Source organism: Magnolia sinica, chromosome 17, assembly GCF_029962835.1.
Source record: "Magnolia sinica isolate HGM2019 chromosome 17, MsV1, whole genome shotgun sequence".
Lineage (NCBI taxonomy): Eukaryota > Viridiplantae > Streptophyta > Magnoliopsida > Magnoliales > Magnoliaceae > Magnolia > Magnolia sinica.
This window is the reverse complement of record NC_080589.1, coordinates 62,548,313-62,620,401: the sequence shown is the minus strand read 5'-3', so window position 1 is coordinate 62,620,401 and position 72,089 is coordinate 62,548,313. Positions and strand designations below refer to the sequence as shown.

The 72,089-nt window shown below is 38.4% G+C and overlaps 2 protein-coding genes, 1 long non-coding RNA gene and 1 pseudogene across 3 annotated transcripts; 2 read left to right on the top strand and 2 right to left on the bottom strand.

Annotated features, from left to right (window-relative positions):
- Positions 1-5,432: 5,432 nt before the first annotated feature.
- LOC131230663 (probable leucine-rich repeat receptor-like protein kinase At1g35710) lies at positions 5,433-11,833 on the top strand. The gene is made up of 2 exons (XM_058226562.1): positions 5,433-8,505; positions 11,240-11,833. The coding sequence occupies exons 1-2, from the start codon at positions 5,478-5,480 to the stop codon at positions 11,596-11,598; spliced, it is 3,387 nt and encodes a 1,128-aa protein (XP_058082545.1). The 5' UTR covers positions 5,433-5,477; the 3' UTR covers positions 11,599-11,833.
- Positions 11,834-12,760: 927 nt separating this feature from the next.
- On the bottom strand, positions 12,761-54,134 carry LOC131230664 (BAG family molecular chaperone regulator 1-like; annotated as a pseudogene).
- Positions 22,372-23,213, top strand: LOC131230665 (uncharacterized). Its single transcript, XM_058226563.1, has 2 exons — positions 22,372-22,511; positions 22,602-23,213. The coding sequence occupies exons 1-2, from the start codon at positions 22,470-22,472 to the stop codon at positions 22,974-22,976; spliced, it is 417 nt and encodes a 138-aa protein (XP_058082546.1). The 5' UTR covers positions 22,372-22,469; the 3' UTR covers positions 22,977-23,213.
- Positions 54,135-54,201: 67 nt separating the features above from the next.
- Positions 54,202-56,458, bottom strand: LOC131230666 (uncharacterized). The gene is made up of 3 exons (XR_009164058.1): positions 56,315-56,458; positions 54,700-54,825; positions 54,202-54,613 (listed from the first exon to the last, which is right to left on the bottom strand). It is a non-coding gene; the product is annotated as an uncharacterized LOC131230666 (long non-coding RNA).
- Between the last annotated feature and the right edge of the window lie 15,631 nt (positions 56,459-72,089).

Below are 72,089 nucleotides of genomic sequence, written 5' to 3'. Positions count from 1 at the left end.
GCATTATGAGAGGGGCAAACTAGAAAAATAGCGGGGCAAACTAGAAAAATAGCGGGGCAAACTGCATTATGAGCGGGGTAAACTAGAAAAACAGCGGAGCAAACTAGAAAAACAGCGAGGAAAACTGCATTATGAGCGGGGCAAACTGCATCAACAGAAGGAGCATCGGTTTCTTCCAAAGCACGATAGGTCTCCGTCAGGGAGACCCTCTCTCTCCATCCATTTTCATTCTTGTGGCTGAGGCTTTCAGTAGAGGCGTCGCATCTCTGTTTGCGTTAGGGAGCTGTCAACCTTTCCACCTCTCCAATCATTGCCCCATCATTACGCATCTTTTTTCATTGATGATGCAATTATTTTCCTTAATGGCAGATAGCTAACGTGAAAATCCTTCATAGCTTCATTCGTGACTATGAAAGCTCTTTAGGCCAGAGGGTCAACGCAGCCAAAACTACCTTCATTGCTCTAAAGAAAATATCTAGAAGAAAAGCTCAGCGTCTTGCCTACATATCAGGCTTCTCCCAAGGCTTCTTCCCCACGTCGTATCTAAGCATTCCCCTCGCCAAGGGTAAAATCAAGAGACCGATGCTACAGCAACTGGTTCAGAAGATTACTACCAAGATTGATGGATGGAAAGATAAACTCCTCAATCTAGCTGCCAGATTGGTATTGATTAGACACATTCTTTCAAGTATTCTTATTCACATCCTGTCAGAAATGAACATTCCGAAAGCAGTTGTCAAATCTATCGACCATGCGTTTGCAATTTTTTTTGGGTGCTTTTAAGCAAGGAAACAAGAGACACTGGATCAGTTGGGAAAAAATTTGTGTACCATTTCATGAAGGCGGTCTGGGTATTCAAAAATTTGGGGACATTATGCGTGCTCTCCGAGTCAAAACAGTGGGTCTGGGTACTCGAAAATTTTAGTTTGCCCCGCTGTTTTTTTAGTTTGCCCCGCTGTTTTTCTAGTTTGCCTCGCTCATACTTAAGTTTGCCCCGCTCATATTTCAGTTTGCCCCGCTATTTTTTTAGTTTGCCCCGCTCATATTTCAGTTTGCCCCGCTGTTTTTCTAGTTTGTCCCACTCATACTTAAGTTTGCCCCGCTATTTTTCTAGTTTGCCCCGCTCATATTTCAATTTGCCCCGCTGTTTTTTTAGTTTGCCCCGCTCATATTTCAGTTTGCCCCGCTGTTTTTCTAGTTTGCCCCGCTCATAATTCAGTTTGCCCCGCTGTTTTTCTAGTTTGCTCCGCTGATATTTCAGTTTGCCGCGCTGTTTTTCTAGTTTGCCCCGCTCGGGTGGTAGACTCTTAGGAGTTTCAATACCCGGTCAAGCGTTCGAGTATCCGTAGGTGGTGAAATTCCACTAGTGTGAGCATGCAGGGGTGTGTGTTCATGTTTCCCCTGCTAAATTTCATGTTTCCCTCGATCAATTTTCTAATTTGCCCCACTTAATGTTTTCTCAAAGCGATCATTTTTTATATATCGCAATTGAGAATTCCATCGTTTATAATTGAAAAGAAGAGTCAAAAGAGGTTTTCCAATCCGATGGAATATTGGAAAATAACTAGGTTGGTTGGCTAAATTAGCTTCTCCTACCCCAAAATCATATGTGGTAAGTTAAGTAAATCATTCTAGTTTAGGAGATATGCTTGTTAAATAAATAGACAAAGAAATGAATTAAAAGATAGAAAAATATTTTTATATACTTATATATACATATTAAAGGGCCCGCAATTCGGATGCTCTACATAGTAAAAAAGGCCCTTAATGACACGTGAAGGGCTACATACATGTGAGAGGGGTGTGGCATCTAAAAGTTTCTTGACAATGAGAATACCCTACAATGTTGGATAGGGCCCGTATCTCCGGACATTTTGCATTTCCATTTATGAAAAATAAACCTTATTTATTTTGATTTAACGTTTGTCATGAAGAAAAGGTCACCGAACTCGTTAGCTTTTTTTTTCTTCATGAGCTTTGTTAATTGTTCAACAAGGGTATCTACATGAATTGGTGAGGCTTGAACACAACTTGCTAAAAACCTCTTTTAGAAGTTGTTCGACTCTAACTAAGTTACTCAAATAGGGAGTTTTGAAACTCAATTGAGCCATATGCAAACTAAATTGTCTAAAAGTTATGCAACTTGCCTGTAACCTAGGGTTATATGAATTCCCTATAATCCAAAGGGATGTAAATTGCCCACAACATGAAAAAGAGCGGGGCAAGCATGAAAAAGAGCGGGGCAAACATGAAAATGAATGGGACAAACATGAAAAAGAGCGGGGCAAGCATGAAAATGAGTGTGGTCCATTTGAACATTGGATACGTTTACATTTATCGGCTCAAGCCATGAAATTATCTGTTAAGTTTGCCCCACTGATTGTCTAGTTTGCCACGCTGAATGTCATGTTTGCCCCGCTCAATTTAATGTTTGTCCCGCCGATTTCCTAGTTTGCCCCGCTGATTTACTAGTTTGCCCCGCTGATTTCTTCGTTTGCCCCGCTAATTTTCTAGTTGCCCCGCTGATTTCCTAGTTTGCCCCGCTGATTTTCTAGTTTCCCCCACTGATTTCCTAGTTTGCCTCACTGATTTTCTAGTTTGCCCCGCTGATTTTCTAGTTTACCCCACTGATTTTTTAGTTTACCCCGCTGATTTTCTAATTTCCCCCACTCAATTTCATGTACGGCTGAAAGTTTGGCGGGTTCAACCTGACCGACCCGTGACCGACCCGACATTGGGTTGGGCTCGGGCAGGATATATCAGGTCCGATCTCAAGCTTAAGCTATACAAACACCAACCCGATAAAACTTAAGTTGGGCTTGGATTGAGGTCTCAGGTTGCTCGACCCAACCCGAACCCGATCAATATATTAGTTACTTATAAATTATAATTGAGTGTGGATTGTTTGTGTAGAAGGTACACTAGTGATGTCGGGTCTCATTTGTCCGCGTCATTTCCAAGGACTCACGCTAACAAGATATGCCGGATTTCTCTCTCCCAAATAGATTGCATGCTATGCTACATGACTTTTTAAAGGAGTAGTCCTATATTTTAGCTTGGTTTTTAAAAGAAAAAATGAAGTTCTTTATAATGAATAATCACGTATATAATTAATAAAATCATAGATACAAAAAATAAGTCATATATTGAAATATAATAAACTAATATGATAACAAAAATATTAGCATGTATACACCCGACCAACCCAATCAACCCGTCAAGCCCTCTTGGGTTGGGCTTGGGTTGAGAATTCCCAACCCAAGATTGGGTTGGGTTGGGTTGGGTCAAGGTTTAGGTATAGGAACCTTGGGTTGGGTTAGGGTTGAGCACCAACCCGACCCAACTCACCCGGCTTTCAACCCGAACCAACCCGACCGCGAAGTGATTGAAATTGACTACAAACTGAATGAAATAGATTTTCGACCATCGACCCGATGGAATCTTGGAAAATAATTAGGTTGGTTGGCTAAATTAGCTTCTCCTACCCTAAAATCATATGTGGTAAGTTAAGTAAATCATTCTAGTTTAGGAGATATGCTTGTTAAATAAATAGACAAAGAAATGAATTAAAAGATAGAAAAATATTTTTATATACTTATATATACATATTTACATAATTATGTATTATAGAAAAATGTAAGGGGGAAAATATTCTCCATGTAATAATAATAATAATAATAATAATAATAATAATAAATAAAAAAGAGAAAAAAGTGCATAACAATACAGTTATGGCTACAGTTATAATCCGTAGCGATAGGCCAAGCCCTGACCCGGTCGACCGGGTCCCAGCTCAGTCAACCCCAACTCGCTGGCTACGCTTTTTTTTTTTCTTTTGTTCGACCCCAACTCGCTGGCTTCATTTTCAATTTTTTTTTTTTTCTGTTGTAATCCCCATCAATTTTTGTGGGTCCCATTATGAGGTATGTGTTATATCCAAACCATCCATCTATTTGGCGAACTCGTATTAAGGCATAAGGTGAAAAATAAGACAAATCTAGCAATCAAGTGGACCACACTGTAAAAGGCAGTGGGGAATTGAACGTCTACCATTGAAACCCTTTTAGGGGTTACAAAAGTTTTGGATCATTATGAAATTTGTTTTTCCTCTTCATCCAGGTCTTTGTGACCCTATGAATGAACTTATACAGGGAGAATTTCTCACAAACATCACAGTGGGCCCCAACTTAGACGGGGGAGGATTTCTAATGGTTGATGCTCATTGAACACTGTCCTGTAATGTGGTACACTTAAGATTTAGATATACCTTATTTTCTGTCTCATACCATAAAATGATCCGGAAAAATATATGCACGGCATGGATGAAAAGCATACATCATGGTGGGGCTCACAGACCAACGCAGATCTGCCATTGGCTGGTGGCAGGCGGAGTACCCAGTCCATTTCTGTGAAAAGGATGGGTATTTTCGTCCTGGAATTTGTCGTCCGTACGAAGAGGTCTAAGTGCGTATGTTAAGTTTGTATTGCTTCAGGAATATCCAATGGATAAAAGGTGGGGTCCACAGTCGTAAATTTCTCTAATATTTATCTGGAAAATTTGATATGGCATAGATGTAACACAAAAATTACGGTGGGACTCAGAAAAAGACTGATACTATAAAAATTATGTTTTGTAGTTAGCGATCTGTCTGAGAGAGAAATCAGGCCAATCTTCTTCGACGCGGATTGCGTTAATCCGTCCGGGCGGCTTTGTGGGGCCCACCGTGATATTTTATCCGTTCACATAGCCCTATTACCGTCCGGGCGGGGGTAGGACGCAACCCGCGTCCTTCTTCTTTAGCCGAGTCATCGGAAATGACGTGGACGAAGTAGAAACGGCGGCACTGGAATTTCCCTTTCCTTCGGCACGAAATGCGGATTGCGTACTTTGTTACCCGGTACGCTTTTATCGTACTGAGTGAATACTATTGGGCCCACCACGGATGTATATATGGTTCATCCACGCCGTCCGTCCGTTGTTCCAGCTCATTTTAGTGGTTGATACAAAAATTGAAGTATATCCAACGCTCAAGTGGATCATACCACAGGAAACAGTGGGAATAATAATTTCCACCGTTGAAACCTTTCTAAGGCCCAAGGTGATGTTTATTTGTCATCCAACCTGTTCATAAGATCACACAGACATAGGACGAAGGAAAAAACAATTATCATCTGTATCCAAAACTTCTGTTGGCCCAAGAAATTTTCAACGGCGCCAGCCGTTCATTCTACACTGTTTTGTACGGTGTGTTCTACTTGAGCTCTAGATATAATTCATTCTTCGGATCAAAAACTAAAATAACCTCGTAAAATGGATTGACGTAATCGATAAAATTCATAAATCATAGTGGACCCCACCGAGTAACTCATTAGGCTTAATATCTCGTAAGAATAAGAGAAGCTATGCTTAGCATCAACCTTCTCCTATAAATACCCATCCATCGTAAGTTCGTATCATACCATAAGCAACATCAACCATGGCCATACATAAATCTCTCTCCCTTTCTTTTCTCCTTTTTTTCCTACCCTTTCTTTCTTTCCATGCAACATCATTTGCAACAGCAGCACCATCATCCGCACTCTCTGAAGTAGACGCTCTCATGAAATGGAAAGCCAGCCTCTCTGCAGCACAAGCTCTCCATTCATGGTCGCTTCCTTCTGCTAATTCTACCACCAACACAATCTCTTCATGCAACTGGACTGGGATCTCATGCAACAGCCTTGGAAGCGTGACAGAGATACGCTTACCGAGTGTGGGCTTGCAAGGTAAGCTCGATAACCTGAGTTTCCCGTCATTTCCAAACCTCCTCCATCTTGATCTCAGCAACAACACACTCATCGGAACCATTCCAGTCCATCTTGACCTTCTTTACAAACTCACGTACCTGAATCTGTCTTCAAATGAAATAAGTGGATCAATACCTCTGGAAATAGGGAATCTTGTGAACTTGACTGAGCTGGACTTGTCCACTAACCATCTAGATGGTTCCATCCCTTCCACTTTAGGAAATCTAACAAAGCTTTCCATCTTGTACCTATACCAAAATCGAATCTCTGGCTCCATTCCTTCACAAATAGGGAATCTACAAGATCTGGTTCAGTTGGCATTGTGCACAAACAAACTAACTGGCCCGATCCCTTCCACTTTAGGGAACTTGAAAAAGCTAACTGCCCTCTACCTCTTTGAGAATCAAATTTCTGGTTCAATTCCACCAGAACTTGGGAATTTAATGAGTCTCAATGAGCTAGAATTGTACAGTAACAATCTGACTGGTCCTATCCCTCCTGCTTTAGGTAATTTGAGCAACCTTACACTTTTCTATCTCTACAAAACCCAAGTTTCTGGTTCAATTCCACCAGAAATAGGGAATCTGGCTAATCTCAAGGAGCTTGACTTGTCCATTAACCTTCTAACAGGTTCTATCCCTTCCACTTTAGGAAACTTGACCAAGCTGACTCTCCTCCACCTCTTTCAGAATCAAATTTCTGGTTCCATTCCTCCGGAACTCGGGAATTTAATGAGTCTCAATGACCTCGAATTGTACAGTAACAATCTGACTGGTCCTATCCCTCCTACTTTAGGTAATTTGAGCAACCTCGCACTTTTCTATCTCCACAAAACCCAAGTTTCTGGTTCAATTCCACCGGAAATAGGGAATCTCGTGAATCTCAAGGAGCTTGACTTGTCCACTAACCTTCTAACAGGTTCTATCCCTTCCACTTTAGGAAAGTTGACCAAACTTACTTTTTTGTCCCTTATTTACTGTCAATTATCTGGTTCCTTGCCACATGAAATGACAAACATGACAAATCTTTCTGAACTCTACTTGGATAGCAACAACTTTTCCGGCTACTTACCTCAGTTATGCCAGGGTGGATCTCTTGAAAAAATCACTGTGGCAAACAACCATTTCACTGGTGAGATCCCGAGAAGCTTCAGAAACTGCACTAGCTTAACAAGAGTGCGACTCAATGGAAACCGACTCATTGCAAATGTATCAGAAGCCTTTGGTATATACCCACATCTCAGATACATGGACGTCAGCAACAACATGTTGTTTGGTGAACTCTCACCAAACTGGGGAGAATGCCAAAACTTGACAAAGCTACAATTCTCCGGGAACATGATCACCGGTAGAATTCCTCCAGAGATTGGGCAATTGATGCAGCTAGAAGTGCTTGGTCTTTCTTCGAACCATCTAGTAGGAGAGATTCCAAAGGAATTTGGAAGGCTCCCTTTTTTGTACAACTTGACTTTAAATGATAACCAGCTTTCTGGTCAGTTACCACAAGAGATTGGAAAACTATCCAATTTGGAGATTCTGGATCTGTCAATAAATCACCTAACTGGTCCAATACCACCTCAGTTAGGGGATTGCTCCAAACTCCATTATCTAAAATTGAGTGAAAATGTTTTGAATGGAAGCATTCCTTTTCAGATTGGTAACCTAGTATTCCTACAGGAATTACTAGATCTAAGTCATAACTCCCTCAATGGAAAGATACCTCCACAACTCGCGAAATTGGTTGGTCTGGAAATTTTAAACCTCTCTCACAACCTGCTGTCAGGTTCCATTCCGCCTTCTTTTGAAGGAATGGTCAGCTTGCAATCTATTGATTTTTCATACAATTCTTTGGAAGGTCCTGTTCCCAACAGCAAAAACTTTCAAAAGTTTCCTACAGAGGCATTTATAAATAATAAGGGCTTGTGTGGTGAAGTACAAGGTTTGCAACCTTGCAATGCCTCTTCAATAAGTCATGGCGATGCAAGGAAAGGCCACAAAGTTGTGATCCTCGTTATTCTTCTCTTCTCAGTATTGTTTCTTTTATTTGCAATCGTTGGCATAATTTCTTCCATTTATTATCAAAGAAGAAGAAGAAGAATAGAGAAAGTGGTTCTTGAAAGGAGCGGAGGAAATACATTTTCAACATGGAATTATGATGGGATTGCCACATTTGAAGACATTGTGGAGGCGACAGAGGGTTTTGAAGAAAAATATTGTATTGGAACTGGAGGTTATGCGAAAGTTTACAAAGCAAATCTACCAGCGGGCCAGGTAGTAGCTGTGAAGAAACTTCACCCACTCGAAGGTGGGAATCAATCCGATCAAAGAAGTTTTAGGAATGAGATAAAAGCATTAACAGAAATCCGTCATCGCAACATTGTAAAGCTATATGGCTTCTGTTCTCATGCTCGATTCTCATTTCTAGTCTATGAGTATATGGAAAGGGGAAGCTTGGCAAGCATCCTAAGCAACGAGGAAGGAGCTGCACAATTAAACTGGACTCTAAGGGTGAAGGTTATCAAAGGTGTGGCCCATGCTTTATCTTACATGCACCATGATTGTACTCTGCCGATTGTCCATCGAGACCTATCAAGCAATAATGTTCTGTTGAATTCAGAACTTGAAGCTAGTGTCTCTGACTTTGGAACTGCACGATTGCTAATACCTGATTCCTCAAATTGGACTACACTCGCAGGCACTTGCGGATACATAGCTCCAGGTTAGTTGCTAGTACATTCTCCACGCTTTAATAGTTTTATTAGTAATTGGTCTTTATTTTTCATAAACTTTTCTATCTTTTGGTTGGCACTTATATGTTATAAAGTTTGTGCATATGTTAGCATATTGTTGCCGGATGTGGAAATCCAGGGCAACTGGAATATGAGAAAAATTGTATCTGAAAATGCTCTCTTTCCTCAAAGATTCTCTAATTGGACAGTTATAACAGGCCTTGCAAAGAAACATACCAGGGATATTATTCCAATCCTTAAATTTATTTGGTTAAAAGTTAGAAGTTTTGAGGTACACCTGCATATCCTTGAGCTTGCTTTTAAACTCTTTCCAAAAACCCACTTACACTTTCAAAATATAGTCCGAAAGCCCCCTTGTTTGACTTTAATTAAAGGATTACTGATGAACCAGTCATTATCTCATTTATAATAAAAAAAAGTCGTTTATCCCCTGTTTTCAAACAAACTCAATGATTATAACCTATATATATTTCATACTAACACTGAACTAACGTGTGGACCCCACAATGATGCTTGTCTCAAATCCAAAGCATAGGTAAGTCCCACAATAGGAAAAAGTCCACTATTTTTGCCATCTCATTTTAGGACATGGGCAAAAAAATCAAGCAGTTCTAACGCAGGTCCCGTGACAGGAAAAAGTAAGTTGGTTGTTTATTACCATTGAAATTATTAATGGTTTATTTTTTATTTTTAGGCTATCAAAACTGTTGAAACGACATTTCCAACTGTTCAGGAAGTCATTTATACCTGATCTAAAATTTATTTGCCTCATGACACCTATACTTGTCATTTAGCCCACCCGAGCTTTGCATCTAGATCATTTCTGAGACCAAGCCCTAAAATCATATGAGGGAAATGGTGGGTGGCTCAGATTTATCGCAAAGAACATGGTGGGACCCATAATCACGGCAACCATCTCCCATCATGCAAACATGTTCATAACTAAGGTGTTGTGTTATACATTACGCAATTCAAGTCCAATGAAATGTTACACTGAGGCGAGGCGTCAATGGTTATCATGATCTGTTAAATCTTGGTGGGGCCCATTTTCGTGATGCTTGTTGCAAATCCAAACCGTCCACCATTTCACCATCTCATTTTAGGACGTTAGTCTGAAATCCAAGCAAATTGTGGGCTCAAAATAGAGGCTGATTGAATGCATATGTAGGTCTCACAATAAGAAAACTTTACAAACGGCTTTTAATGGTCAATTGTTTTTCGGTTTTTGGCCCACTTGAGTCCTTGATCGACCTCATCTTTAGGTCTACTAAGTAAAATCACATGGTCATAAGTAAAAATCACATGGTCAAACTTATGAATGGGGTGGATTCTCTCAAACATCACAGTGGGCCTCACAATCATGAAAACCATCTGCAGCAAGACTCACAGGAATCAGTGAGATGTTTCACGGGGAATCAGTCAATATCATTGATCCGTTGACTTTTCAGTTAAAGTTGGAAGATCAGACGGATAGGATTATTCAATAGCTCAGAAAATGATACAATTATCAATAAGCAGTTTGCCCCCATGGACGCAGGGCTTGGATGATCAACCCATGCATCCATGGTGAGAGAGAGGCATGAAAAAAAAAAACAAATTTTTTAAAAGAAGGGAAGTACTGTCTTTTGAAAATACAGTAGCTAATATGTAATTGTATCAAACAATCAACGTTAAAATGACTATGGTGCAAAATATTGCCATGTTTGTAGAAAATGTTTAAAAATAGGATTATTTATTTATTTATTTTAACAATAGCCGAAAGGGTAGTCAACGTTATGAATATTTAGAGCTAATACAACCGTGTAATTGAAGATAATGTAAGAATGGTTTTTCCTTTGCAGCGCTTGAGATCCATCATTGTTACATTATGCATAGCGGAGATAATGTGGCTTCATGGTAAAACTAACCTATAATTCACATTTGCTCAACTAACTTAACCACATCCTATAATCTATCAAATGGTTTGGATATTAGAACTATGGGTCCCACTGGTTAGTGACTTCAACCTGATCTGAATATCATAGAAACTTTTTGGTGGAAAATGTTAATTGCTTGTTTCCTTTGCTTCCCATAGTTCTCTCTCTCTCTCTCTCTCTCTCTCTCTCTCTCTCTCTCTCTCTCTCTCTCTCTCTCTCTCTGTGTGTGTGTGTGTGTGTGTGTGTGTGTGTGTGAGATTTGGTTTGTCAGTCCAGAATATTGATACAAATAATTATGCTAAATCCATTTTAATATTAGGAAACAATGCCCATATCACCCAATCCTTGCCAATGAAATGTGTAGCTACAATGATGCCTATACGTGCACCATTACACTCTGGTTCATACATTTCAGGTGACCTGACACTATGATTATACTGGTCTACTTATTGGGCAGCCCACCACCACGTGAAAACAATAAGATAGTTTCAAGGGGGTAAAAAAAACCCAACAATATGCACTTAATGTATATATGTGGCATGCCTGGTGAGTGGACCATCCCGACTTTTCTAGCAAGATCATCCGAAAGTCTGTCCCATCTTATTCACCTCCCAAATGTACTAAACACATCTTTGTAGAGATGCCTTAGGGTTAGCAAGCACAAAAACCTACAAGATATGAAACCTAACTCAAGAAACCCAAGTGAGCTTCGATATATGATTAAGAGTTTAACTATTGATGATTAACAAAGTGAAAAGAACACGACTGATGATATTCTTTCTTGTAGAGCTTGCATATACAATGAGGGTGACTGAAAAATGCGACGTATATAGCTTTGGTGTTGTGGCACTTGAAGTGATGATGGGAAGTCATCCTGGGGAGCTCATCTCCTCTTTGTCATCATCAAGTAGACAAGATACACTGATAAAAGATATGTTGGACCAGCGTCTCTCAGATCCGATGACTGATGTTGCACAGCAAGTCTTATTTGTGGTATGCATTGCTCTTGCATGCATTCAGCCAGATCCAGACTCTCGGCCAACCATGCAACATGTGGCTCAGGAGCTATCCATTGGTGGGCCTTCTTTCTCGCTACAGCCATTCCATGCACTTACGTTCCGTCAACTGATGGATCTGAAGGTATAGTTGGGTGGATGAAAATCACCAAGTTTGTGGGTATGTGGTGGCATGTACATTATTACTGCATGTTTATTGTATGAAAATCATCGAGCATAGATAAGTTGTTTTTCTTGTTATGATATGTACATAATTTAGTATCTGGAATCGATGTTTATAAAAAATATAGTATTTAAGAGTTGGTGGTCGAAATCTATATGTAATAAAGTATTTGAAAGAATAAAGAAATTTTCTTGTGTGGTGATTATCTTCTAAAGGAAGCTTTTCAAGCCAAATAAAAAATTTACCTTCTAGGAATTGTAATCATTTTCCTTATATATACTAATGTATTATGAAAAGTAAAAGAATGAGTTTAAAATATATAATACTTTGAAGGTAATTCGAAGCAAATCAAAGAAAAGAAAAGAAAATCAAATTAGAAGCTAACTTGCTAGCAAGAATAATTCGAAGGTAGCACCCAAGGGAGCACTAGACAATCTTAAAATAAGAGCTTTCTAGCATTTTTTAATAATCCATGGCGAGAGATATAAGAGTGCACTAGCTAATAGACACATTGTCCACAAAGAAGAGCATGGATAGACATCTCACACCTTGTTATAAATTTCAATAAGAGCATCTAAAATATATATAATATTTAATTTGGAGATGCCAACAAAAAGGGTTTCTAGATTTTTATCTCCCAACCTATGATGTCAACCTCTGAGATAACTCCCTAGATGGCTCTTGAGGAGAGAGGAAAGAACATGAGCCCAATTCTCACTATAAGAAAATTGGCCTTTCTCGGACCGCCGGTAAAGGCTTTACTAACAGTCAGACAACTGCTGGTAAAGGCTCCGCCGTTAAAGGTTTTACCGGCGGCCAGCAGCGTTTAGCAGCGGTTTTGTGGGACGCCCCTGAATCGTCACTTTTGCACTGCACTGGTGGAAAACGGGAAAAAGCTACGGATATATAGCTATGGTAATATTCTGTAGTACCTCCATGGCCATTAGGGAGAGAAAAAAAAAAAAAAAAAAAGGAACAGCAAGATAGATGGGATGGGGACTATGAAGGTGTTCTCTACGATTTTCTATCTCCTTTATTTCGATTTTCCATAAATTAATTAAAAAAATTCAAACATTACCCCAAAATGGTCGGTTTGATAATAATCCAGAACCCAAACAGGTAGGAGCACTTTTCTTTTTCTTTTTTTTTGAAAGGTATGCAGGAAGCAGCACTTGTAGCTTCTGCGTGACCACAAAGCAATGGTAGAAACGTGATTGGGACCAGACCCATTGCATTTGAATCGGCATTTCACTTAAAAATACTATACAGCATCTGCACAGACCAATTTCCACTTCCCTTGCAATGTGCTGCGGGTGCTCCCAATTCAAGCCAAACTGTCTGATCAACCCTCACAATGGAGACTTCCACATAGTAACTCCCCATTTTCATCCGTTGACTTAGAGCTCAGACCCTATATTTGCATTCAGACATCACCCATTTATCTTACCTGAAGCTGGCTTTGTAGAAGGAAATAACAAGGTTGCAGTTGCTTCTTAGGCTTTTACATGTCTTGCTGTATCTTAGAAGATTGCTGCTGGTTTTGGTCAGAATATCTTATCCCTTGAGCTGCATTCTTCAATATCGCCACAGGACTGATGCCTTTGAGAAACCATAACCAAGGAAGATTGCTATAGCCAAACATACAGAAACTGTTAGCTTGAGAGACTAGCCAAACCACAATCAATGGATGAGACAGTCGTCTAAAATCAGAGGTGCAGACCTGAACCGAAAACCAATCTCTCCATCTTCCGTGGCCGATTTTAGGATTCCTACTTGGTGTGCCGAGAGTCCTAAATATCTGCAATCATGTAGAAATTAGATGAACATATTGAGCCAATTTGGCAAAGATTAGAGATGAAGAGATTACCTTCTCGAGCTGGTCGAATTCAGTTTTCCCATTGAATAATGGTTCCTTTGCAGTTGTTGAATTTTCTTTACTCCTAATATAAGTTCAAGTGCCCTGTGAAGAAAGAAGTAGAGCAGAACTGCAGTGAGTTGCTAAGAAAGAGCAATGTTTTATCGAAATGACCATTAAAAAGTAAACAAACACTGATACCATTAAATTCTGTGGAATTTCATACTTACACCGAGTAGGGTGGAATTCAGAAGGCGTTACCACATCTGCAAGTAGAAGAAAACATGTAAGAAAGGCATTTTATTTCATCAAATAGATGTATCAAGAACCTGTAGCAAGCATCGGACAAACACCAAGAGCTACTCCTTGACTAGCAACAGAAAAGGCCCCCACAAAGCCTGCACACGTGGTGACAACACATCATCAAAGAGAGAGTACATCTAAGACACTAAACACAACAATTGAGAAGCTCACATACCATGATACCACCAAGCATAAACCAGATCTTCTAAGAAACAGATCCAACATAATCTTCTGTAGAACCAACAACTGACATGTGACAATCCCTACAAGGAAACCACAAGATCCACCGTAGAAAACAAAATCCAAATAGGAAGTGAGAAGAGAAACCACATAAAGGAAATGGACTCCCATGCCACCATCTGCACATCCATCTCCCATTTACATGTGTGTCATCAGAATCTCTCCTATGAAAGAAACAGCTAATTATCAAACTTATGATCAAAGATTTGGCTAGTTTAAAAATATGTAAAATAAGTTGAAGCATATACATGTATTAATACTAGTTATGTATAAAACAGGACAAGAATTAAGTTCCTGGCACCCTTATATGCACATCCAAAAGCAATTTCTTCCACTTTGAATATATTCACATTACATCCAAAGTTTGATACACTAAATACAAATCAAACACTTGAGGTCGTGTTCATGGTGGCTATCACTTGATGAATGGCTCAGATATCACTGACATGTGCCACACCAGTATGGGTTCTGTATTCTGCAAACCTGCCTCTTGAAAAAAAAAATCAGCCAGAGACTCTGATTCTAGTTTGTGGAGGAGAAAGTAAGGAGGGTTTGGGAAATTTGTGAGTTATAGAGCTAATGACTTCCCTTGCTCATTTTATTAAGAAAAATGGTATGGTGTCTCAAGGAAGCACCAGAAACAAAATATGCTTTTTATTTCCCTCCAAACTGTTTCCATGGCTGTGGCTCACATAAATCATGTAGGAGCCTACTCACAGTGGCCCAGGCATAACTGTCTATAAGGCAGTTGATGGTTGCGGTGGATTTCAAATAATCATCAGAAGGCCATTTAAAAATAAGGTGGATCTCCATCTCCCAACCCTAACAATGCATTAAACAACTAATGATTTTTTCCCCTAATATTTTTTTGTTGGATGTAGTATTTCCAAATGGAAGTTTCGATAAGATAAAACTGTAGGAGGCTCGTTTCATAGAGTGACTTGGACCTGACACAGGAGCAGTTGTTGAGTTGATCAAATTGACAGGACTCGGGCAATTTTTTTTATAAAGATTATATTACTTGGGTATGGTAGTACTTAAGAGAGATAAAGATGCACATGCTAATTCAAGGGCTCCATATGAAAATAAATGGGCATATGCCATATCTCTGACAAACGTGCCATCTGATGGTGGAAGTCAGGCACGTCATGCGAGGCTAACATCCTCTCAAACCTTTTGTTCCCTGTTACATGACATACAAAAACAAGTTGTATGGTGAAAATTAACAGAAGTGAAATTCACATGAATCTATCAAAACAATGGAAAAAATCTATTTTTTCTAGATGAAACGAGATGGATCAATGCAAAACAAGCAGATGATAATAACAGATCAGGAAAATCAAATACAGAGCAGAATTTTTTATTTTTTATTTTTTTAAAAGAACTTAACTGTCGGAGATGAATGAATTCTTTCAATCTGTCGATCACCACAGATTCTTATTGGTGCTTTTACTAGTCTCTTGAAAGCATCACTACACAGAATTTTAGATAAATAAAAAGAAAGAAAGAAAATTTCAGAAATTGCATTTTGAATCGGAGCAATTTGTATGATTTGTGAACTCAACAAAAAAAAAAAAGTTGGCTAAGACAAATTAGAATAGAAAATGCAGAATAAGACAAATTAGAATAGAAAATGCAGAACATTGAACAATCACAAAAATTCCTGGTAACCAAGGATTGGTGCATGTATACAATTATCAGATATTCTAACTAATAACCATCATTATGTAAGTATTTAATTTCTAACAAGTGAAGACCATCAAATCAAAGAAGCCAGCAATTTAAAGCATTGACAAGCAATCAAAATAATAAAATTGCTTCCTGCAGTTTAGTTAATAGATGCACTAAAACTAATTTAGTGTTTACATGATGTAACTTTATTGTTACTGTTTAAAAATAGAAATGACAGGCTGCATTTCCTTTCAAACAGTGATAGATCAAGCAATAATGCTAAAAATTTGATTCCCACCAAATGCAGTACAACTGGACAAAATAAAATAAACATGATAACTTTCAGTTTCCTTCATTCAAATGAGAGTACAAAAATTATATCCACAACGAAATAATGTACTCATAAAATTATAAAAACTAAAAGAGAAATTTTGAAGTGATAAAGAATGGATGTACTGTGCAGATTGTTTAGTAGTATTGAAATCATTCTTTCCACAGCAAATGTGATGCTTCCAATTTGCTGGCTCAAAGTCTTCCCTGATCCAAAGATGTAGCCAGAGTGACACAGTTTGTTTAGTAGTATTCAAATCATGAATGCTTAAACTTATTGTGATCTAATGGCTTCTGTTATAACTACAGCAGCAACTGGTTGACCTTCAAATCTTTCAAGGAAGATTCTTTGAGTGACATCAGAGAAGGGTGTAAAATGTCACTTTTTCTTAGAAAGTTGCAACAGACAAACTTGAACATACATAAATTTCATTTTAAAAACAAAAACGCAGATAAACAGCACTATCTTTTTTTCTTTTCTTTTTTACATAGGTTTCATAGGAGATGCAAGAAACATTTTGGGCAGAAAAGCATGCACAATAGATAACATGGGGCGAGCAGGGCCTCAAAATACTCCCACAGGGTGTGCTGGATATTCCAGAAGGTATGTTGGACATATACATGTTATTTCATGATGTCCCCATGATCTAATTTGTAGAAGGTATGTGTTAAGCCACTTACCAACACAAGCTTAACAAAGAATTTCTCAGCGGCTCAACAGAAAGCTATGCCAATGGTATTGGTAGATGGTGATATGTTTGGATATGATAAATGATGTAAGGTCAGACAAATTTTCACCACAATATATTATCGTGTGCTTATGGGATCTCCAAATGCACCAATTGATTCAAACAAATATGAAGGTGTATGAGCTTCACGCCCTCATGAACTCTTTCAGAAAAACAATGAACTAGCTCAATTTATCTTTCAAAAAAAAATTTTAAAAAAAATGAACCAGCTACATTTGGCTCCCACTACTTCACATGCCTGATGCCTCAAAGGCTTAAAAACCAACTTTCTCATTGCGACAGTTTCATTTAGTGTTGACTTGGATCATCAACCGCTTTTCTATGTTCAGCATGAACGAACTAAAAAGAGAGAACCTCTACTAGAGCAAAGAGGTAGAGAGAGCACAGAAAGTTCATTGATCTACCAGCAAAGAGGTCGACAGAGCACAGTAAGTGATTAGCAAAGCTTAACTTGAAATCTGACAATTCCCGAAATAAAGGAAGCTTAACTTGAAGACTCAAGCATGCTGCATATATTCTTGGGTATGTGACCTACTGTGGATGGACCACGCTTCCCAACCCTCCCAGATTGAAAGCCGAATGTGGACCATTGCCGCATTTCACTTCTAAACTGTCACTTTGCAGCCAAATTATTGAAAGCTTAGGATGATCCTATCCAGGAGAATTTTTCAAGCAATAGTACTTCCAAAGTGGGGCTCAACTGACAAACGGTCTAGATAAGGGCCTGTTTGGATCGCCAGGGCCCGATGTACTGCATTGTTTTAAGTTGAATAAATACAATATCCCGCGTTTGAATTGGATTTGAAATCCGCGGCAATACGTGGCATGCGAATACAACGCGGAACTAGAAGCGCGTGGACACGCGCTTTGGACGTACATCACGAGGACATCAGGCAGTGCAGCGATGTCATTGCACTGCACTGCCTCTCACAGCAGAGAACTCTCTCAAACCTCTACGTGCTTCGCGCGTCCATCTCATCTTCTTGGCGACCCTTCTTCTTCTCCGTCGTTTTCAACCCTCTTGTAAAAGGAATGGATGGGTTTATGGCCACATCTTCGCCGTAGACACAGTTGCTTGCTTCGACTTCTTCACCTACGTTGAAGATGGGATGTCCTCCTCTTAGGGCCATCATTTCATAAACATGGTTTCTCTTACACCCAAAATTTCATACTGTAAGGGTAGAAGTGAAAGAAGGTATGGTTTTCTCTTCCCACTATACATTCTAGGACAACAACTGATCCTTGTTCTAAATGGACCGTATCCCTCCTTTCATTTATGGATACCGTTTCTCTCGTGTACCCTCTTATACAAGGGGAGATGGGTACTTCTGTATACACCTCTCTCCTACACCCTACGCAGAGGGTCTATCCGGCGAAAGTTTTCAATCCAATTTTCTGCCATGTCTAGATCTACATGAGGTGAAATCGTATCTGAACTGAATCCTATTGATGGATTCACCTCATGACTTGTGGGACATGACCACTGCATGTCATACATTGGTCAAATATTTATGATATCCATCTACGATGCTTACTCTTTGTAAAGTTTCTGCCTATATCAGATGCTTTCCTCGCCCAATTCCTTCCACCCAAAAACCACTATTCTCTTCTCTTTTCCAACGGTTTGTTTCGTGTAGTGTTGCGTTGAATGTAGAAGGTAATACTCCAATCTCAATATGTTACAATGTCTTAATACAACAAATCGAAACCTGCTGTTTGTAGATATTGTTGTCCATAATGCTATGAATATTCATCGTTTATGATACACCTGTCTGAAAGACTATAAGATAAGATTTTTAGCGTTTTGTAAGAAAATGTTTTCATTATGAACGGAATATCGTTCACATTCTACTTTCAAATTTCTTGTTGAATTCAGATTATTTTACAAAATTTTCTGACGGCCATTGATGCAGAATCTACTATTTGCATACGTATAGAACATCACGCTAATCAGTTCATTAACAATGAACACAGGTGCGTATCTATACTGTGTCTGATCATGCCTACGTTCAATACATGTGATGGGGTCATCATCTATTTCCTGATATATGTAAGTTTCTGTTGGCTGACTGTTAACATTTCCCTAATCACTGACTCATTTCTTTCCACTGTGTCATGCGATATTGCACTTCTATGGTTGAATTTTTTCCCCCCAAATTTACATACATCTCATATGTGTCTTTCTTGTTAACAAATTGTATGTTGTGTTCCCATATTTCTTTTTATTACACTTGTATTCATCGCTGTACATATACTCAAGTTATGTCGTATGCATTAAAAATTACAAAATAACTGAGAATAATAACAGGCGAAGCCCCCATTTGACAAGATGGTGTCTTATTCTGGGAAAATCAACGGAGATCAGTCTTCCAGTAGTGAATGGAATAAAAACAAAATGGCTGCTGCATTAACCGTTATCGCAACGTCTACGTGTGTCATGGGAGCTGCTGAATATTACCGGCGATATTATATGAAGGCAAGGCCCAGAAGTGATGATATTGAGAGAAATATATTCATAAATGGAATCATTAGAAAGAGTGATGTTGACTGTTTAGCACAGTTAAGGATGAGTCGGGATAAGTTCTTCGAATTATGCTCTCTACTAAGAGATCGAAATTTACTTTCGGATTCAAGAAGGTGTAGTTTGGAGGAATAAGTGGTATTGTTCCTCCATATAGTAAGTCATAATGTAAGAAACCGGGTGATTAGTCACCACTTTTCTAGGTCTGATGAGACTGTTAGTTGTCATTTCCGAAGAGGTTTTGATGTTGTGATTGGACTTTATCCCGAATATGTCAAGTTTCCAGATTTATATAAATCGAAGAGATATCTGATAATCCTATGTGGTCATCATATTTTTAGGTAAAATTAGCAGTGATTTACATATTTGAAATGAATTAATTATGTGCTAATTTGTAAATAAGAACCTAAAAGTTATAACAGCATTTTTGTAAGATTGTATTGGGGCACTCGATGAGACTCATATACCTGCACATTTGCCCAAGGAAGCAAGTGCCACATTTCAAAATCGGAAAGGTTATCTGTCTCAAAATGTACTGGCAGCTTGTAATTTTGATTTGAAATTTGTCTATGTGCTTGCGGGTTGGGATGGTTCAGCATCTAATGTTCGTGTTTTGCATAATGCGTTAACTCGTCGACCAGATTGTTTCCTTATACCTCATGGTAACTAAACACCAATGTGATTTCGTAACAAAAATAATAGTAGAAGGTCAAATGTACAAATTTGTAATACCCATACGTTGGTTTGTGTAGAGAAGTACTATGTCGTTGATGCGGGATATGCGCATTCCCCTGGCTTTATGGCACCTTATCGGGGTGTCAGGTATCATTTGAATGAGTTTCGTACCGGACGAAAGCCTGCAAATAAGAAAGAGCTATTTAATTATCGTCATGCACAGCTGCAAAATGCCCTTGAACATTGTTTTGGACTCTTAAAACGCCGTTTCCCGATACTCTGTGTAGCACTACAGTATAATTTTAAAACTCAAGTAAAGATGGTTATAGCATGTTGTGTAATACACAACTTCCTCCATGTATGTGGTGAAGACGGATTTATAGAAACAGTTGAGGATATTGCAGACAGTGCTGATGACATATCGCCCTCTCCCGTGGACATAAGTACGATCGAAGAAAATCGGGCATTTTCTTGCGTGATAGATAAAGCAAGAGAAGAGTGGCCGAAAAAAAGGGATGACATCACAGATAGGATGCGGGATGATAGTTTGCCTCAGACCCGACATCGTCATTGAGTTCGCCTTGCATATGTTTCATGTATTATGCTATTTGTGTAATAGCAAATTGTCTTCTTTTAACAATTGCATTTGGTTGGTGGGATTTTGAACTAGTTTTTGTGTTTTTTTCTTTTCCTAGATCTGATAGGTACTTTATCATGCATGGATATTTTTCTATGACACTAAAATTAATATTGATTAGATGCTGGGTTAACAGTAGCTATCCTATTATATTTCAAGATGCCTTAATCTGTACTTTATATGGTTTCCTTTTAATTGCAATTAAGTTATTATATTAACTACTTCTATTCTCATTAACTGTTACTAATACGTAGGTAATATGAATTTCTTAAGAAGTACGTACAAGGGAAAAGGGTATTTACGTGAAACGGGTTCCCCGAGACGGGAGACATGCTCCCCTAAAAAAAACATAGCATCACCAAGTAGGCTTTTTTTTTTTTTTTGAAGGCACAAGGCCAAGAGAATTCATAGATCAACAAAATGTACAGCCTTTCGGGTGAGCCCAACAAAAAGAAAGGAGGCCTCACCTATCATGTGACATAAACAGGACAAGAGGGTTAAATTAACCCTCCACGAAGCGAGAAAAACTCTACAAAAAACTGAGGAGATGGGACAAAAAATAGCCCCCAATCACTGACGTCTAAGAGCACCAATCCCTGTGTTATCTAAAAGTAAAGCTCCTCTGACTAACCTTGGAACCTGGGAATGGTGCGTGTATATCATATCCGAGTAGCCCTCACTAGCCATTCTTGCTAGAGCATCTGCCGCTGAATTCCCCTCTCTAAAAATATGGTTGATCACCAGATTAAGGCTCCGAATTTTATCCTTAATGATTCCGAAGATGTACCATAATTTCCAAAGGTTGGGCGGGGTGGAGTCCCCCAGTGCATCCGCAATGACTTTGGAGTCAGTTTCAACTATGATATTTACAAGGCCTAGGTTAGAACAAATATTAAGTCCATCCAGCATGGCCCGAGCTTCCGCACAAGAATTTGAAGAATTACCATAATGTCTGTGAAAAGCAAAGAGAAGCTGGCCAAAATGATCCCTACACACTCCTCCACCACCGCTCTCACCCGGGTTACCTCTCGAGGAGCCATCAGTGTTCAGCTTTAGCCAGTTCTTGGGTGGCTTTGACCATCTCACTATCAACGGTTTGGAAATTGGGATATTGGTAGCAGAATCGAGCCTTAAAGACTGAATGATGAGGTCCTCTACCATGGATTTTCTGTCTGGGGCTTGAATTAGGTTGCCGATCTCGCGTAGCCATCGACGGACGTTGAAAATGATGCTGTCTATTGACATTTTACAACCTTCATAACGAGCTGCATTACGACTTATCCACAGTTCCCAGATGACAAAACAGGGGAGAAAGCCAATTAGCATTTTAATTCTTGATCTTTCACTGGCTGCGGCAGACCATTTTGGATCCGCTGGAGAATAGGGGAGTTATGGATTAACGGGATATCAAAAAGCATGCTGAAGTGAGCCCAGACCTGACTGGCTGCTCTGCTGGTGCTCAGCAAATGGTCAAGAGTTTCGATGGCAATCAGATTTTGCTGAATTAACGGGATATCACCAAGTAGGCTTATTGGTAGCCCTAATAGGAAAAATCTGACAAGTGGCAGCAAAAGTAAACGTTCAGTTGGTAGGAAAATTGGCTGAATTCAATGGACGGACCATATGGACAATGCATTAGTTGATGCACTAGTGGAACAAGTCAACCTCGGGAGGAAAACTGATATGGGATTCAAACCGGAGGCTTATAAGGCCACCATAACAGAAATTTCTGATAGATGTAGTGTAGATCTTAAGAACAAATATATTTCTAACCGATTGCGGACGTTAAAAAGATTCTTTTGGGCCATGCAAGACATGTTGAATGCCTCTGGATTTGGATGAGACCGTGAAAACAAAATGGTGACGGCAACAGACGATGTCTGGGATGGGTACATAGCTGTAAGTAATTTTCGAAAGTTTTTTGTCTGCTCCTTTGTTCAGTTTTATTCGTTACAATGGGTTTGTAACATTGTATTTCACTTTTTGCAGTCTCACCCATTCACCGAAAAGGTGCGTGGCAAACATATTGACAGATATTATGATCTATCATTCATGTTCGGGAATGACATTGCTCATGGCTCATTTGCAAGCATAGCATACTCATCACCACTTTCCGGTCGCCGACAAAGTAGAAATGAGTTAAATTCTGATTCCGATACAGACGACTATGGGACTGACACAGTTCACCTCTCTTCAGACTCTGGCGAGGCCCACGACAGTGGTTCAACCCCTCATGTCAATGATGCATCTAATCGGTTGAATAGGGTAAATGCACCAAATGTGGATACCTCAAGGGGGTCCAAGAGCACCCATTCTACTGCTATCGGCTTCTCCCGTCCAAAAAGGGGGAAACCGATGATGTAATCGGCGACCGAATGGGTGAAGTGGCTGATGCCGTGAAGTCCCTCACTATTACAATGTCCCAGGGCAAGAAAATGACCCAAGTCCAGAAAATTCTGAGCATACTTGAAGAAGTAGAGGGACTGGGCCTTGAGGATCAACTGCGTGCTGCACGGATGTTGCAGGGGGACGTTGTCACTGCCGGGTTTTTCATGAAGATGGGCCACAAGAGGCGTAAGGAGTGGGTGTGAAAACTGTTTGAACGCATGAAAAGGCCAAGCTATATGTCCTAGAGGGGGGGTGAATAGGACAATGCCAAATAAAACTAATAACATCGGAATTTAAAAAGAATATGATAGCCAAAGTAAATCACAATGCAGTAAATTAAAATAACCTCAAAATTCAGATCTTGAGAGGTTGATACAAACGTTGTTCTAAGGACAACCTTACACCAAAAACAGAGTTTATGGTAGGACAACCTTATTTCTAGAAATATCTTTGTATCAAGTCTCAAACCGAAGAGGAATACAATAATAAATATAAACTGAATTGAAATAACTTGTAATTAAAAATGTATTGTTCTAGGGACAGCCATACACCATAAAAATGGCAGGGCAACCTTGCTGGAACAACTTTCAAATGAAATTGAAAATCAAGCTAATAAAGGAATAGCAGAAAATAAATTTTAAGCTATTACAACATTCTCACAAAGCTTGAATTAAATAATTACAACATTCACCACCATACATACATCCCACAAAAATTAATTAAAGATTAGAAATATAAATCATTCAACCACAACACAAGGGTTTATAGTGGTTCGCCTGTGTGTTCACCAACTGTTAAACAACAGCCACACAAAATGCTACTCCACTCCTAATATCCTCACACAGGGGATATTAGCGTTCACTAAAAATAGGTTTTCCCAGGTTCACCCAAAACCTTTACAATTGTGTCTTTGTCTGTGGGCTTACACAATTAAAAAACCCCACTTCTGAGTTTTCCTGGCTCTCCTCAGAAAACCAATACAACAAGATTTTTCTGGCAAATCTTAAAAGAAACCAAAATAGAAAGGGATTTACAATTAAATGTAAAATACCTGATTATCTCCTTCGTTGTAGCAACCCGGTAGAACCAAATCAAAGTAGATGATTGAATGTCCAAGTTCAATGTCCAGTACTCGATTACAATGGTTCTAATTCTAATAGATTTTAAATTAAACCAAATAGGGCTTGCCTTAATTGATTTTGATTCCAAAGAAAGGGAATAATAATTCCTCTTATCAAATTAGATTGGAATAGCAGAAACAAAATCAATTAAATAAAGCTAAGGAAAGAGAATATTAAATAAGCACACTTAGCTTAGATGGAGCACAGAAATATCTCTCAGAAGTTCGACGAAGATTGGCTTGAATGAATTAATTAAATCGATAATTTCTTTTGAGATTCGTGCACTATTTATATGTGAGAAGATCGGGTCTTCGACTGGTCTAGAGTGCTCTTCGACTAGTCGAAGCAATAACAGATATTTGAAAAATCCGGCGGGATTTACTTTGACCGTTCTACGACTGGTCGAAGCTCTCCTACGACTGGTCGTAGGTCACCTACGACTGGTCATAGGTCTCCTTCGACTGGTCGTAGGTCCTGAAAAATTTCACTGGAATTCGAGTCGAAGATTTACGACTGGTCGAAGATACAGTTGACACTGTTCCTACGACTGGTCGAACAGATTCCAGGACTAGTCGAAGCCTAACAGATTTCATCCGGAATTTGTAACAAACTCACGACTGATCGAGGAATTTCTTAGACTGGTCGAAGCAAGTCTAGGACTAGTCGAAGAAGGCCTAGGACTAGTCGAAGAACAGGCCAATCACATGTAAAATAACATTCGGTTTATGTATCCGAAATGACCTACTTCTAAGGTCAACCTATGGTTAATCAAACCTCAATCATGAAGTATGGACATTGAAACACACTACAAGAAATTTCACTTTTACCTACGAAACATTTCGTAGGTAAATGATATTATTTCGTAGGCAAAGAGTTTTACCTACGAAATATTTCGTCAGCAAATTCGTTGGTAAAAAGCTGTGGCTAAAAACTTTTACCGACGAAAAAATGTCATCGTCGGCAATGGTAAGACTTTTACCAACGAAATTAAAAACTTTGTTGAGACTTTCACCTACAAAGTGTTAAGACTTTTACCTACGAACGTTTTCGTAGCTAAAAACACTGCAAGAAAAGACACTTTTACCTACGAAAATTTTCATAGGGAAAATAATTGACAAATCTTTTTACCTACGAGTAGTTTCGTAGCTAAAAATATTTACAAAACTTTCACCTATGCACATTTTCGTCGGTAAAAATATTTGTCAAAAATTTTCCCTATGAAAATTTTCGTAGGTAAAAATATTTGCAAAACATTTACCTATAAAGATTTTCGTAGATAAAAAATATTTACAAAACTTTTACCTGCTAACATGTTCGTAGGTAAAAATATTTTCAAAATCTCTACCTAAACTTTTACCTACGAAATATTCCGTAGGTAAAAGTCTCTTTCGCCAAAAATTCCTCATATATATTTCATCATGCTCTTCCTAGTATAAACCTGTTATATAACATATTTCATCGTATTCACATTCACATCCATCTAAACCCAAACTACCTAGATCCATCCAAACATAAACTAAAAGAATAAGAAAAGCAGAGAGAAATTAAAAAAATGACGATACATTGGTAGGTTAAGAGATTATAAGAAGAATGTGTACAAGGAGATTCATATGCATGAACAGCTTGATAGAATAGAAGAGAATGTCGTCCGTTAATCATTTTGTTAAAAACAAGAAAGATTACATTGAAGCTACAAAAAATATCCTTGGTTGTTTTTTTTTTTTTTTTTTTTTTTAAAGGATAACTAAATCCTCAGGTAGAAGTTTACATAATTATTTTTAATTAAAATGAGATCAAATCATTTTTAAATGTCTACCAAATAAGGCCTAAGAATGTCCAGGATTTTGTGATTCTCAGGTAAAAGTTTACCTCGTTGTGCTCTTCTTGCCCCATTTACAGTAGTATAAGCTTGAACCCAAGATGGCCACCCCTATAAATGCTGTCACACTGGCGAGGATCGCAGTTTTTGTTGCTTTCCTATTGTCCCCTGTTTTAACAGTAAATTCTTTTGCATTTCAGTAGCAATTCTACAACTAGCCAGCTCTGCATATCAACGTACACTTCCAAGTTTTCTTAGGAAACCCTTTATCAGACATAAAATCTAACCATTCCTTATGAAATACTATGCTAACATCACCCGAAAAACATAAAATCTAATCATTCACTTCTTTGAATTTTTTTTTATAAATAGGTACCTGCACCATAGAATTCCTTTCAATTCTTTCCCAGTATCCAAACAAATTTTCTGGATTCAACAGAATCACATTTCCCATGCCCAAATGTGACAAATAGAACCTTTCTCCAAGGATTTGGCTTCCTACAAAATCAAATCTTTAGGCCCGTTGAAGAAAAAAGGTTTGCATTCATACAAAAATGCTACTGAATAGTATATACAATATCAAATTTCAAGATTTATATTTTCAGTAAGCAAGTGATATTGAGATGAAATCTTTACCTGGGAATGCATATAGCTCATTCCTTGAGTAAAAGAACCCTGATGAGCAATCTAGCAAATTCATTTACCATAGAAACAATCAAAAGACATTATGACATTATGATAAGCTCATGCAAATAACACTCAAATCTACTATAACCATGTGATGTGAACATGATAATAAATAAATAATAATAAATCATAAGGGTCTATTCAATTCCACCTAGTTGCTAGGGCCAGGCTACACTGCGACCACATCCTTCTTGCCAGATCCATCACCAGCCTTGGCAGGTCCTATCACCCTCTCAAAAGTTCCACTTAAAGAATTATATATATATATATATATATATATATATATATATATATATATATATATATATATATATATATATATATATCTCATAACCTAAAACATATACCCAAACCGGTGTATAACCAAAAATGAAGAAGATGTAAATTTTGGTTACCTCCAGCTGCAATGGCAAATCCATCCCCAAAAATCAATACGAAAGAAAATAAAAGGGTGTTAGTTTAAACTCCTAAAACCTCAAAATGTAGGAAACTTTTACCAATTCAAAAAATGAAGACCAATATTACTGCTCTTCTCCATTAAAAAATAACAGCGGACTTCTTCCCATTGCACGCAGGACCATTGGCTATATATTACTTGCAATCGATCATCAATAGGACAATCAACAAAAAGAAAAAAAAAAATAAAGACAAAATGTAAAAGAGTCATTGTTCAAAGGGTTGTGATATTGCTATATAAAGGAAAAACTTTAGTCGTGAATGAAAGGTTCACATTCTTATATCAATGACATGGATAACATTAAAATTTAAAAATGTCACAAGGAATTACGAAAGTTTTGCAACAAATCAATATAAAGAGCATTGCATCTATGACGGAGATTAGATTCCCACATATAAATGGAGCTTACCTGCTTAGCTCGTTTCCCAAATACAAAGAGCATTGCATCTATGACGTTGCTTTTACCACTTCCATTCGGACACAGTACCGCTAAAAAACTCTACAGATAACAGAAAATTCAAATGAGACAATAAACACCTGAGTCAAGATGGAGTGCACCAAGCAGAATTGTGTGAAATTCACACTCAAGTAACCAGAAAGGGACTAGATCCAGTGCCATTGGAGGCATGGGAGGTACCATGCCCCATGTCATTACTGCACATGTGACATGCATGCACTAGATCCATAAGCCAACGATAATTTGATTGGCTTATGCACCTGAACAGTGAACTATTTGGCACAAGGACAAAAAAAAAAAAGAGTAATTAAAGGAAAGAGAGATATAAGACTTACGGGCACATGCATGGACTATAGATTCTACATAATCTAACTTTCTCAAAAAAACCTTCCGGTAGTCTCAACATAACGCATATTTGGCTTGCTGCGAATGGAACGAATATTAGTCTGCAACAAATTCCAGATAAGCCTCTGATCTTGAAACAAATTATCGACTGATGAAGAAATCATTCTAGCATTGACCTCAGTGAAAGGACGGTGAGGATTTGGATTGTAGCATGCAAGAACAGCCACAGCTGCTTCCCTGTATGCCAACCTCAGCTTTAACTCCTCCAGAATTTCAGTACTATCTTCTTGACCGGTTTCAAACGTACCCTTTTGCTGCAAGTGGGTAGATTGAGAACATGTGTACACAGTTGAATTAGTGAAACACTATAATTATCCATGTAAGTGGGAAAAAAATAAAACAAAACACCTACCCTCTTCAAGGCTTCCAACAGTTCTTCTCATCCAATGTAGTCTAAATCCTTTCTAGCAGTTAAAATTCCAGGTTCATTCCTACCAATCAGTTGCAAGATGGTTTTAAAAAAATCTCCTAATGGGAAAATAGAAACAATTCATTAGGAAGTAACTAAAATATATTTTGCAGCTTTGCGCCAGTGAAATCTACAGTAAAATCTGCAGTTTCTAGTAGAAGGATCTCCATTTCCTCCTCTGACAGGAAATAATACAAAGCAGATGGACCATAGGAGAAGGTAGCTTTTATGATAAGGTCCAATAACTAAGGGACCAAAAATGAGAACTAAAGAACCAGCATCATTTGAACTAGGTTCCTCTACTAGAACATGTTATGACCAATCTAGAGAAAAGCCCACATGTTATAAATAAGCAGACGTAAAATGACAAAGAAGTATGAAGGCTTATCAACATCTGTCACTGCCACAAGTTTTGAGCATGCCAAACTACATGGTTCAGTGGTTTAAATTGTTGATGTGATGCACTCAAAAAAAAAAAAAAAAAGAAGCCAAGATTGCCAGATCCTAGTCATTGATATTTGGCCAGTTTTCTATTGAGTTCGAACTATCACTATTTTTTCTTTCTTAAATGTGTACTTCTTGGCTGGGTATTGAAGGGTTGGAATATTTCAATCTTGAGGAACTTTGGTGTGTGGGTCATCAACAGCGAAACCCATCATATTAGTGGTTTGGATAACTGAACCATGAGCCACACTAGCACAAACTCAAGGCATGAAGATCATATAAGAATTGAGGCTCAAAACAGGCTAGACTACTACTTCCTTTTTTTCCACCATCTCTATTACCATGGTGATTCATCCAGCCCACATGGGGGATGCAAGAGCACAAAATCTGAGCTCGTTGGCCATCATACCTACAGTAAGGATAAAAGAAAATCAATCTGACAGTTTATGCTTTGAAAAAAGATGGAACTATCCAATCAAATAACAAGAGAAAAAGCTGTCTTTCAAAAGACAATAACTAAATAATCAAATGATAAGAGAAAAATATCAGAACTAGCGAAAACCTTCTCATATATTTTCTAAAATTTGCAAAATTCAGAAAAGTTAATCAGGTCATGGCTTCTGTTTGTTTTTTTACTTATTGAGGTACCAAATTCATGGAAAAATAATCAACAAACGTAAACATAAAAACAGAAACAAATAAAATCATCTCAAAAACCTAGTTTTGCCTCTTGAAAATTGATACATATCACTCGCTCTCAAATTACATTCATTTGCTATATCCATCCATATATATATGGATATATGGATGGATGTGTGTATGTGTGCCTAAATGAGAAGAAGCAAGAGCATGTCCACAAGCTATAAATCACCCTCGCCTTGTATGCAAACACATGATTCTTTTTTTCAATGGTGTAAGCAAACGCATGATTAGAACATTTAAAGCTACAAAATTTGAGAAACCGTAAATGAGAAGCGCAAGTCCCTGGATCTATACCATACACAATTCCTAACTTAGTGAATGATTTTTTTTTCCCTTCATAATGAATAGGAGAAATGATTCACACAGTCCCCTCCTTCCCACCAACCTGTCATGTTTGCTAACATCCCACCTATGAAAAGATGGACCCCACCAAATATCACCTGCTGTAAAAATCAGGTTGACCTATTTACTTAGATAGGCAACACCTGTTGGTGGACCCTGCTGATTTTTGGATGTTCTACACAAGTGACAGATTTTGTGATCACATATAATAAGAGTAATCATGGGCAAAAACGTTTTCTGGATAGTAAAATAGAAAATGTTTAAACTAAAGAAAACCCACAATCGCCACATAGGTTTGTGTACATACATACATACATACATATACATACATCTTAGGTATATACAGATATACATATATGCATGTGTGTATATGTATGGAATCAAGGGAGCAAGGTGAGTTTTAATTTTGTTTAAACATATGTATGTATATACATATATGCATGTGTGTATATGTATGGAATCAAGGGAGCAAGGTGAGTTTTAATTTTGTTTAAACATACATACATACATATATACATGCATACATACATATCTGGAAAGCCCAACCCTTGTGGAAATGTCATGTTACCATCTCAAGATGGTGTATTGTAGGGTAACAAATGGGTTCAGCTGGGCCAATGCGGGCCATGATGAACTTAAGTTAAAGAGAGCACATGAGGTAAAGAACCTAGTCCCAAGCCAGCCCAGACTGCAGGCCAAAGACAATAACTAAATAATCGTTTATTTTGAATTGAAAACATCCTTTGCCTACAAAAAGTTTCGTAGGTGAAAATAGCTTTTACCAAAACACCCTTTACCTACGAACATGTTCGTAGTTAAAGATGTCTTTTACCTACAAAATTGTATTTCGTAGGTAAAAATAAAATTTTCATTTATTTTGAATTGAAAACACCCTTTGCCTACAAAGAGATTCATAGGTGAAGATAGCTTTTACCTACGAAATTAAATTTCGTCGGTAAAAGTAAACTTTTCAATCTTTAATATATTTTAAAATTTTAAAACACCCTTTACCTATGAACTTCTCGTAGGTAAAGATGTCTTTTACCTATGAAATTATGCTTCGTAGGCAAAAGTACACTTTTCATGTCATAATCGGAGGAAAAAGTGAAAAGACTCTTTACCTACGAAAATATTCGTAGGTAAAGATGACTTTTACCGACGAAACTTAATTTCGTTGGTAAAAGTTTACTTTTGCCTACGAAAATATATTTCGCCGATAAAAGTCATATTTACCTACAAAAAAATATTTTGTCGGTAAAAGTTTCGTCGGTAAAAATCATATTTCTTGTAGTGACATTAGGAACAAGTGACCTTGAAATATGAGCCTTGAAGTCTTGATGTAGTTGAAATCTTGATGTAGCTCAATCTTGAAAGTGGCTTGAGTTTCAGCTTGAGTCTTGAGTTCAGCTTGAGTCTTGCCTTGTACTTTTTTTTCAGCTTGAGTCTTATCTTGTGAGCAGTTCTTGCATTCAAGATTGATCATTGTATTTGTGAGCTTTGCTTGTTGTGAGCTTAGCTTGTTTATGAATGTTGATCCTTGAGAGAGCTTCACTTATGCAAGTTATATATAACAGAGTATAATGGTGATTTTGGCACCACAAATTTGACAACAAACAAGGATATAAACTATAGCACTTACAATTTCCCCCTTTGTCAAATTAGTGACAAAACACATAACTAAGATAAACCAAAGTAAAACAACTGGTTAATACCTGCAAATCAATATTCAATATTCAACATTCAACCAGTTTCAACATTCAACCATTATCATTCAACAAGATCAAACATATATTCCCCTTAACTCCCCCTGAGTAACATAACCAATGCTACTCCTCTCACAATCACATTAACAACAAACCATTCTCCCCCTTTTTGTCATAATATGACAAAGGAGAACTAAATAAAAGAATGAGAGTAAACATGAGGAGTAATAGAATCACAAAGAATAAATATCCAATATAAAACATAAATAGAATCCAACTCTAAATTAGCCAAGTGCGAAGTGTTAAAGTTATTACAGAGCAGAAGTTTCATAAAAACTAGTCAGAACTAGAACTTGATGAAGGAGCAGGAATAGAGGGATCAAGTTGGTACATGCCTTTGTTCAAGCGCCTAAGATATTTGCGCATGTACTTGAATTGCAAATCATGAGCAACAGACATGTTTTTCAACTTTACATTTATATCCTCAACCTTACCCTCTAATGCACTCAAACGTGCATCAACATCAGATGGTACAAAATCTGGATCATTTGCTGAGTCAGAATCCAGTTCCTCAAAAATGTCATCCATATTAATGTCAACACCAGCTTCTTCAGGACCCCACCACCACCACCACCTTGTTCAGGAAGCAGATCCAACTTCATCTTATTGATATTCGTATTATTGAAAATCAGAGGATGGATAGGTGCCTCATCAACAGGCATATCGACTAACATATGTGTAGCCAATACAGTCATAAAATAGGCAAATGAAATGTCACTATGACCAGGATGAAGTCGAAACTGAAGAATGAAATGACAGATTAAGGATGGCAAACAAATCTGAGTACCATTGGAAATAGCATGGATAACACAAACCATAAACGAAGTCAAGTCAGATTTATTACCCGAACGAGGATACAGATTAGATACAAAGATTCTATGGAGAATTCTGTATTTGGGTAACAAATACCTTGCGGGAGCGCATTCCCTTTTTGAGTCCATTGAACATCCATGTTGCACAAGTCTCTAGTGAGCATGCGTTTTTCAGCCATTGAGGGTTTATCAGTTAAGTTATGAATTGGAATACCCTCATCATTCACAGGAATTTCCATAAGGGCTGAAATTAAATGACGATCAACATCAAAAGGCCCTTCTCTAGTAGAAATTTGAAAAGTTAAATTATCTTGTGAAAATGCACTAATACATGTAAACATGGATTGGGCAATGGACTGGTATGCAGGCCCACCCCAATGCAATAAGTTAACCCAACCTACAGCTTCAAGCATAGGAAGGATGTCAAAAGGTGCAATGTGATTAACATCAACAGGATGCTCAACAATAACATTACGTGATCTAATGTCCCTAACATATGATGGATCATCATTGGGAACAAGAAGATGACGTTCAGAGATAGCGGTCGATCTGGAGGAAGAAGAAGGACCACGGGAAGTAGTTTTCTTACCTCTAGAAGCCATTTGCAACAAGGATTTCAAGGAATAAAGAAGTTGTAAAGGATTGAGAAGTGGGTTTTCTCAAAACAAAATTTTTAAAATCTAAACCCCAAATCTCAATGATTTTCAAAATAGAAAGCTTCAAGAGAGAAAAGGAAGCAAACTAGATACAAATCTGCAAGAAAAATGGATTTGGAACACTAACCTTGAAGAACTTGAAGGATGGGTTTGACAAGTCGAAGTTCGGCTCCAAGGAGAAGAAAGAAGAAATGAGGAAGAAAGGAAAAAATCTCCAATTTGAAGTGAAACCCGTGTTCCACGACTGGTCGTGGGTATCTACGATCGGTCGTAGGACGACTGGTCGTGTATACTCACGACTGATCGAAGAAATCCCAAAAATTCAAATTACTTGCAAATTTTACAAAAATTGAAATGCAATCTAGCAAATATATACACTATAATACAAGAAGGCATAAATTATCAATTTAAAATACACATGCCAAGATCAAATTTCATCTTTTTGAACCTGCTTTTATCGAGAGGTTTTGTGAAAATATCAGCTCGTTGATCTTCAGTAGGAATATATTCTAGAGATATAACTTTTTCTTCTACTAATTCCCTTATATAATGAAATCTAATGTCAATGTGCTTAGTACGAGAATGCTGAATAGGATTTTTTAAAATATTTATTGCACTGGAATTATCACAATGTAATAACATAGAATCCTGTTTAATTCCATAATCACTTAGCATTCATTGCATCCAAACAAGTTGTGTACATGCATTACCAGCTGCGATATACTCAGCTTCAGCTGTTGAAAGTGATATAGAATTTTGTTTCTTACTAAACCAGGAAACTAGACAATTTCCAATGTAAAAACAACCACCACTGGTTGATTTTCTATCATCTAGATCACCAGCCCAGTCAGCATCCAAGTACCCAGCTAATTGGACACTGGTCTCATGAGGATACCAAAGACCAAGATTTACAGTACTTGCGACATATCTAATAATTCGCTTGACAGCAATCAAGTGAGATTCTTTTGGATCAGATTGATATCTTGCGCAAATACCAACACTTAGAGAAATATCAAGTCTACTAGCAGTTAAATATAACAAACTACCAATCATACTTCGATAAAGTTTTGAGTCAACATTTTTACCATTAGAGTCTTTTGATAGTTTCAGGGTAGTACTCATAGGAGTATCGAAATTCTTGTCATTCTCAAATCCAAATCTCTTGATTAGATTCAAGGCATACTTAGATTGAGAAATGAATATTCCTTTAGGTTGTTGCTTTACTTGCAATCCAAGGAAATAAGTCAATTCCCCAACCACGCTCATTTCAAACTGTGATTTCATCAAATCTGCAAACTCAGTAGTCAAGTCAGTACAAGTTGATCCATAAATGATATCATCAACATAAATCTGTACCATTAAGATATGATCATTATGTTTCTTAACAAACAGAGTTTTATCAACAGATCCCATTTGAAAATTATGACTTAAAAGAAATTTTGTTAGTTTCTCATACCATGCCCTAGGAGCTTGTTTTAATCCATAAAGTGCCTTTTTAAGCCGATATACATTATCAGTATTTTTGGAATCTTAAAATCCCATTGGTTGTTCAACATAGACTTCTTCATGTAAATCGCCATTTAGAAAAGCACTTTTCACATCCATCTGATAGATCTTTATCTTTCTAAAACATGCAATGGATATAAATAGTCTGATAGATTCAAGACGTGCTACTAGTGCAAAGGTTTCATCGAAATCAATCCCTTCAATTTGAGTATAACCTTGTACCACCAATCTAGCCTTGTTTCTAATTATATTTCCACATTCGTCAGACTTATTTTTGAAAATCCATTTTGTTCCAATGATGTGTTTATCTTTAGGTCTTGGTATGAGATACCAAACATCATTTCTTACGAATTGGTTGAGTTCATCTTGCATCGCAACAATCCAGTTTTCATCAGCCAGAGCTTCTTTTACGTTAGATGGTTCAATTTGGGATGTAAAGCATACATAATTACATATATCCTCAAGTTGTCTACGGGTGCGAACACCGGTGAGAGGGTTTCCAAGAATTTATGTGGTTGGATGATCTTTAACAGTCCTCAACTCAGAATCAGTCTGATTCGATGAAGTATCGGGTTTATCAATGATTAGTACTTCATCATTATCTGAATTAGAAATTGGTGTGTTTAAGTGATCATCAATGGCAACATTAATGGATTCTTGAATCACACCAGTTCTTTTGTTCAGAACTCTATAAGCTTGACTGTTTAAAGAATATCCTAGAAAAATACCTTCATCACTCTTCATATCGAATTTTCTCAAATTTTCACGATCACGTAAAATATAGCACTTGCTGCCAAAAACTCGAAAGTATTTAACAGTAGGCTTTTTATTGAACCACAATTCGTAAGCCGTTTTATTATTATCTTTGCTAGTGTATACTCGGTTAATAATATAGCAAGTTGTGTTGACTACTTCAGCCCAAAGATTTTTAAAGAGCTTCATGCTATTCAACATGATGTTAGCCATTTCTTGAAGCACCCTATTCTTTCTTTCTACAATTCCATTTTGTTGTGGAGTTTTGGGAGCAGAGAATTCATGTAATATTCCTTGGTCGGTACAGAACTTCTCAAAATTGCTATTCTCAAATTCAGATCCATGATCACTACGAATTTTACTGATTTGAGAAGATTTTTCAGTTTGAATCCTTTTGAGAACTTTTCTTACTTCTTCAAGGGTTTCAGATTTATCCCTTAAGAAGACTACCCAAGTAAATCTGGTAAAGTCATCAACTATTACCAGGATATACTTTTTACCACCATGACTTTCTGTTCTGGTAGGTCCTATCAGATCCATGTGGAGAAGTTCGAGTGGTCTTGATGTGGTATTTGAATTCACCTTTTTGTGTGAGTTCTTTGTTTGTTTGCCTATCTGGCACTCACCACATATTTTATCTAATTTTTGAAGTTTGGGTAAACCTCTTACAAGTTCTCGTTTGCTCAATCGATATAAATTTTGATAATGTACATGTCCAAGACGTTTGTGCCATAAATCAGTCTCGTCTGTATGGACCATGTAACATGTTTGATTAGATGAGCTGGATTCACTAATAATATAGCAATTTTCAGACGTTCTACGTCCAGTTAATATTACAGAACCCTTATTGTTTATTATCTCACAGCTTTGATTAGAAAACCGAACATTATGGTTATTATCACATATTTGTGATATACTAAGCAAGTTATGTTTTAAGCCTTCAACGTATAAAACATTTTTAAACACCGGAAGATTAAAAAGTTGAACCGTACCTTGGCCTATAATCTTGCAGTTGCTACCATCACCAAATGTGACTGAACCATCAGTCATATCTTTCAGATCCGTGAATAAAGCTTTGTCACCTGTCATATGCCTGGAGCATCCACTGTCTAGGTACCACTTTGAATGACTTGTTGCTTTGAAAGCAGTGTGAGCAACCAAGCAGGTAACTTTAGGAACCCATTTCATAACTGTTTTGGGTTTAGGAACATAGTTGGTCTTCTTTTGTGTATACTTGTAGGAATGACCTATAGAGTTAGATTTTAAGAGCTCCTTGAGTAAATCAACTATCTTTTCAGCTAGTGGATTTCGATTCTGATTAAAGGTGACATGACTACTTCTAGGTTTTTGAAAAGTTTTTGAATTTCTAGAAAAATCTTGATAAGTACTTTTCCCTTTTGAGTTTGAGGACTCTCCTTTAACAAACATAGGAGGAGTATCCTTTTGTTTAGGAGATAAATTTTTATCATAGCCCAACCCGGATCGATCGCCACATTTTCTTGATCCGGATAAAAGTTTCTCTAACTTTGGATCACCTTGAGCATATTTCCATGTGTCCTTTAAACTCAGAAGAGAAGATACTTCAGTTTTAAGTTTCTCAATTTCAGATTTTAAATCAACAATTAGGGAGTTTTTGAATTCCAAATCGCATTTTGATTTTTCAAAACAATCTGAAATTTGTGATTTTTCTAAGACAAGTGAATCAAAACAATTTTTGAGTTTAGAAAACTTTTCTTTTTGAAGTTTAAGTTTGACAGCAATTTTACAACTTTCCTTATATAGGGCATTGTAAGCGTCTTGAAGATCATCTTCATTTTCACATTCACTATTCAGATTTTCTTCACTTGTAGAGTCATTATCTGAAAATGTGAATTTGGCTAGAGTCATAAGAGCTTTAATCTCATTGCCCGACTCAGTTTCAGAATCTTCAGAAGAACCTTCAGAATCAGATGATTCATCCCATGTAGCCAACATACCCTTCTTCTTGGGTTTGTCCCTTTTAGGACATTTATTTGCTAAGTGCCCATAATCTTGACAGTTGTAACATTGACTATCTTTCAAAGATTTTCGAAATTTGGGTCTAAACTTCTTTTTATCATTTGATTTTTGAAAATCAACCCTTTTCTTGCTTTTGAAAATCTTGTAAAATTTTTTAGCTAAAAGAGCCATATCATCTTCTAAATCAGAATTTTCTTCTGAATTACATTTAGAAGATTTTAGTGTGATAGATTTTCCTTTAGGAGCTTTAAAGTTTAACTCGTAGGTTTGTAATGAACCAACTAGTTCTTCTACCCTCATATTATCTGTATCACGAAGTTCTTGGATCGCGATTACTTTAGAATTGAACCGTTCAGGAAGTGAGCGTAGTATTTTTGCACACGCTTTACTTTCTGGGATTTTATCGCCAAGACCCCACATTGAGTTTACAATATCATTCAATCTAGTGTAAAAGTCCATAAACATTTCATTTTCCTCCATATGAATTTCTTCAAATCTGGTTGTGAGGAGTTGGACTTTAGATTTTTTGACAATTGTAGTACCCTCGTGTGTCATTTCTAATATATCCCAAGCTTGCTTTGCAGTATCACAGGAAATGATTCTTTTGAACTCATCCGGTGATAGTGCGCAAGTAATTGTATTTAGTGCTTTAGCATTTGCACTACTCTCACTTTTCTGAAGAGTGGTCCATTGGTAATATGGTGTGACTTTCATTGATTTTGAACCGTCAACCCCAGTAACTTCCATGATAGAAGGATTCCATTCAGTCACTGTGGCTTGCCACACATTTTCATCCATTGATTTGAGGAAGATCCTCATTCTAGCTTTCCAATAAGCATAGTTGGAGCCATCAAAGGGTGGAGGCCTAGTGACTGAAAGGCTATCAAAATTTAACATCTTAAATAGCTTAAATCGTTAGCTCAGGAATTAAATCCAAAAAACGAGCTATTAGGCTCTGATACCACTTGAAAAGGCCAAGCTATATGTCCTAGAGGGGGGGTGAATAGGACAATGCCAAATAAAACTAATAACAGCGGAATTTAAAAAGAATATGATAACCAAAGTAAATCACAATGCAGTAAATTAAAATAACCTCAAAATTCAGATCTTGAGAGGTTGATACAAACGTTGTTCTAAGGACAACCTTACACCAAAAACAGAGTTTATGGTAGGACAACCTTATTTCTAGAAATATCTTTGTATCAAGTCTCAAACCGAAGAGGAATACAATAATAAATATAAACTGAATTGAAATAACTTGTAATTAAAAATGTATTGTTCTAGGGACAGCCATACACCATAAAAATGGCAGGGCAACCTTGCTGGAACAACTTTCAAATGAAATTGAAAATCAAGCTGATAAAGGAATAGCAAAAAATAAATTCTAAGCTATTACAACATTCTCACAAAGCTTGAATTAAATAATTACAACATTCACCACCATACATACATCCCACAAAAATTAATTAAAGATTAGAAATATAAATCATTCAACCACAACACAAGGGTTTATAGTGGTTCGCCTGTGTGTTCACCAACTGTTAAACAACGGCCACACAAAATGCTACTCCACTCCTAATATCTTCACACAGGGGATATTAGCGTTCACTAAAAATAGGTTTTCCCAGGTTCACCCAAAACCTTTACAATTGTGTCTTTGTCTGTAGGCTTACACAATTAAAAAACCCAACTTCTGAGTTTTCCTGGCTCTCCTCAGAAAACCAATACAACATGATTTTTCTGGTAAATCTTGAAAGAAACCAAAATAGAAAGGGATTTACAATTAAATGTAAAATACCTGATTATCTCCTTCGTTGTAGCAGCCCGGTAGAACCAAATCAAAGTAGATGATTGAATGTCCAAGTTCAATGTCCAGTACTCGATTACAATGGTTCTAATTCTAATAGATTTTAAATTAAACCAAATAGGGCTTGCCTTAATTGATTTTGATTCCAAAGAAAGGGAATAATAATTCCTCTTATCAAATCAGATTGGAATAGCAGAAACAAAATCAATTAAATAAAGCTAAGGAAAGAGAATATTAAATAAGCACACTTAGCTTAGATGGAGCACAGAAATATCTCTCAGAAGTTCGACGAAAATTGGCTTGAATGAATTAATTAAATCGATAATTTCTTCTGAGATTCGTGCACTATTTATAAGTGAGAAGATCGGGTCTTCGACTGGTTTAGAGTGCTCTTCGACTAGTCGAAGCAATAACAGATATTTGAAAAATCCGGCGGGATTTGCTTTGACCGTTCTACGACTGGTCGAAGCTCTCTTACGACTGGTCGTAGGTCACCTACGACTGGTCGTAGGTCTCCTTCGACTGGTCGTAGGTCCTAAAAAACTTCACTGGAATTCGAGTCGAAGATTTACGACTGGTCGAAGATGCAGTCGACACTGTTCCTACGACTGGTCGAATAGATTCCAGGACTAGTCGAAGCCTAACAGATTTCATCCGGAATTTGTAACAAACTCACGACTGATCGAGGAATTTCTTAGACTGGTCGAAGCAAGTCTAGGACTAGTCGAAGAAGGCCTAAGACTAGTCGAAGAACAGGCTAATCACATGTAAAATAACATTCGGTTTATGTATCCGAAATGACCTACTTCTAAGGTCAACCTATGGTCAATCAAACCTCAATCATGAAGTATGGATATAGAAACATTAGGAACAAGTGACCTTGAAGTATGAGCCTTGAAGTCTTGATGTAGTTGAAATCTTGATGTAGCTCAATCTTGAAAGTGGCTTGAGTTTCAGCTTGAGTCTTGAGTTCAGCTTGAGTCTTGCCTTGTACTTTCTTTTCAGCTTGAGTCTTGCCTTGTGAGCAGTTCTTGCATTCAAGATTGATCATTGTACTTGTGAGCTTTGCTTGTTGTGAGCTTAGCTTGTTTATGAATGTTGATCCTTGAGAGAGCTTCACTTATGCAAGTTATATATAACAGAGTATAATAGTGATTTTAGCACCACAAATTTGACAACAAACAGGGATATAAACTATAGCACTTACAACGCAGTGGTCCGGTTTGAAAAAACATTCCATTAGTTGACTTGTTTATGGGTTCATGAAGAAACTATTTCACTCTTTTGTTTCTTTATAAACTTTGCTTTCTTAAATTATTGTATAACTGCTATGGTTGGATGGGTTTGGATGTTGTGGGATTTAGTCTTGCCTGCGCTGTGATGTCTGACAGTTAATTTAGGATTTTGTAAGTGTTAATGATCGGACCATCACAATAGTTCTTTTTTTTTTCTTAAATCTGCTATTTGTGATCATCTTTTTATGTTCAACATACAAATTATTGGTCTTTTACATGATACAGCAACCTGTTGGGATGTCCGCATCAAATTATCAAAGCAAATATATTCGGTTTTCTTCATTTGATATTTTGTCCACTGTAGGTTTTAATAGGGACTTCGCAGGAACCTACTATGAAGTCTGCTTCAGACTATTACACCAAATATCTGGACTTGTCTTCATATGACATATTGTGCACTGTAGATTATAAAATTATTGCAGGAATATGCTATGATGTCCGCCTCAGAATTGCAGTGCAGATTTCTTCACTTCTCATTCATTGATATATTGTCTAATGTACGTTATAAATACATTGCAGGAATGTGCTATGATGTTTGCAATAGACTTGCAGACCAGATTTGTTCACTTCTATTCAACTAACATATTGTCCACTGTATGGTTCAGTCCTTAATTCAGGAACGTGGTGTGATGTCTGCCTCAGATTGATTCTGAGTCCAATCGGATTGAATTTTTAGCTAATTATGCTTCTATTTCCTTATTAAGATAAGTCATTCATCTCTGATATCATAACTTCTATCTATTACATACTGACACCTCAATCTTCTGTGTGCCCTCTACCTATTCAACTATTGATAAATATTATGAACAGGTATGATTACTTCTTCATATAGTCATATTTGTGGTGTCACAGTCTGACTTCAAGTAATCATACTTGGTTTTGTATGGATACTACTAATTCCAAAGAGGATCTAAATAAATATGAACATCAAGGCCAGATGAATTTGTTTACCTTATCATTTGAAGGTAGAATGCATATTCAAGAGGAGTTTGTAATTGAACTGAATTCCTTGTTCAGGTGAGAAAATTGAGGATACTGCATGACTACAAGTGATGTTCTTAGTTCTATTAAAGACCATGGATTAATCCATGAGCACACAATGCACTTCCATTCTGACAACATGTTTTGTTTGTAGGTAGAAATGAGTAAATACTATGTCATATTTGTGGGTAGAGTGCCAGGAATATATGACAATTGGGAGGATGCTCGGGAACAGGTTGAAAGATTCAGCGGGGCGAGACACCGATCGTTCAGAACGCACGGTAAGGCTGTCAGAGCGTGGACCACATTCAAGGTATGATCCTAAATTGCAAACGGTATATCTTGCAGACAAGTTTAGCAATTTTTGTTTTCTTTCAGATTCATCCATTGTATTTGAGGTGTAATAGTAAGTTGATTACATGTTATTAGGCCAGGGGTCGGGCAGCACCGGTGGTGTACATAACAGGGCGTCATCAAACATGACAGGAAGATTGTCGGGAAGAGTTGAAGCAGGTTCCGCTCCAGTTCAGTCTCTGCCAGGCACAGACGAAGATCGAATTAAAGTGCAGCACTCGGGCGTCTCGAATTCGGACATGTTTCGAAATACTAATGACGAAGGGATTATGAATGACATCATCAAAATGATGATTGGAGTCATGCTCATATACGCAGTAGTTGCATGGTTTATTTCAAGTTTCTGATGAGAGGAGAAAGCTGAGGACCAACTTCGTCGTTATCTTATAGAGAGAGAGAGAGAGAGAGAGAGAGAGAGAGAGAGTCCCGGTCTCCTGCGCACAAGGCCGCAAGGAGCTTTCATGCGAGCATTCATGTGAGCTGTTAGATTACACTGATGGTTGGGATTCAACAGGCATGATGTATGCAGTTAGGTAACTATTGGGCGGTGCTCTATGGGCCGATCATGATGTTTACGTTTTATCCATGCCGTTCATCTATTTTTTTCAGATTATTTTTGAACATTAGCAAAAAAAAGGTAGATCCAAATCTCAAATGGACCACACCACAGGAAAACGGTGCTAATTAAACACCCATCGTTAAAAACTTCCTAGGGTCCACTGTAGGATTTATTTTCCATCCAATCTGTTCGTTAGGTCACAAAGACTTTGGATGACGAGAAAACCAAAAAATCAATTTCATCCAAAACTTGTGGCCCTTAAGAAGTTTTTAACAGTGAGCGTTGAATCACCATTGTTTCTTATGGTGTGGTCCATTTGAGATTTGGATATGCCTCGTTTTTAGGTCATGCCCTAAAATAACCATTCAAAATGAATGGACGGCATGGATTAAACTCGTATATCATGGTGGGGCCCATAGAGTACCCTATAGTAGCCATCTGGTGATGCTGCCTCAAAAGGCAATCTGTGCCCCCTGGATGCATGGGTACCACCCTCATAAGGACGGAAGCTCATTACGTAGTAACTAAGTACGCTTACCGTACTAAGTAAACTCTGTGGGGCCCACTATAATTTACCTATTTTATCCACTCTGTTCATCCAATTTACTAGATAAGATTACACAGACATGGATGAACACAAAGATCGGCTTGAGCCAAAACTTCTCTGGCCGAAAGAATTTTTCAAAGGCGGACATTCAATTTACACTTTTCTTGTGGTGTGCTCCACTTGAGCTTTGGATATGCTTCAATTTTGGGTTCAACCCATAAAATGAGTCGAAAAAATGGATGGACGGTGTGGATAAACCACACGCATTCATGGTGGGCCCAACATAGTTTTGCTCAACATGATAAAAGCCTACTCTGTGACTCAGTACGCAATTTGATTTCACCGGACCCAGCTAGAGACAGACGATTCTAGTGGTGCCTCTTTGGGGCCCACTGTGATCTATATGTTTTATCCACCCCGTCCATATTTTTGGACAGATTATTTTAGTCCATGAGCTCAAAAATGAGGCACATCAGACGCCCAAGTGGATCACACCACATGAAGCATGACCACACGCAATATTTATTCGCATTAGAATAAAAGTCGTTGGATCACACTAATTGCTCCACCATCATTGTCGTTGCCTGCAGTGGGGTCCATTGTGATCTATGCATTCTATCCACTTCGTACATCCATTTTAACAGATAATTTTACGGCTTGAGACCAAAAATAAGGTATATCCAAACCTCAAGTGGACCACATCACAGGAAATAGTGCGAATTAAATGAATACCATTGAAAAATACTTGGGGGCCATAGAAGTTATGTATCAAGCTAATATTTGTATTTTTCTCTTTATCCATATCTGTGTGATCTTATGAATAGGTTGGATGACAAATAAACATTATTGTGGGCACTAGAAAAATTTCAATGGTGGAAATCATTATTTCAATTGTTTCCTGTGGTATGGTCCACTTGAGCTTTGAATATGCTTCAATTTTGGACTCAACCCTTGAAATGAGATTAAAAAAAATAGATGGATGGCGTGGATAAACCACATACATTTATGGTGGTCCCAACAGAGTCTACTTAGAACAATAAAGTGTACTGAGTAACTCAGTACGCAATCCAATTTCATTATGTGTTTGAAGGAAGCGAATTGGCTGGTGTACGACACACACCACCTATGTGGCTGGTGTGTTGACATTACCAAGTTATGTGGGTCCCATCATGAGGTATGAGTTATATCTAAACCGTCCATCCACTTGGTGATCTACTTTTAATACTCGAGCTGAAAAATAAGACGGATCCAAAAACTAGGTGGACCACACTGTAAAAAGCAGTGGAGGATTGAAAGCCTACCATTGAAACCCTTTTCGGGTTCACAGAAATCATGGATTAATAGGATATTTGTTTTTTTTCTATTTATCCAGGTCTGTGTGACCTGATGAACAAATTAGATGGAAAGTAAACGTTACGGTGTGCCCTACGAATGTTTTAACGATGAGAATCATTGGCCCACTGTTAAAAACTTCTTAAGGGCCACAAGTTTAATCTGGATGAATTGGATATTTTTATTTTCTCATCATCCATGTCTGTATGACCTAACAGACAGGTTGGATGGCAAATAAACATTATAGTGAGCCCTAGGAAGTTTTGGATGATGGGTGTTCAATCACAACTGTTTTCCTATGATGAGGTCCATTTGAGATTTGGATCTACTTTGTTTTTGGGCTCATGCTTGAAAATGATCTGAAAAATTAGATGAACGGCATGGATAAAATAGGTACATCATGATCGAACCAAAGAGCACCGTCCAATAGCTTTCGAGCTACGTGCGGCATGCAATCCCGTGAGATTTCGAAAGTATTGCCGCAAGTCATTATTTTGGAGGCTCTCTCGTTCTCACGACTGCTGAATCCCAGCTGTGAATATAATCTAACAGCTCATATGAAATGCTCGCATAAAATCTCCATGCGGCCTTGTGCGCAGGAGACCATTTCTATATATATATATATATATATATATATATATATATATATATATATATATATATATATATATATATATATATATATGTTTTTTTTATTCCTAACCCAGAGTCTGTATTTTTCGTATTGTATGTGTAGCGTTATCTTTGGACTGTGTTTTCTTTGCTTCATCTGGTAATCGGATCTTTAATTTTCAGTAATTATGTAATGGGTGAGTCTGTGCTGTGTCTATGTGAAAGCAGAACCTCAAATAATTACCCACTACTTCGTGTGAATGACATCTGAGCCGGCACTATCTTGGGGATCATTAGGTGACGAAATCTGGGCGGTGGATAGACCAAATCAAAGAAGGCCCACCTAATAAGTAAATCTGACCGTTATTGTGGGTGCATAGTCTAGAAGTGGGGTGCCAACATACACTGACATAACTTGGATGGTGGATTGACTCATTCTATACGTTAATCTATATAAGTTGATTGACGGTTTGGATTATATCCTTAAACCGTGATGGGGCCTACATAGATATTACGTGATGGTCGATGGTGTAATGAGTGTATGTGGTGAAGACGAGGTCCACATAGATCGATCCTTCAACAAACATTGAACATGCATACATCCATTGATTACATATGCAAAGCCAGTCCTTCCCAAATAGTCTGATCGAAAATGAAAAGGGCACTCGATACAGTGTACATCCGTCGTTGTACTACTGCTGTATTGTATTACAATGCAATACAATCCTATACGCGAATCCAAATAGGCCCTAACAGAACATTACACAAACTGAAAATGAGTATGCTGCATATCTTGGGGCCAAGGATCAAATAGTTCATCTGCATTTCATGAAAACGAGTTGCTTCTTCTTCCTTCTTGGGTTGAGAGCAGAAGCTCCATTGGTGCTGCTGCTGCAGCAGTAGAAGCATCGAAGGAGCAGATCAGAAGCCATCTGCTTCTTCTCCACTGATTAATAAAAAAATCAAGAAATCAAATCCGTCACTGGAAGTAAGAAATGCATGGACGGTTGAGATTGGAGACAGGGATTGGATCTGAAGGAGGAGAAGGAATTATGTATACAATGAAAAAGAGTTCAAGTGTTATAGCATGGTAGATGGTGAGTCTGGTACATAAAAGTGGGTCTTGATCTTGATCCACCTTTCTTATCCAGCAAACTCATAGCAGCTTCCCTCAAGAATCAAAATATGATCAAAGGATGCATGCAGTCCTACTCATTAGACATCTCTAATTCACAGATAAACACAAAGTAGGTGAAGAGGCAAGAAGAAAAGAAAAAGACCAATGACTCAACAGGAAGTCATTTGTTGTCTTAAAACTTCCATCCTCACAATCTGTTCATTCGACTGCACCATTGCTAAACCCATGCTCTGATGCCTGCAAAAATCAAACTTCTTATCACCATCTACCAGGGTAATACATCCAAGCCAATGACCTTATATTGGGTTGAAAATGCAACAAATCTGGTGGATTTTTTGAGCAATTCAAGTGAAATCTAAGACATCCCAAGTTCTAATTACGACATTGGAAGGCTGAGAAATTTCATCAAATCTGCTGGTTCTCAGAGCATTTCAAGTGGCCTCTTCCACATCCGCAGTTCTACCTCTGACATTGAAAACTCAGAAAATGCATTGAATCTGCTTGTTTCTAGGGTAATTCCAATGTCGAAAGCTTGGAAACCGAATGAAATCTGTTGGTTCTCAGATCATGTCGAGTCAAATCTTGAACACCTGAAGTTCAACTACCGACATTGAAAACTCACAGAAAATATAGAATCAGCGGGTTTTCAGAACACTTCAAGCGGTAGCTACTACAGCCAAAGTGCGAATTCCGATGCTGAAAGCTCAAAATAACACAGAAAAATTCCCCAAATCTAGATATCTTCACTAGCATTCCTACAAAATATACGGCCGTAACAAGACAAGGGAAGAACAGAGGAACATACCTTTAAAAGAAGCAACAAGAGATCTGAAATCTGCAAGCATTTCCTTCAAAGAACTGCATAAGGATGCTGCGGGTCCGCCATTAAAGCCGCAGAGAGCTTCGCTATATAGAAACTCCTTGAATCTCTAAGTTTCTCTCACAAATCCCAATTTCAAACTCTGGATTCTCCATTTCGGCCAAAACCAATGCAAAAGGAGCTCAAAATCTGTAAATTTCTCCCAAAATCCCCTGTAACTCTTCTCGTAATCGAATGACAGAGCTTTCGCTCAACCACTGGAGCTCGATTCAGCTGAAATCGAACCACAGAGCTCGGAATAGCGAGATTTACATGAAGAATCCATATCGGTTGATGGATTAGGGTTTGTAGTAGAAAGTAAAACAGACAGGGTACTCTGCTTGTGATGGTGGTGCAGCAGGCAACTGCGAAAGTTTGGAGAAGAGGAGGGTTAAGGTTTGGAGATAGCAACGATCAGGGGTTTGGAGAAGAAGAGGGCTAGGGTTTGGAAAAGGATAGCTTTTGATGTAAGAAGTAAAAAAAAGGGGGGGAAATAACTTTTTATTACAAGAGAGAGAGAGAGAGAGAGAGAGAGAGAGAGAGAGGGGGGGGGGAACCATAATCTTCGTCGGCCGTGGTTTCCCACATCACGGGCTGCCGGTAAAAATGGGTCGGGAATTCTCACATTTCTTGTAGTGTCTTATATCATTTATTTTAACACAAGTTATTGTTCACCAAGGGTCGAGATATCTTTGATCATGGTTTTGGAGCATAGGAAGACTCGCTCTATCATACAATGTGGGTAGATCCCAAGCAACAAAGAGCGAGCTTGTGGAATTGGCACCAATAACTACCTGAAAACAAAAATAACTAGAGATCTCAAAACATTAATGATATTGCCTAAGAACAGCTTCCTTTAAGAGGGATTTAGAATTGAAAATGTGGTTATTTCGCCCTCCCAAATAAGTCAAACAAGGGCTGAGAAATAAAGCCTGCTCAGCATGTTAGGAACATGATGCATATAACCCTCGACAAGATTTCTAATAGATTGAAGAAGAGGGATAAATAGCTAAATGGGCTTTAAGTGAAGCTTTTCTCAAATCCAAAGGATAAAGAGATGGTAAGTTGTGGCTTTTTAATTAGAAGAGAAAAGAAAAGAAAAAGAAGAAGAAAAATAAGAAAAAGAATGATGAATCCACACTCTGAAAATGTGACTAAGATGGTGGTATTGTATCACAATGCAAAGTGTCTATCGAATATACTCCAGTCTACAAGCGCATAATGAGTAACCTATGCCTTTCTTTACATGTAACCCTAATGTTAAGAGCTCTGAAACTATCATCAAGAGAGCTTCATGTTGCCTGGATAGATCCAAAAATCACATAAATTGGATAAGCCTCCTTCCCTTTGGAAAAGAGTGTGTGTGTGTGTGTGTGTGTGTGTGTGTGTGTGTGTGTGTGTGTGTATTCATTAGAAGAGGCGGCATTCCAAAGAACTTCAATTGGTCTTGTTGCAACTATCTTCTCCTTCTTTAGAAGTCCTTTAATAAAATTATTAGTTATGAAGTTGGTGTATTTTTATGGCTTGTTGGGGGGCTTTGAAAAACAAACAAAGAAAGGACTACTTAAAAAAAAAAAAAAAAAAAAAAAAAAAAAATCTTCTATAAATAATTCTTTAAAAAAGGGCTTGTTTAAGTGCTCGGAAAGTAATTGGGTGGAAAATATTTTTCAAGAAAATGACATTTTCCGTAATTGTGAGTTCATCTTATGGTGGAAAATGTTTTCCAAGAAAGCCTTTTTATAGAAGAAAAAAAGTACTATGAAATATTCCCAACCATCCCCCTAAAATTTTCAAGAAAGCTTTTTGAATTAAAATAGACACTAAGGTGTTGTACGAGCAGTTTAATTCCATTGTTGATTTGAGATTTAAAAAATATGAGGTAGATCATTGTGCCTATTTTCAATGATATGGTACAAGCGTCTTCATTATCTTATCACTGAGTATTAATCACATTATGGTTGTACATCTTAGTAAAGATATTGTATTGTAAAAGCTTGTTTGGTTAGTGAATTTCATTAATCAAATTCTTCAAATGACTATATTTGGAGCAAAAAACCAGGAAAGTGTACATAACTCAAAAGAGTCAAGTTGAAAAAGCTTTTCACTACTTCTCAATATCCAGAATTTCAATCCAGGTAGTACTTTATTTGCTTCGGTTTGTAACCTATCTACAAATCAGTGTTTTAAATAGCTACGCTATGTAGTATGTAGCTTACGCTATGTAGCATAGCGTAGCCTTAACACTAGGTAGCTCATGAAAATAGTTGTAAGTCGCAGGTAGCCTAAGCTACATGATAATTTGTCTACGCTATATGGTAATTTGCATGTGCTTCACGCTACATAGACTACGCTATATGCTACATATCTCACATTACAAGTAAATTTTCATTACAACCTTAAAATCACTACAACCTTAAAATCAAGAAATGTTTTCAATGATTTTGTCACGTTTCTCAATTTTCAATAAAAATTAGTTAATCTTTTCAATGCTTTTAGTAAAAAAATTAATATATATATATATATATATATATAAGTAACAATATTAAATCAGTTTCATTACTCTTTCTTTACCTTTATACTTAATCATTGCTCTTTCCTATTAGTTTATGTTGCGTTTAATTGCACAAAATATCATGAAATTTTTGTTAAATTTCAATATTAATTAACTTAATTTGGTGTAGAATATCATGAATTCAATGCAACCAAGCACAACCTTGATTAAAATACACTACACACTATGTAGCTTACGACTTACGCTTCAGAGGGGTGAATGCTATGCTAGATGCTATTCGCTATTTAAAACACTACTACGAATTAATTTTCTAGCACAAAAGCTAAAAAACTAATGTCTCTACTCTAGTACTATATTCATTGGCAATAAGGAGTGTTATATTTGCTATCATATGCAGTAGACCAAACATTAAATGGTGGGAGCAAATACACTGTAAATCTAGGTAAGACCATTGGACTAGAATGAAGTGGACCCTTCACTACTGGAAAGTTGTTTTTAAGGCTTCTATTTGTTATGGTAGCTAAATTTTGGAATTCGCTGGGTTCATAGACGCAGATTATTCAATTATGCAGGAGATCAAAAGTGGGAGTTCCCTCCTTACCTGCCTCCCTTTGAGGCTGAGTTAAGTCGCAGGTTAGCCTGATTCCTAGTGATAAAATAGAAAAAAGAAAAACAAATAAGCACTTCTGATGGATGGTCTTGATTTCACATGCACAAATATTTTCTACGAACACATACACACGTATATACAAAGAGAGATGCTCACATCCAACTGGCTGGCACCTAAGTTATACTATTCACCTAGCAGACAACACTTGTACTTTGTCATTTATCAGCAAATAAACATTATTTTATATGGTGTGTGCAATCTGATGAGTGGATGGGGCTGATTTTTGCACAAGGGGCCAACCTACTAGAAGGGTTGGATGTCGCATGCACAAGATGGGTAACTTGTCGTCCCAACCAGTTGGATGAGAGCATTTATCATACACACACGCACACAAACATATGACCATAAGCGTATCCCACCATGGAGTGTGTGCGCCATATGAACCAAGTGTCAAAGGCAGCCATAATGAAAATGGACGCTCCAAAATCAGCAGCTTCCAAATTACTTAGCAGGTCACTCAATCTGGAATAGTGTAACAAATGTGGCTAAAAAATCTAAAATATTGTGGCGAGGCCCATAGGTTTTTTGGAATGACCTAATTTTGAGTATTCCCCCTCAGCTAGGTAGACCACTTACAATGAAAATGTGAAGTTTCACTAATGGGTTTGTCAGGATTGTAGAGTTGGTGCAACTTCTGCACCATAGACCATCCATAGTGGGCCTTCCCAATAGACAACCATTTTGACCGGTGGCAGTTAGCCTGGGGCATAGTAACAAACTGAAAACTCAATTTGTTGTTTGTTCATCCAAGTTAATACTTGGCTCGATAATTAATGATTATCAAAACCTCTGGTAATAAAGGATACTAGAAAAATTAATGTAATAAAAATTAAGAAACTAAATAATGAAGTGTTGCATAGGTTGCTAGTTAGGGACATCTGTAACACGGGTTTTATTAAAACAGTCTTCAAAAGCTGAGTTATGCAGCCCAAGTTATTGCGAGTCACTTCGCCCATTACACAGGGCCAACCCGACCCACTCAAAATTCTTAGCTCGTTCAGGAAATGGGTGGAGCTTGGGTAGACTCTGACATGACCATTTCTACTCTTAAATACAAATCACGTCCAAAGGCATGGATTTAATTGGGATGCTACTTAGGTGAATGAAAATAGAAACCTTTTTCCATTTGCAGTTACACGGTTGTGAGGGCAGGGAAATGAGCCACCCAAAATAATTCCTACATAATAAAACTCTGGCTGAAGCAAACCCCACGAAGACCAGTGGCTTGGATATAACAACCATGGGCCCCAAATCTACAAAGTTCCTAATGGGGAAGTTTCCTATTTGGAAAGAATAGGGAACTTGACCTCAACATTTAGAATTTCATCTCTTTATGAATTTAGTTTCGAGAAAAACTTGACACTAGCAGGGTGATGGATGAAATAGAGGCACTTAGAAATTAGTCAAAATTGCATAAGCTGCATACAACCAATTCAAATTGGCTGTCCAAATTATGGGTCCCTGTTTAGATGTACCATGAACCGAAAATCAAGATTATTTGTTTTCTGTGAATATCACATTGGTGGATACTGATTGGGCAGTTACAAATGATAAATCTTCAATGGTCCTGCATCAACAAACATGTGTTCATGAACCAGAGGTTAGGATTGTTCAAGAAATCTGATTTATGGACTTGGTGACAGTTTGGTAGTTAAGTCGGTTTAATTTGAGTAATGTATGCTGCGTGCCTGCATATGAAAGTGTCCTAAACTCCAGAGTATAAAATAACTCCCCTTTAGCTTTACAGGCTGGGGAATCAAGTGGATTATGTCAAACTGTTATTATCTGACTTTGTAACAAGAGTACCTGAAGTTGCTACTTGCATGTCACTGGCATTGCTAATAAAACTTCTCCGAAATTGAAAAGGTCCTGAAATTGACAAGTTAATGAGATGAATATAATTTAATGAGTTCCTAAAATTAAACTGAAATTGGGAAATTTTGCTAGAGAGAAAATCCTCTGTAACCATAGTTTTATTAAAGAAAACCAGTTAAACTTGGTGTCACACAGGGCCCAACCTAATAAACAATTAAAAGCCCAATACATCAACACAAATGGTTGTAAGAACTTTCACTACCTGTGAATGAACTTCAATTGATACAGACACAACCATGATTATTGCTTCCAACAGTAGATTCATAACTTCTTTCTACATTCACTTGCTTGTAACAATGTGTGAAGGAGAACCAGAAGTCTCAAACATTCGCTAGAAATAACAACTGATTCCCTGATCACGGTTTTCTGAAATAAAGAGGATAAGACAGCTCTTTTAGAAGCACATGATGAAAACCAGCTTGCTTATAATGCATAAATTCATATGACAAGTACCTCTAAGATCTTGTGAATTAGGGAGAAAATATCTCTGAGGAGCTCTCCACCAGAAAACAGAAGAACTCCCTTGGGAGATCAGGGGCTTGGTTAATCTAGATTATGCGGGAATGGGGGGCAGTAAGAAGAAGGCCCAGTTGATTGCATGGAATTTTAGACGAGGGCTTGTCTGTTTGCATGGTGTGCAGAATGGAATGCTCCTGGTATCTGCTATGCACCTCTCCGCTTCCAGTTTGCCAGGTCCGCCAACATCTATGATGGTGGCGCATCTCTGCTCCGAAACTGTTCAGAAGCTTTTCAGAGGAATGAACCAGCTACAGTGCTACTAATCCTTGTGGAGACGGTGTTTTGTCTGACAAAGCAATAAAATTTCCATATCCAAATGCAACAAATCAGCCCAAGTTCCAGCTACAACAATAGCTTCGAGGAGGATCTTAGTCCCTTGCAGCTTCATCTACAGCAGTAGCTACATCAGCAACTTCATCCCATTGTATACTTGCGGTGGCAGTGGGTAGTGAGTTGGTCATATCGTTGCTTGGGTGGGGTGGCTGGATGTCCTCTATTTTGATTATGCTATCTGGAGTGGCTGGGATTCAGGTTGTAGGTGGAGTTGTTGATTTTGTTTGGTAGCTGATGGTGTTGGTGGGCCTACTTGGCATGATGGTTGGTTAGGGGTGGTAGTAGTGTTAATGGAAGTAGTTGGTCTTTCGTTTATCTTTCATTTATTGAATATGGTTTGTTCATGCATTTCTTAAAACCATGTATTTGCATGCCAACAAGGAGAAGGTTACAGTTGATCAATTGAGAGGATATTCTGGGATTAGTCTATTCATGATGGGAGCTGTCACATCAATGTCTACGATATACAAACCATAGCCCCAAATATACAAATTAAGTTTCAAACAGGGAAGTTCCCTAATTTGAAAGAATAAGGAATCCAGACCTTCTTTTTTTTTTTTTGAACTCTTGAACAATAGAAGCGAAATTGATCACTTATTTAGCAAGTGTATTAATAGAGGGGGCTATGGATACAAGGAGATGTTGTTCTAGTCTTATATAGGCTCTCTTGAGTACAACAGGAAATGAATGGAAGCAGAGAAGAAATAAGAAGAGAAGATCAATCAAAAAATTCCCATTGGGTCGAGAACCGCGGCTCGAACTTCTCCCACTTCGTCGTGACGACCACCGGTTTTATTCTTGCATTTGAGACCTTTAGCACATCCAATGTCTCCACACACTTCTGCACTCTTTTAGACTGTAAATTCTTCTGCGCGGAGGCGTCTCCTTCCGTGGACACGCTGTCGAGCTTGATTGCTTGTCGCATGAGCATCTCGATCAACGTCGTGATCTGAACTTCTGCTACCTTGGTCCCGTTCGATATCGATTTCTCAATGGCGGATACCTGATCAGCTAGCTTATTGACTTCCATGGAAACGTCAGAAATGGCCCAGTGGGCGCTCTGAATCTTAGCATTCCGACGCATCTCAATGAATCTCTTCTCACGGCTCGATGGGTCCTCTATCAGGACAATTTTCGACCGGTCCTTGATGCCGGACATATCAAGACAGTCGCCGTTCTCTTTCTCTTTACCGCGGAAAATTAGCCGTTGTTCGCCAAGTTGCAGTCCGGGCCTCCACAGATAGAAGCTTTTTCAATTCACCGAAAGTCGCCTGAGAATTGATGGAGATGTCGTAATGGAGCGTTCCGTAAGCCATACGTAGGCGGAGGTCCGGCACGGGAATATCGGGTTTTCCGTCACGCTTCTGCACGAGCATTCCACCGGGCCGCATCTCTCTCTCTCTCTCTCTCTCTCTCTCTCTCTCTCTCTCCCTCTGCTGGAGGGAAGGAAAAAAAAAATCTAGGGCATTTGCTGCCCAAAAAGAATATTTGCAATATTTACAATTTCATATATTCGTGAACTTATAGCTTGAAGAAAAACTTGACACTCTGGCGGAGTGGTGGACGATGCACAGACAGAAATTAGTTACAAATTGCATATGTTGCATACAATTAATTCAAATTAGGCTGGCCAAATCATGGGTTCCTGTTTAGATGTATCATGAACCAAAAATCAAGATTATTTGTTATCTGTAAATATTAGATTGGTGGATACTAATTGGGTGGTTAAAAATAAAAATAAAATTGTTTAATGGTCCTGTTTCAACAAACAAGTGTCCAAAAACCAGAGGTTAGGATTGTTCAAGAAATCTGATTTCTGGACTGAATTAGTGATGGTTTGGCAGTTTAGTCGGTTTAGTTTGTGTTAAATGCATGCTGCATGTGGGTGCCTGCATATCAAAACATCCTGAGCTGCCCTAGTATAAAAAAATAAAAATAAATAAACTATAGTTATCTGACTTTGTAACAAGTGTACCTGAAGTTGTTGTTTACATGTCACTGGCATTGCTAACAAAACTTCTCAGAATTGAACGGTAAAGGATAGAATCTGATCAAGGCAAAAAACCAGCCTCATAGCATTGCTCTTAATCTCATCAAGTTCCTAAAATTGAACAGTTAATGAGATAAATATAATTTAATATGTTCCTGAAAATAAATTGAAAGTGGTAAAAAAAAAATGCAATTAGAGAAAAATCCTCTATAACCATTGTTTTGTTATAGAAAACCACTTAAAAATTGGTGTCCCACATTAGCACCCAAATTGATAGACACATTAGAGGCCCAACCCAATAAACAATTAAAAGAACAATACATCAACATAGGACGGTTGTAAGAACTTTTACTACCTGTGAATGAACTTCAATTGATACAGACACACACAACAATGACGATTGCTTTCAATGGTACATTCATAACATCTTTTTGACATTCACTTGCTCTTGACAGTGTGTGCAAGAGAACTACAAGTCTCAAGCATTCACCAACAATAACAACTGATTCCTTGGTCATGGTTTCCAGAAATCGAGATAATAAGATTTGCATGCATTTGATGCATTGTTTGTATAGAGTGAAAAGCAACATGTTATTGTCCATGTTCTATTCAAGCTATCGAGTTTTCATAAGCCAGTCTGATAAGGGATATTGCTTGCTTTCTTCAAGGCAGAATAAAGTTCTATGTGTAGAATGAAAGTTTACAATAGCATCATCAAAAAGTTCAGTTTTATCTGCAATACAGAGTTCACATCATTTTTTTTATCAGAGTTTCTTAATTGAAACCGTAAAGGATGCTTAATTTGTTATATTTAACTACATCTTGAAATGCAATTATATATGGCCCCTGCCCTCGTTGCCCACTGCTAGCTCCTTCTCCGGGCTTATTTTGCTTCTTTTTTTGTGTTTTTCTTGGCTATATGATAGGCAGGGCCCGATATTCCTTTTTGCTCATCTGGGCCCTCCCGAATGTTTGTAAACTCACTTACATCAATACAAAGTCGGTGGTAAGATTCCACATTTCCTTAAAAATAAATAAATAAATAAATAAAAATAAAAATAAAATGCAATTATACTACTTTTGACATGAAAGAAACACCACTGCTTACAAAGGGTTACTTCAATTATGAATAGTGAGGAAGATGGTTACATTTTGGTCATTTCCAGGGGTGGCAATGGGCTGGACTAAGGCTAGACCTGGTCAGTCCTGGCCCAAGCCACCATATGCATGGACTATAACCTATTTTCATAAAGAATTACGAGTTAAAACTACAAAGACATGAATCATAAAACATAAAAGAGGAATAAAGATGAACCCCACTCGATAGTTGTGACTGAGATGGAGGCCTGATTTGGCAAAGGGCCACCGATTCAGCAGGATTATATTGTTCATCACCATCTCCACCATTTGAGGGCCATCGATTCATCAGTCATTGTCTGATAGGGGGCTGTGACAAAATGGCCCAAGCAGGCCCATTAAAAGGGGGATTATGTTCTCCGACCAATCGTGGTAGCACAAGTACGGACTTTGCTATGATACCAAATGTTTACAATGCTACTGTGCGTTGAATCAACGACCTAACAGAGGTTTTGATCCTTACCTACCTGACCGAATGCTCGAGAAGATGCTCTCCAGAGAAGTGTCCAACGCCCGCAATCTTCTTTCTTTACCTCCCTCTCTGCATTGGAAAACCGCATTTGAACTTGGGAGGAGAGTCGGGCGAGAGTGAGAACCATAAGCCAAACACAAATTTCCATTTTTTAGTATGATACAGGGTAGGGTATAGGGAGTTTGTACAAGCCACACATTTGTGGGTCCAACGTAGAGCTCATTAACATGCAATTACCTATAAATAAATTGTAGTCCCATAGAGCGATGTACACCCCTTTGATGCATGGTCGGTATAGACTAAAAAGGAAAATGTTATCGTCTTCGTTTTTTCTGTCTACATGCTGTTGAGGGCTGCAACAATGAGTCCGGCTGAGGCCTAGCCCTGGCCCAAGCCCAACATGAGCCTTACACAACAGGCCAAGTTCAAGCCTAATCTAAAAATTAGTAAAATCCCTATTTCCCATTCGAAATTTCTTAATATATCCCTTAATCTTGTAGCACATAAATACACAAAGAAATATACGTTAAAGAGGAATTAAGCCAACTGTCTATATTCAAAATAGATAGATTGCCAAAATTAAGATTGAATTAATATATATTTATAGGATATAATATTTAGACTAAAGTTAAGGTGATATAAATACATCATCATGAAGCCCATAGAGCACTGTCCTACAATGTTATGGAAGAGGGTGTGGATAGAGTCCATGGAGCACTGTCCCAATATCCACCTCGCTATTGGCTGCTTACGCATAGGGACTTAAACTGCCTACAGAGGCTGTTGGTTGCCCATAACTACCGGACGGTGGTACTCTATGTAAGTGGTCTGTGGGCCCGTCATGATGTACTTGTTTCATTTATGCTGTCTATCATTTTTCCATGTTATTTTAAGACATGAGCTCAAAAATAAGGCAGGTCCAAATCTCATGTGAGCCACTCACGTGATAGTAGTGATTAAATGTCCATCATTAGAAACCTTCCTGAGGCCATGAAGGATTTAGATGTAGTTGATATTTGTTGTTATCCTTCATCAAGGTCTTGATATTTGTTGTTATCCTTCATCAACAGGTTGGATGACAAATAACCATTACACTAGGCTGAGAAACTATTTTACGATTGCCGTTCAATCACCACTGTGACCTCCCGACTGGCAAAGTTAGTAAGCAATCATTATCAATCCGGGTCCAATATTACCTAGTGAGGCTGTCAGTAGCTATTGGACCGTGCTTTATGGGACATTATAATGTATTTGTTTCATTGATGCCACTCATCCATTTGTTTTTTCAGGTCATTATAGGGCACAAGCTCAAAAACACAAAACAGTGGTGGTTGAACGCCCACCATTAAAAACTTTTCAGGGTGCCACAAAAGTTATGGATGCAGTTGATATTTGCATTGTGTTTTTCCTTCATCCAGGTCTGGGGGACCTAAACAATAGGTTGGATGGCAAATAACTATTAGCTTAAATATTGGGTGTTCAGTCACCACTATTTTCTCGTGGCATGGTCCACTTGAAATTTGAATCTATCTCATATTTGGGATCATGGCCTAAAATGATCCATAGAAAGATAGAAAATATGAATAAAACAAATGCATCATTAGTGGCTACCTAGCTGTTGGCAGCGTCAATAGGCAATTTGTCAGGGAAGTGGATTGGCTGGTGTACCACACATCAGCTATATAGGTATTGTATGTACGTGCCGTGCGAGCACTGACACTCCTCGAGCTCCAAGTTGTACGAATGGTTCAAAGGAGATCAAGGTTACATGGGCCCCACGGTGATGTATTTATCATATCTATACCGTTCATCTATTTTTAGAGATCATTTTAGAGCATTATCCAAAAATTGAATCATATCTAAAGATCATCTAGACCACACCACAAATAGCAGCGGAGATAATGATTTTCACTGTTAAACAATTCGTAGGGCCACCATGACGTTTATTTTCCATCCAATCTGTTCATAAGGTCACAAAGACTTGAATGAAGAGGAAAAATAAATTTCATATTGATCCAAAACTTCTGTGACCCCAAAAAGGGTTTCAATGGTAGACATTCAATCCCCCACTTCTTTTCTGTCTTATTTTTCATCTCAAGCGTTAAGACGAGCTCGCCAAATGAATGGACGGTTTGGATATAACACATACATCATGATCAGACCCATAGGACTTGCTAACGTCAATATAGCAGCATTATAGCTAGTGTGAGGTACACCAGCCAATCCGCTTCCATTTGTTAGTGGCCAGTAACTAGTGTGACACTCTAAGGGCCTGTTTGATTTTGAGGGAATAAGGAAATACCCTTGAAAAAATTCATTATTACCTTTTCCCCTGTTTGAAATTTCAAATAGATTTTCGTCTTGAAAATTGGTCCGAAAAAGTTGATTTGCATTTGTGGACCCCACTTTGATGTGCATGACATATCCACACCATTCATCTATTTTATCAGAAGATTTTAGGGCCTAAGTCCAAAATTGAAACAAATGCACTGCTCAAGTAGCCCATATCACAGGAAACAATGGCTTTCAACGTCCGCCATTAAAAGTTATTTTGTTTATTGGGCCCACATTAATGTTTATTTGTCATCTAACCTGTTCATGAGGTCATACAAACATTGATAAGGGGTAAACACAAATATCAGCTTCAACCAAAACTTCTAAGGGCTACATAAATTTTTATATGGCAAGCATTCAATTTCCACTGTTTCCTGTGATGTGGTCCATTGGAGCTTTGGATCTGCCTTATTTTTGGGTTCATGGCCTAAATGAGGTTGATGTATAGGATGAACGGTATTGATACATCACATACATCACAATGGGCCCTATATTCATTTGGAAGCCATTTTCGATTTTAACGCCAAAAAGCTAAGCCATCAACATAGGTGTAAGAAACGATGGGGTAATTCCCTGGTAAGTAATTATTACTTATTTATCAGGTAATTACCATTTACTTCAAAAATCAAACAGGCCCTAATGGCTTGTTTGATTTTCCATGATATAGGTAAATCCCAGTAAATAAGTAATTATTACCTTTTCACGTTGGTTGAAAATGTGAGAGTAATTCCACCTCGAAAATCGATACAAAAGCATATTAACTTAAATATATGGACCCTACCGTAATGTATATGTTATCTATGCACCATCCATCTATTTTATTAGAAAATTTTGCTGCATGAGCCAAAAAATGAAGCAATTCCAACACTCAAATAGCTCACATGAAAAGAAACAATGGCCTTAATTCATCCACCATTGAAAGTTGTTTCCTTCACTGGGCTTACATTGAGGTTTTTTCATCATCTAACCCGTTCATAGGGTTACACAGACAGGGATAAGGGGAAAACACAAATATCAGCTTGATTCTAAACTTGGTCCCAAGAAGTTTTTAATGGTAGGCGTTCAATTCCTGTTGTTTCCTGTGTTGTGGTCCACTTGATCTTTGGATCTGCCTCATTTTTTTGTTCATACCCTAAATTCTGCTAGCAATGGGCCCCATGTTAATTTTGTAAATTTCTCAATTTAAGGGTTAAAAAAGTAAGTTGTCACATTGCACTGCGAAAGACGTGGTCATTACCTAAGTAAATAATTATTACCCATTTACATGGTAGTTATAGTTGAGCCGAAAAATCAAACCGGCCCTAACTAAGGGACACGGATTGCCCACTTATGCATAGCTAGTGTACAATTCTACGTGGCCCCACAATGATATGTGTTTTATCCACCCCGTCCATCCATATTTTAGATCATTTTAGAGTACGAGCTCAAAAAATGAGGCAAATCCAAATCTCATGTGGACCACACTTCTAGAAACAGTGGTGAATAACCGTTGACCATTAAAAACCTCTCAGAGGCCACAAAAGTTTTTGGATGAAGCTGATTTTATTTATTTTTATTTATTTATTTATTTTATTTTTTTGTGCTTCGTTCAAATCCATGAGACCTAATAAACAGGTTGAATGACAAATAAGCATTACAGTGGACCCTAAGAAATTTTTAATGACATACAATTCAATCACCACTGTTTTCTTTTCTTGTAGTGTAGTCCTGTTGGGATTTGGATCTGCCTCATTTTTTGGAACCGTGCCTTTAAATGATATGAAAAAAATAGATAGATGGCATGGATTAAACACATACATTGGCTCGCGGAGCACTGCCCAGTAGATGCGGTCATATCAGCGCTGCGAAGATGCTTGACGACAGAAAATCATAAAAATAGAATACTACCTTAGATTTTAATCCCCTATACGTTAGAATTTTTACCCTATGTACCAGTGCACATAGTCATCATTTATGAGGCATACATTTAAGCCAATCCAAAACATTAAAATAATGTTAGAAATTATGGATGGAACATCAACCAAAAATAGCACTGAATAAATTATTCTAATCATTATATCAGCGTTTGAAAATTCTAAACAGTTAGATCTCCCCATCTAAGTCAGGATCCACAGATTAGGGGACTCAGATTGGGAAGTGACCCCTTTAGTACCGAGCTTGGAACAGTTCTATGCTGGAAAATGTTCCATGGTGATGTATGTGATTTATACGTGTCGTCCATCTAATTTTTTAGATGTATAATTGATATTTGAGAGTTGAAAATAAGCACATAGTTTAAAGACCTGAAAAGTTGAAAACTACATTTGAGAAGGGTTATCTTCATACCGGGATCTACTGTTTCCATGGAAAAGATGGTATGTCACCAAAAGTTGCAGTGATATGTTCCAGTGTGAAAAATGAACTGGATAATAAGTTCAATGGTGCGTCCGGATGCTTGCGCCCACCTAATTAATAATTGGCTGATTCACCCCTACCTAATGATTGGTCATTGCACGTGTCGTAATTTAGGGTGGCAGTGGGTAAGGTTTGGATTGGGCTCAAAGTCTGAGCCTGAAATGAGCCCAGCACAACATGCCCAATCCCAAACCTGAAAAGATTGGTTGGGACGAAGTCCATCCCAAGCTAAAAATGTATCAAATACCAATTCGTGTATCCCAGCGGATGAACTGTACTGGTTCACTTAAAGATTAGTATTTGATGATACTCTAAAGGATTTTTGGGATGCCCGAAAAGATTAGTGAAAATAAGCTAGTGAGTATAGCATAGAGCACAGTTCTTTTCTTAACTTCTAAAAAGATTAATGGAAATAAGCTAGTGACCAGAAATGGTCCCTCCATCATATGAATGGTATAGATAACTGAAAACTAGCCCCTTTACATTACCGATGTCGATCATTGAATACGGGTCTAGTCATATGAATGGTTAGAATAATTGATAACTCCCAGTATATGATGGACTCAATCGTATGAAAGGATTAGATGAAGGAAGACCGGAGTCATGAGAATAATCAGGACCACTACAAATAGTCCTGCAATAATATGAATGGTAAAAATCACCTAAAAATAACATACACATTACCAATTTGGATCATTGACTCTGCGCCTAGTCATATGAAAATTTCGAATCATTGATATTGAGTTCATCTAAACAAAGAGCTCTAAAATTCAAAAAACTAGATGAGCCATATGAAAAGTTTGGATCACAGAAATTAGGCCTAACCATGGATACCGGCTAAAATCATTGTGACTACATTAGCCTACAAAAATAGCTAGTACAACAAGACTCGGTATATGTGTGAACAGCTTAGATGATGAAAGACATGCCAAACCATATTAATGATTTGGATCAATTAATATGGACATAGTCATGTTAATGTTTGGATCATAAAAATGAGCTGTCATATGAACAATTTGATCATAGTCAGTGGCCGACTCATCAGAACAATTAGTATCACCAGAAATGGTCCCCTGATCATATGAATGGTATAGATAATTGAAAACTAGCCCCTTTACATTACCGATGTCGATCATTGAATACGGGTCTAGTCATATGAACTACCAAGTTATAACGAAAGACTTTTGAATGTGGGTATGCTTTCACATGACCTATACATCAATCGGAGGGCCGTCTATCAAACATGACACACCACATTAGAGCTGTACACGAGCAGAGTATACTCGGTTACTCGCTCGACTCGACTCGACTCGTCATGAGTTTGAGTCGAGCACAAGCGGGTTTTGTATACTCGTTTTTATTTCGAGTAGAGTACGAGTTGGGCAGTATTCGACTCGGTACTCGACTCGTACACGAGTGTGTATATATCCACCTCAAAAACAAAAAACCCTACGCCCCCTTTTTCTAGTCGTTTTCACAGCAGCTCGCCCGTTTGAAACCCAAATACCTTCCCTCCCAGTGCCCATTCGAAAAAACTCAAATACTCTCTCTCTCTCTCTCTCTCTCTCTCTCTCTCTCTCTCTCTCTCTCTCTCTCTCTCTCCTCTCGTTCCCCTGTGACCCTGCCCGGTGCTGTTGTTCACACCCTAAGTGCAGGGTTGTGATGTAGTAATAAACTCGGTAAGACCGAGGTCGAATCCACAGGGACTGAAACCTGTACGTTATCTGAAAATAACCAGATCTAGAACTAGGCCAAGATGAAATCTAAACCAATTGTGATTTGAGGAATAATGGTGAAATATTAATCTAAACTTAAAAAATTCAGAGAAAGGGAACTAGGGATTCAGAGGATCCACTTGTAGAGATCAGGGAGATCTTATGCCTGCTTCATGGATATTATACTGAACTTATTTAATATAGTTTTCAAGAGATGAAAGGTATAAGAATTAGGTATGATTCCATCACAAATCCATGCCTAAGAGACAAGGTAAACAACAGAACTTAGAGCAATCCATAACCAACTAAAAGATGTATGAGTGTTAGGAAGGATTCCATCATCCAACCATGTCTATGAGACGATGGCGAACAACAGGGTTTTCAAACATCAAAATAAAAGGAAAGAAATTATTCAAGCCATCACAGATCTACTGTAATTTAAATCACAACAAACCATTAATGACTAAAAGAATTTCTTAAATTAAAACAAAGTCAATCAGTTCAGTTCAAATCAAACCTGTAGAAGCTCCCATCACGCCACAAGCTTCACCTCTTAGCCCTAGCTAAGGGATTTAGCCTAACATAATCATAGGAAAAAGAAGAAAAATAAAGAAAAAATACATAAAAATTCCAAACACTTCTCTCTCCGCCTCTCTCTCTCTCTATCTGACGTCCCCTATTCAAGCATACCCTCTTCTCCACGTTTGGAACTCTTTTTATAGCTTTTGGAGTGGTGGAAATCGGATTTGGGAAGCTATCGTACGCGTAGCGAAAGCCTTTTCGCAGCCAAGTTCGGGGCTTCATAACTCTCGCGTTCCTTGCATTATTTCCGTAAAATCAGCGTTTCTTGAAAGTATTTTGGCTGGCCTACACGATGGACGGTTCAGATCTGCCATATGATCAAAGATGGTGGGCCACAACTGCCTGAAAAATCCGATTTCGCGGACGTGCGTAGCCTTTCGCATGTCCGGCGCTAACGTGATCGGTGGGCCCCACAGAGGTATTTTCAAGGAAATCCACCTCGTCCATTAGATTCAGGATGAAATTTCAGTCAAGAATGGGTGGTTTTGAACGTCCATTGACGAGGCCTAGAGAAGAAATCACCTCAAAAATCGTTTTGAATGTTGCAGGACCGCCAGTTTGTGGCCTCTGTATCGCGCACGTGTGCTTGCATGGGTCCAAAAGTTCAGTAAGGTTTTGTAGTAGTCGAGGCCCTCTACACGATGGACGGTTTGGATTGTCCACTGGGACAATGTGTGGGGCCCACTAGTGTCCGCAAAAAGGGACAGCGTCCGTCCGTTTTGCTGCGTGAAACGGCAATTGCCATATTTGGGAAGGAGACGCGGGTCAGCGCTGCTGACCCGCGTTTGTTGGCTCGGTGCGGCTCGGGTCTACGTGTGCTGTGCACACACACGCGTAAAGTGGGACCCACCTTGCTTCTTTTGATAAATCCACATCGTCCATCTGGTTTTCTATCTAATTTAATGGGTTGAGACCAAAATTGGAGTATATCCAGATATCAGGCGGGCCAGAATTAATGGTTTATGGGCTGATCTGTCAGTTGGGGTGCTTCTATAGTGATCCGAGGGCTGAAATTTGATATGTACGGTTAATTTATGGCCCTCAGGCCATGTATGAAGTTTTGAGCCAATCAGATGGCGAGAACTATGTGATCTTGCATTTTTCACCATTATCGGGCCTCTTTAACGTGAATGGCTTGATTTTCTCGGATCCCTGGTGTGTAATTCCATCGATCTTGGTCCCCTGGAGTCCGTCCCTTGCCTTGGGTGTCATCAGAGCGTTAAATCCATGGTTTAAGCACCCTTTTTCAGTTCATGCTTGTAAATACACTCTGCATCACAAACACGATTAAATCAGGCTATTAAACGGTATCAATGATTGTAAATCCATGCAATAACTGGGTCTGATATGCAATATTTGACCCTCAACACAACCCCCAACCAGCATTTTGCTAGTCCCGAGCAAAATATGCGAAAAGTAAGTTGAGAATTACAGAACAATTTCTATAAACTCGAGTGATTTTTGTAGAATAATCCAGATATGAGAATTCTCAGATTCATGAATGTTGGATATTACTTTCTCCTAGACTCAAGCGCACGGTAAACTTCCTAATCAAGTTCAAAGTATTATTCCATTAATTAGAAAAAATTCTAATCATTGAGATCTATGAGCATACAGTATAATCTCAGCTTATCATCATTAAAATTCACTTCTCTATTTCAGGATATCACTGGTAACCAATAAAAAGATTCATGATAACCAAAACTTGCCTCACAGATCATCTTTTCATTCCTTCAGCTTTTGATTTTTCCATTAAAAGTGACACCAAGAAGGGGAATCAAATCCTCACCTACAGGGAGCAAACCTATGATGAAGACTGTACACCCAAATTTTTCACATATCATTTATAGGGAATTAAATCTACACCTATAGGGAGCAAACCTATGGTGTAGACCATTCGCCCAATCCTTTCAATTTCTCAGGTTGGTTCCCTTCAAGCTTAGTGAGTACCAAGTAAATCCTTCAATATCAAACTGAAACCTTAATGTGAAAGCGAGATGTGACATGTGAGATCATAACTCAATCATTATTTACAACTTCTAATTTTGGATTAACAATTCAAACTTAACTATGAAATCCAACAGATACTGAATCCAAGCGTCTTAAATTACCAACATCACGTATCTTGAAATTCCAAGTGCCGTAGATGACCGTCAAAATCCCTTCGAATTCACAAGAAAGTCCAGAAAAATTAAAAAAAATTCACAATTTTTGCTCAAGACCAAGAAAACCAAGAAAATACTGATTAGGAAACATAATCTCCCACCCCCAACCTAAAATCTACATTGTCCTCAATGTAAAAAAAATAAGCATGCAATGCACATGGGACAACAAAAATATAAGAGGAGTGATGGAAAGATAGTACCTGGATGGAGAATCAAGAGGCTTTCTCAAAAATATCAACGTAAAAGCGAGTCAGCACAAGAGAGAAATCAACAAAAGCAAAAATAAAATCACAAAACAGATCCTACCTATACCACTTTCGCAGGTGCTCTCGATTGCATTTAGCATATGTAACAAGCCTTTAAACCCCTAGGTTGCCCTTAGTGGACGAGTTGTAGTCTCGTGAGGGTTTGCAGCAATGTTACCCACAAACATTGAACTAACTAACTAGGAAAATGAAACAGAAAGAAAAGCTGAGTTGGCTCCCAGGAGCGCGAAGTTCACCGTCTATCCTAAAACAGAATAAAGGAAACTATCATATTCCTATGAAAACATGAAACCTACCTATACCTCCATTAGACTAGGAGATCAATCCTGGTAAACAGGATCAGTCAGAGGTATGGACATGTCCTCTGAATCAAATTTCTCGACAAATGGCTTTAAGCGATGTCCATTTACTTTAAACTCCTTGCCATTGTCGGGGTCTCTTATCTCGACGGCCCCATGAGAGTAAGCAGTGATAACAGTAAAAGGGCCGGTCCAACGAGATCGAAGCTTACCCGGAAAGAGATGTAATCGAGAGTTATACAAGAGGACTTTCTGGCCTGGCGTGAATGATTTTCATAAAATATGTTGGTCATGAAACGCCTTCATCTTGTCCTTGTAAATTCTCAAGTTCTCATAAGCGTCGTTTCGGATTTCTTCGAGTTCATTTAACTGAAGTTTGCGTAGCGAGCCAGCGTTGTCCAAATTGAAATTCAAACTTTTGATCGCCCAGTAGGCTCTATGTTCCAACTCCACAGGCAAGTGGCAAGCTTTCCCATAGACAAGTCTAAAGGGAGACATTCCAATAGGGGTTTTAAAAGCAGTACGGTACGCCCATAAGGCGTCGGTCAATCGAATTGACCAATCCTTACAGTCAGGGTTAACCGTTTTTTCCAAAATATATTTGATCTCCCTATTGAAAATCTCAACTTGCCCGCTTGTCTGTGGGTGGTATGGGGTGCTCACCTTATGAGAGATACCGTATTTCTTCATTAAACTCTCAAATGGTCTATTACAAAAGTGTGAGCCCCCATCACTAATGATAGCTCGAGGCGTTCCAAATCAAGAAAGGATGTTTTCTTTCAGGAATTTAATGACCGTGCGATGGTCATTAGTTCGACATGGAATCGCTTCGACCCATTTAGTGACATAGTCTACGGCAAGCAAAATATATAAATTTCCAAAAGATTGGGGGAATGGCCCCATGAAATCGATGCCCCAGCAATCAAATGCCTCGATGATAAGAATGGGGTTCAAAGGCATCATATTTCGACGGGACAACGCTCCCAATTTTTGACAACGCTCATAAGCTTTGTAAAACTCGTAAGTGTCCCTGAACATAGTGGGCTAGTAAAAGCCATACTGCAAAATCTTGGCTGTGGTCTTTTTAGGAGAAAAGTGACCACCACAGGCCTGTGAGTGACAAAAGGAGATGATACTTTGATGCTGGCACACATCTCCTCAGGATTTGGTCTGGGCAATATTTAAATAAATACGGATCATCCCAGAAAAAGTTACGTACCTTGGTGAAAAATTTCTTCTTATCTTGCGCAGTCCAATGTGTCGGTATGGAACTTGTGGCAAGATAATTAGCAATATCAGCGAACCAAGGTGAATGGGAGACTCTGAACAATTGTTCATCGGGGAACATGTCATTGATATGTGTTGTTTCAAGAGAATCAGAGGGATTAAGGCGAGAAAGATGGTCAGCCACTACATTCTCTACTCCCTTTTTATCTTTTATCTCTAGGTCAAAATCCTGGAGTAGGAGGATCCATCGTATCAAGCGGGGCTTAGCATCATTCTTAGACAGAAGATACTTAAGCGCTGCGTGATCAGTGTAAATAATGATCTTAGATCCAATCAAGTAGGACCTAAATTTGTCCAAGGCGAACACTACGGCTAATAGTTCTTTTTCCGTAGTCGAGTAGTTCACTTGGGCAGGATTTAGAGTCTTACTTACGTAATGAATAACGTAGGGTTTCTTATCTTTTCTCTGGCCTAGAACTGCCCCAAGAGCATAATCAGACGTGTCGCATATAAGTTCAAAAGGAATGCTCCAGTCAGGTGGCTGTATGATGGGTGCACTAGTCAATATGCCCTTAAGCTTAGTGAAAGCTTCCTGACATGGTTCAGTCCACTCGTATGGTGCATCCTTTTGAAGTAGATTACATAGAGGACGAGAGATGAGACTAAAGTCCTTTATGAATCTTCTGTAAAACCCGGCGTGTCCTAGGAAGGATCGCACGTCCCTTATGTTCTTGGGTGGAGGTAGGTTAGAGATAAGATCGATCTTTGCCTTATTCACCTCGATTCCTTTGGATGAAATAATGTGTCCAAGGACAATTCCCTTCTGAGCCATGAAATGGCACTTCTCCCAATTAAGTACCAAGTTCTTTTCTTCACATCTCTTCAGCACGCATTTAAGACTTTCCAAGCACTCGTTGAAAGATGGACCGAAGACAGAGAAATCGTCCATGAAGACCTCTAAATATTGCCCCACCATGTCAGAAAATATGCTCATCATACATCGCTGGAAGGTGGCAGGAGCATTACATAGTCCAAACGGCATCCTTCGGTAAGCAAAGGTGCCGTAGGGACATGTAAACGTAGTCTTTTCTTGATCTTCAGGGGCGATCTCTATCTGGTTGTAGCCCGAATACCCGTCAAGAAAACTATAATAGGAATTACCAGCTAACCTTTTCAAGATCTGATCAATGAAGGGCAAAGGAAAGTGGTCTTTCCTCGTGACGGTATTTAATTTTCTGTAGTCAATGCACATCCTCCAACCAGTAGTGACTCTAGTCGGCACGAGTTCATTATTAACATTGGCTAAGATGGTGATCCCGGACTTCTTAGGAACCACCTGAGTTGGACTCACCCATTGACTATCAGATATAGGGTATATGATACCCACATCCAATGTTTAAGAACCTCGACCTTAACCACTTCCTTCATGTTTGGATTTAGTCTACGTTGTGGTTGCTGAGCGGTCTTCGCATTATCCTCAAGATATATGCGGTGAGTACAAATCGAGGGGTCGATTCCCTTGAGGTCCGCGATTGTCCATCCAAGGGCTCGCTTATGCTCCAGGAGAGTAGATATGAGCATATTCTCTTATTCTTTCTCAAGGTGGGCAGAAATCACCACCGGGTATGTCTCATCTTGACCTAAGTATGCATATTTTAAATCAGAGGGCAAAGGTTTTAGGTCAAGCTTCGGTGGCTTGAGGTTAGACGGTAAAGGCACTTCATCAGTTTGGGGTAACTCTTCAAATTGTGGCCTCCACCGGTTAACTTCAAGTACCGGTACCGCATCAAGCATGGCACACGTCTCCCTAATTATGTCATCATCAAACTCATGGGAGTGGGCCAGGCACGTCTCTAGAGGATCAGAGGATAAGGTAAAGGGTGTCCTGTCATCCACGAAAGTATCGATCATGTTAATATCGTAGATATCGTCATCTTCCTCTATCCGTCTGGCCGTGTTGAAAAAGATATTCATTTCTAATGTCATATTCCCGAAAGACATACTCATGACACCATTCCTGCAATTGATAATTGCGTTTGAAGTGACAAGGAATGGGCGACCAAGAATGACGGGAATCTGAGTGCTTGTGTTACTGATGGGTTCGGTATCCAGGATGATGAAATCAACTGGGTAGTAAAATCGATCAACCTGAACCAACACATCCTCAATTATCCCTCTTGGTATACGAACAGAGCGATCACCAAGTTGTAGTGTGCTTAAGGTGGGTTTTAATTCACCTAAACCCAACTGTTTATATACCGAGTAGGGGATAAGATTAACGCTCGCTCCTAAGTCAAGAAGTGTGTGATCAATTCGATGGTCCCCAATTACACATGATATGGTTGGGCTACCGGGGTCTTTGAATTTTTGCGGCACATCTTGCTTTAGGATGGCACTCACTTTCTCAGTCAGGAAGATTTTCTTTTGAATATTTTGCCGTCTTTTGGTCGTACATAAGTCTTTCAGGAATTTGGCATATGAAGGTATTTGTTTCACGGCATCAAGTAGTGGAATGTTGACCTTCACTTGTTTCAACACCTCTAGAATATCCTGAGAGTTAGAGAGCGATTTTGGTGCAACCAACCGTTGGGGAAATGGAGCAACCGGCTTTCCTTGAGGTTCCGGTTCTAACTCTGGTGGGGCATGGCTAGATCCATCTTCTTTATCTACTTCCGGGTACTTAGGCTTTTCAGCCCTAACCGGAATGGTTTTGTCAATGATCTTTCCACTCCTAAGAGTGGTGATGGATTTAGCTTGCTCCATCTGATTTGAAGAGCTTGGGTCGCTAACTTCATATTGCAGTTTAGGATTGGGAAGAGGTTGAGCTGGGATGCTCCCCTTGTTCCCAATCGTATTTTCAGCCTTAAGTCCTTGTATTGCTTTTGTAAGGTCTTGGAAGGCCTGTAGCATACCCTGATTGAAAAGCTCTTGCTTTTGAAAATGTTTTAGAACCGAATCCTCTTAAGGTTTCTCTTGAGTTGGATTTTGATTTAGGTAACCTTGAGGTGTAGCGGTTTGTCCATTCCTCCAACTGAAGTTGGGATGATTTCTCCAGCCAGGATTGTATGTGTTAGAGGTGAGCCCACTGAAAGGTCTTTGGTAATTGCTTACTGTTCACACCCCAAGTGCAGGGTTGTGATGTAGTAATAAACTCGGTAAGACCGAGGTCGAATCCACAGGGACTGATACCTGTACGTTATCTGAAACCAAGTAGAAATAGAACTAGACTAAGATGTGTTCTAAACCAAATAGAATTTAAGAAATAATTGTGGAATAATTATCTAAAACTTTAAGGAATTTAGAGGAAGGAAACTAGGGATTCAGAGGATCCACTTGTAGAGATCAGGGAGATCTTATGCCTGCATAAAAAATCATGGAAATTTACTAGACTTCCTTTGATATAGTTTTCAAGGGGTGAAAGGTATATGAATTAGAATGGATTCCATCATCTAACCATGCCCAGGAGACAAAGCAAACAATAGGATTAAACTAATTACCAACCAATCAACAATGTATGAGGATCAGGAAGGGTACTGCCATCCTACCATGCCCATGGAGCAATGATGAACAACAGGGCTTCCTGACTTCATAAACATAAAAAGGGGAAAGAAATATTCAAAGCCATTGCAAACCCATTGTAATTTCAGTCACAACAGACCATTAAAAACTAAGAAAAATATTACTTTAATAATTAACTAAATCAAATTCAGTTTATGAATTTTAAAGGCACAAAGTAGACTCTCCCATCTTGCTACAGGCTTCACCTCTTAGCCCTATCTAAGAGGTTTAGCCACACATGAATGGGCTAAAACAAAGCAACAAAATAAATAAATAAAAATAACAAAGGAAAGAAAAGAACCAGGAGAGAGAGAAACCATCTTCTCCTTTTGCTCACGTCTCAGCAGAAAACCCAGAACCGAGCACCTGTCTTCCCTTTCTTTTTCCTTTTTCTCTCTCCCTGACGTGCAGCAGCAGCCAAGCCACGTCCAGCCTCACGTTCCGGTTTTTCCTTCTTCAGCTCCACGTCTGTCTTCCAAGAATCTCCGTTTTTCCTCTCACGTTCAAAACCCAAGACCGAGCACCTTCACGTTCTTCCTCTTTTTTTTTCTTCCTTTTTCCCCTTTAAACGAATGTTTTTCTCTCTCTTTATAGGCAGCAAAGACCCTGCTGGAGTGTTAGAGGCGGTGGCTGGAGTTTCCGCACTCCATGCGAAAATTTTTCGCAGCAGAAACCGGACGCGCAATCTGTTTTTTGCAGCAAAACACCCTCTATTTGATTTGATTTTGCAGCATGAAATCAACACATTTGTTGATTCTGACACCTTGGCTAGGGCTATGGCCATCTGTTGAAGCATGTGGATGGTCTGGATCATGCATCAGAATGTGATCTTGATCACGTTACGTCCCACAAGTGCCGTCTTTTCCGGATGTGCGCGAGCTGCGTAAACAGCGCCCGATCTTGTCGGCGCTGGATTCTCGGTGGGGCCCACTTTCCTTGTCGCTTGATAAATCCGACCCGCCCATTGAATTCCTCTCGAAATTTCAGCAAGGAAGGGGTGCTTTTACTTGGGTTCAGTGCGATCCATCAAATCAACTCATTCCACCGTCTGCCTTCAGTTTTGACGATCAAAAACTGACCTCCGATGTATCTCGCCATTTCGCCACCTAGACCATGTTTATGGGGCCCTTTTAGGCCTGATGGATGGTCTCGATTATCTGGATCATCGACCGTGGTGGCCCACAAGACCGGACCACAATCTCTGTTTCATAACAGAAACAGAACTT

Excerpts from the sequence above, each read along its gene's own strand:
- LOC131230663 (XM_058226562.1), top strand. The coding sequence starts at position 5,478 with ATGGCCATACATAAATCTCTCTCCCTTTCTTTTCTCCTTTTTTTCCTA. Across the intron at positions 8,506-11,239 it reads TTGCGGATACATAGCTCCAG|AGCTTGCATATACAATGAGG; the intron begins GTTAGTTGCTAG and ends TCTTTCTTGTAG.
- LOC131230665 (XM_058226563.1), top strand. The coding sequence starts at position 22,470 with ATGGTGACGGCAACAGACGATGTCTGGGATGGGTACATAGCT. Across the intron at positions 22,512-22,601 it reads TCTGGGATGGGTACATAGCT|TCTCACCCATTCACCGAAAA; the intron begins GTAAGTAATTTT and ends CACTTTTTGCAG.